At 38.2% G+C, this 72,089-nt stretch overlaps 2 protein-coding genes, 1 long non-coding RNA gene and 1 pseudogene across 3 annotated transcripts; all 4 read left to right on the top strand.

Annotated features, from left to right (window-relative positions):
• The first annotated feature begins 24,589 nt into the window (after nucleotides 1–24,589).
• Nucleotides 24,590–25,268, top strand: LOC113307746 (histone H3.2). Its single transcript, XM_026556195.1, has one exon. It carries the CDS (start codon nucleotides 24,672–24,674, stop codon nucleotides 25,080–25,082), a length of 411 nt encoding a protein of 136 aa, XP_026411980.1. The 5' UTR covers nucleotides 24,590–24,671; the 3' UTR covers nucleotides 25,083–25,268.
• Nucleotides 25,269–25,345: 77 nt separating this feature from the next.
• LOC113307753 lies at nucleotides 25,346–28,404 on the top strand. Its single transcript, XR_003339299.1, has 4 exons — nucleotides 25,346–25,855; nucleotides 25,975–26,061; nucleotides 26,300–27,478; nucleotides 27,720–28,404. It is a non-coding gene; the product is annotated as an uncharacterized LOC113307753 (long non-coding RNA).
• Nucleotides 28,405–28,642: 238 nt separating this feature from the next.
• Nucleotides 28,643–29,832, top strand: LOC113353945 (annotated as a pseudogene).
• A 34,566-nt stretch (nucleotides 29,833–64,398) lies between these two features.
• Nucleotides 64,399–66,570, top strand: LOC113353935 (uncharacterized protein DDB_G0284459-like). Its single transcript, XM_026597408.1, has one exon. It carries the CDS (start codon nucleotides 64,399–64,401, stop codon nucleotides 66,568–66,570), a length of 2,172 nt encoding a protein of 723 aa, XP_026453193.1.
• Nucleotides 66,571–72,089: the final 5,519 nt, after the last annotated feature.

Genomic DNA, 72,089 nt, shown 5'->3' with positions numbered 1-72,089 from the left:
GAAGAACTCAACAAATTCCAAGTGAATGGCAAATTTAAATCAAATCTCTAAAACAGGACTACAAGATGATTTCGAACTACCCCTTATTCGAAATCAAAGAAAAAAAAAAAAAAAACATTAATTATGGACAAATATTCAAGGCATGAAGAAACTGAAATTAAGGAGAAGTTTTCCCCTTACCTCTTTTGTTACTCCAAGTATGAGATTTCACAACAAGAACACCATAGTAATGAAGCTCATTTTATAAAACCATCTCAGAAGCTTTTGAGTTCTTTCCATTTTGATTTTCAAGAGAATAAAAGAGTTCCTTATCTCCAAATCAGTCTTAAGCCTTGTACATAACTCCATAATACCTAGCTTTTCCCCGCAGCACTAAAATCAAGTTTCTCTACAAGTGACGAAAAAAACACAAATTGTGAAAGAAGGGATAATGTTGTTAAGACAAAATACAAGATGAACTCTTTTTTATTTTAATCTTTCACTAAAGGAAGCACATAAATCAGAGTAGGAAGCTACACTTTTCTTTCCATAAATCTCACTGCTAACAATAGAAATCCGGAAGTAATGGTTTCGGCATAAACAAAGAAGGACCAAACCCCTCCCTTTTCTCCCAGACTTTCATTGTTTTTATCAATCATTTAAGGACCAAAGTTCCCTGGCACCCTCACTATTTAACAAGTGTGATGTGAGGTGTCCAGCTTCATGCAAAGAATTAAGGCACCCAAAGATCCGGACAAGGTAGATTCTTCTATTTTGGCACTTATATATATATATATGATTGGGGCAACCTAAAACCATTAAGAACATTTGAGCAATAAAATTTTAAGGCACTCTAGTGCAGAATTTGACAAACGGGTTAAATGAAAACCCGAAAAAGAGTTTGGGGTCTCACATCATCAACCCCTTAAAAAGAACTTCGTCCCGAAGTTCAAAACAAAACAGAAGAACGGACAACAAACCATTATAAAACAGATGAAAATAGAATTACTTGTGGTGAGCGCACGAGCAAAAGATTAGTGAGTTCCATACAAACAGTCCCGTTGAACCGGAACTGCTCTGATACCAACTGTGACGGATCAGAGAATTTTCACTTCCAACGGTTCGGGTTACGACCCGCTTGGCAAGCTCCAACTCCCTGATACGCCATTTAAGAAACTAGACTTCCAAATTTTTCGGACCAATTCAGTTTTACCAAGAAAATGATATGAATCACCTTATGCAAGTGACAATCATCTCCAAGCGAACACCAGGGTTCAATGACTGAGATTCTGCTGAACAGAAACCTCGATTAAGGGTCACGTAAATGTCAGATTGTCAGAGTAGTTTTGGGTCCCAGCCACCATCGGCCAGTGCCAATGGTCTTCCGGGTAGCCACCGAGGTGGTGGGGTTCCCCAGTGGGCCTGACAACACACACCATATCAGACGGGTGAGGAATGGCCAGTCCCAATTTCAGGGTAGTTCTGGTTACCATCCATCGTTGCCGCAACGATCTTCCGGATAGCCACCCATAGGTGGGGTGCCCCAGTGGGCCTGACAATCTCATCGTCCCAGACGGTTCAATACAAGTGTGGTGGGGGTACCAATTATGGCCTAGTAGATGGTATGAACTGCCTTGCAGTAACCATTCCTCGCTAGATGGTATGAATTGCCTTAAAACGACAAAAACCATCCCTTTTCAGATAATATTAGTTATGTCGCACGATAATAACCATTTCCTAACTCACTAGCCGAGGCAGATGATATGAATTACCTCGAACGGTAATAATCATCTCTTGTCTCACTGGCTGTATGGTTATTAAATGGTATGAATTATCTCGAAGAGACAACGGTCATCTCATTATTAGGTAGTATGAACAGCCAGCACTGCAACTACCTCTTACCAAAACATTTTATAAACTACCAAGGTTGCAATCATCTTCAATAGTTAGTCTGAACTTCCAGGCAGTAAATAACTCATTTCAAGTTATATGAACAATCTTGTGATATGTGCTGAACCTCATGACGACTACCCCTCTCCGTTGCTCGAAGGGATCAAGCACGACCGTAGTTCGTCATTATTATTTTAGAGAGTATGAATTGCCCAAGATGGCAACAACTATCTCTTACTAGGGAGATGCAAGCACTGCCATACACACCTGCAAGATGCATACGTCTATTACTGTTGTACATGTACCTAAACATCTCATTTTTAAGAACATTACATATGTTTTGCACTTGCACTAATTTCAGAGAGTTTATAAATCCATACAATTAACTAAATTTATACAGGCACTATGATATGCATGTTACCAGAACCAAGTACAACATATCATGATACCTAAATATATAATCCCATTTTCTGATTAATAAAAGTCATTATTATATCAAACCTAAGGTTAAGTTTTAGAATCTATAAGTTCACTTACCATATTATAACTGTCGGGGCATAGTATTAAGTGAATCCAAAATTCATACTTAAAAACCATTGGTCCATCTATATCTATTCTTATTCAATGTGGGAATGCCTTTAAAAGAAAATCAAGTTTGACTTACAATCGTTGCAAGCACAATTAGTTTAGTACTAACATCTACAATATCAACATTAACAAAAACTACAATCGCTAGTTACTGCACGTACAATTTAGTGAATATAAATATAATATGACCAAAACCAATTCAGTCAGCCACCAGTCCATTGCAACCTGTTTGCGATATTTTATCCCGACTTAGCTATTTCTTAGATTATAGCCTACTCCAATAAATAGGGTTGGTGGGTATACCAAACTAAACAATGAACTCTCCTGATGCCTGAAATAGTAGTAGCACTAGCACATTAAAAGACCATAAATTCAACCATGCTAACTATCGCCACTCAATATGGTATTAAAATGTCTTCATTTCCATCATTTACATAAACCCGAGTCCAATAATCAAGAATACAATAACAACCATTCAAGAGGTTCGGATGAGAGTTAAGCAATACACAGTACTGTGTGAAGCAAAGAACTGATATGCATGCGTAACCAAGGACCATTCATCTTACTAATTTTTTTACGGATCAGTTGAGTGGCTTAGGTTTCATCGCCCTTAGAATTTACATTTTACATCAAGAGATCACATAAAACAAACTACAAATTCTCAACCCAATCCTATGAGAATTTAGTGAGATAAAGACGGGTGAGTGAGGCTGTAAGGGATTTCCTTTTTTACACAGTGCAGTTCCAAATGAGTAGAGTTTTCTAGTATCCAATGTTACCTGATTGTCCTGAAATTTTTACAGTAGCCTTATGACTCGTCTTACTAAAACATATCCAAAAATCACAATATTCTAACGATTCACTATGAAATTATACACATCAGAAATTGACTGATTGCATTACCAACCTACATAAATTCGCTCACATTTTGGGGTACCTAACCTAATATGATTTTCGTGAAATTTATACAGAGAGTATTTTATAATGCAATAAACAACATATCCAAATTTCAGATACAACCGATAAATCCAATAATGAGAATCATAGTAATCACTGAAACTGTCCAGGAATTCAGTTTGCAGAATGCAGTCACGTTTTTCTCACACTTAGGGATATCTAAAAAGATCAGATCTTGTTCAAATTTTTATAATACTTGTATTACATAACAAAGTACTACATACGTCAATTTTATCAAAATCCAACCACTGGATCTCAAGATATCGACAAAATGAAAATAGTCTTCTTAGGGTTTACAAGTGAAAAAGAGGGAACGAGTAATTATCTTCAATACAACATGAATAGGGTGAAACTACACAAACCCGTATTGTTAACTTACATGATATAAATTTTAACCAATGAATTATGAGAATTCACCAAATCTCATAAGAACCCTAATTAGAAGAACTCAACAAATTCCAAGTGAATGGCAAATTGAAATCAAATCTCTAAAACAGGACTACAAGATGATTTCGAACTACCTCTTATTCGAAATCAAAGAAAAAGAAGAAAAAAACATTAATTATGAACAGATATTCATGAAGAAACTGAAATTAAGGAGAAGTTTTCCCATACCCCTTTTGTTACTCCAAGTATGAGATTTCACAACAAGAACACCATAGTAATGAAGCTCATCTTATAAAACCATCTCAGAAGTTTTTGAGTTCTTTCCATTTTGATTTTCAAGAGAATAAAAGAGTTCCTTAGCTCCAAATCATTCCTAAGCCTTGTACATAACTCCATAATACATAGCTTTTCCCCGCAACACTAAAATCAAGTTTCTCCGTATAAATTACAAGTGACGAAAAAACACAAATTGTGAAAGAAGGGATAATGTTGTGAAGACAAAATACAAGATGAACTCTTTTTTATTTTAATATTTCACTAAAGGAAGCACATAAATCAGAGTAGGAAGCTACACTTTTCTTTCCATAAATCTCACTGCTAACAATAGAAATCCGGAAGTAATGGTGTCGGCATAAACAAAGAAGGACCAAAACCCTCCCTTTTCTCCCAGACTTTCATTGTTTTTATCAATCATTTAAGGACCAAAGTGCCCTTGCACCCTCACTATTTAACACGTGTGATGTGAGGTGTCCAGCTTCATGCAAAGAATTAAGGCACCCAAAGATCTGGACAAGGTAGATTCTTCTATTTTGGCACTTATATATATGATTGAGGCAACCTAAAACCATTAACAACATTTGAGCAATAAAATTTTAAGGCACTCTAGTGCAGAATTTGACAAACGGGTTAAATGAAAACCCGAAAAAGAGTTTGGGGTCTCACATCATCAACCCCTTAAAAAGAACTTCGTCCCGAAGTTCAAAACAAAACAGAAGAACGGACAACAAACCATTATAAAACAGAAGAAAAGAGAATTACTTGTGGTCACCGCATGAGCAAAAGATTAGTGAGTTCCATACAAACAGTCCCGTTTGAACCGGAACTGCTCTGATACCAACTGTGACGGATCAGAGAATTTTCACTTCCAACGGTTCGGGTTACGACCCGCTTGGAAAGCTCCAACTCCCTGATACGCCATTTAAGAAACTAAACTTCCAAATTTTTCGGACCAATTCAGTTTTATCAAGAAAATGGTAGGAATCACCTTATGCAAGTGACAATCATCTCCAAGCGAACACCAGGGTTCAAAGACTGAGATTCTGCTGAACAGAAACCTCGATTAAGGGTCATGTAAATGTCAGATTGTCAGAGTAGTTCTGGGTACCAGCCACCATCGGCCAGTGCCAATGGTCTTCCGGGTAGCCACCGAGGTGGTGGGGTGCCCCAGTGGGCCTGACAACACAAACCGTATCAGACGAGTGAGGAATGGCTAGTGCCAATGTCAGGTAGTTCTGGTTACCAGCCATCGTTGCCGCAACGATCTTCCGGATAGCCACCCATATGTGGGGTGCCCCAGTGGGCCTGACAATCTCATCGTCCCAGATGGTTCAATACAAGTGTGGTGGGGGTGCCAATTATGGCCTAGTAGATGATATGAACTACCTTGTAGTAACCATTCCTCGCTAGATGGTATGAATTGCCTTAAAACAGCAACAACCATCCCTTTTCAGATATTATTAGTTATATCGCACGATGATAACCATTTCCTAACTCACTAGCCGAGGCAGATGATATGAATTACCTCGAACGGTAATAATCATCTCTTGTCTCACTGGCTGTATGGTTATTAAATGGTATGAATTATCTCGAAGAGACAACTGTCATCTCATTATTAGGTAGTATGAACATCCAGCACTGCAACTACCTCTTACCAAAACATTTTATAAACTACCAAGGTTGCAATCATCTCTCAATAGTTAGTCTGAACTTCCAGGCAGTAAATAACTCATTTCAAATTATATGAACAATCTTGTGATATGTGCTGAACCGCATGACGACTACCCATCTCCGTTGCTCGAAGGGATCAAGCACGACCGTAGTTCGTCATTATTATTTTAGAGAGTATGAATTGCCCAAGATGGCAACAACTATCTCTTACTAGGGAGATGCAAACACTGCCATACACACCTGCAAGCTGCATACGTCTACTACTGTTGTACATGTACCTAAACATCTCATTTTCAAGAACATTACATATGTTTTGCACTTGCACTAATTTCAGAGAGTTTATAAATCCATAAAATTAACTAAATTTATACAGGCACTATGATATGCATGTTACTAGAACCAAGTACAACATATCATGATACCTAAATATATAATCCCATTTTCTGATTAATCAAAGTCATTATTATATCAAACCTAAGGTTAAGTTTTAGAATCTATAAGTTCACTTACCATATTATAACTGTCGGGGCATAGTATTAAATGAATCCAAAATTCATACTTAAAAACCATTGGTCCATCTATATCTATTCTTATTCAATGTCGGAATGCCTTTAAAAGAAAATCAAGTTTGACTTACAATCGTTGCCAGCACAATTAGTTTAGTACTAACATTTACAATATCAACATTAACAAAAACTACAATCGCTAGTTACTGCACGTACAATTTAGTGAATATAAATATAATATGACCAAAAGCAATTCAGTCAGCCACCAGTCCATTGCAACCTGTTTGCGATATTTTATCCCGACTTAGCTATTTCTTATATTATAGCCTACTCCAATAAATAGGGTTGGTGGGTATACCAAACTAAACAATGAACTCTCCTGATGCCTGAAATAGTAGTAGCACTAGCACATTAAAAAACCATAAATTCAACCATGCTAACTATCGCCACTCAATATGGTATTAAAATGTCTTCATTGCCATCATTTACATAAACCCGAGTCCAATAATCAAGAATACAATAACAACCATTCACGAGGTTCGGATGAGAGTTAAGCAATACACGGTACTGTGTGAAGCAAAGAACTGATATGCATGTGTAACCAAGGACCATTCATCTTACTAATTTTTTTATGGATCAGTTGAGTGGCTTAGGTTTGATCTCCCTTAGAATTTACATTTTACATCAAGAGATCACATAAAACAAACTACAAATTATCAACCCAATCCTATGACCATTTAGTGAGATAAAGACGGGTGAGTGAGGCTGTAAGGGATTTCCGTTTTTACACAGTGCAGTTCCAAATGAGTAGAGTTTTCTAGTATCCAATGTTACCTGATTGTCCTGAAATTTTTACAGTAGCCTTATGACTCGTCTTACTTAAACATATCCAAATATCACAATATTCTAACGGTTCACTATGAAATTATACACATCAGAAATTGACTGATTGCATTACCAACCTACATAAATTCGCTCACATTTTGGGGTACCTAACCTAATATGATTTTCGTGAAATTTATACAGAGAGTATTTTATAATGCAATAAACAACATATCCAAATTTCAGCTACAACCGATAAATCCAATAATGAGAATCATAGTAATCACTGAAACTGTCTAGGAATTCAGTTTGCAGAATGCAGTCACGTTTTTATCACACTCAGGGATATCTAAAATGATCAGATCTTGTTCAAATTTTTAGAATACTTGTATTACATAAAAAAGTACTACATACGTCAATTTTATCAAAATCCAACCACTGGATCTCAAGATATCGACAAAATGAAAATAGTCTTCTTAGGGTTTACAATTAAAAAAGAGGGAATGAGTAATTCTCTTCAATGCAACATGAATTGGGTGAAACTACACAAACCCGTATTTTTAACTTACATGATATGAATTTTAACCAATGAATTATGAGAATTCACCAAATCTCATAAGAACCCTAATTAGAAGAACTCAACAAATTCCAAGTGAATGGCAAATTGAAATCAAATCTTTAAAACAGGACGACAAGATGATTTCGAACTACCCCTTATTCAAAATCAAAGAAAAATAAAAAAAAACATTAATTAGGGACAAATATTCAAGGCATGAAGAAACTGAAATTAAGGAGAAGTTTTTCCCCTACCTCTTTTGTTACTCCAAGTATGAGATTTCACAACAAGAACACCATAGTAATGAAGCTCATCTTATAAAACCATCTCAGAAGTTTTTGAGTTCTTTCCATTTTGATTTTAAAGAGAATAAAAGAGTTCCTTAGCTCCAAATCAGTCTTAAGCCTTGTACATAACTCCATAATACCTAGCTTTTCCCCGCAGCACTAAAATCAAGTTTCTCCGCATAAATTACAAGTGACGAAAAAAACACAAATTGTGAAAGAAGGGATAATGTTGTTAAGAAAAAATACAAGATGAACTCTTTTTTATTTTAATCTTTCACTAAAGGAAGCACATAAATCAGAGTAGGAAGCTACACTTTTCTTTCCATAAATCTCACTGCTAACAATAGAAATTCGGAAGTAATGGTTTTGGCATAAACAAAGAAGGACCAAAACCCTCCCTTTTCTCCCAGACTTTCATTGTTTTTATCAATCATTTAAGGACAAAAGTACACTGGCACCCTCACTATTTAACACGAGTGATGTGAGGTGTCCAGCTTCATGCAAAGAATTAAGGCACCCAAAGATCTGGACAAGGTAGATTCTTCGATTTTGGCACTTATATATATATATATATATATATATATATATGATTGAGGCAACCTAAAACCATTAACAACATTTGAGCAATAAAATTTTAAGACACTCTAGTGCAGAATTTGACAAACGGGTTAAGTGAAAACCCGAAAAAGAGTTTGGGGTCTCACAATAGACATCGCCAGGTGCTGTCCTGGAGCTGGCCAAACCTGATTAGGGTTTGGGAGAAAAGTACGACTTAGTCGGTGTTGGGGCCTTATTCATCGGACAAGCTCTGTCGTAGCTGATTCATCCTTTCTTTAGGGTTTTCTTCAGCACGTATGCGGGGTTTAAAACCGCCATTTGTCGGTAGTATTTTCTTGCAGAAACTCCATCTCTTTATCATGTCAAATAGCAGCAGATCATCTTCTTCGTATCACCCAGGATCTTCTGCTAAATTTGCACACCCATCTGAGGTTCAGGATGAACAGCTTCGCGATGACTCTCCTGTTTGTACTCGCCGAGTTAAGAAGACCGTACCGGTTCGTTCTCCCCATTTTTTTACGGAGATACCCATGTGTGACAGTGATTGATGATGATGATTTAACCAGTCTTCTTCCTTCGAACTCAAATACACCCACTCTTGCGGACCTCGATGATGCCGATCTGGGTATCTTGTATTACGAATATCCTAATGCAGGTCTTCCATTCGATATTCACATGAAATGCATGTCTTCCAACTATCGAACCGTCGGCGGATTTTTAGTGCGGAAGGAGTTTGTGACTTTATACACAAAAGTATGGAAGAGGTATGGCCATATTGCAACCAGGAATGTAGTTCAACACTGTGCATCTGCTTTGGTTACCACAGTAAACTGCCTTCTCCCTATGAGTGCCGAGATGGAAGATATCTCCATCCGTAATGTTGCTGAATCAAAATTCGAAGAGTGGGAGAACATGGTGTCTACCTGTGAATCGATGGGATTCAATGTGGGTTGGCTACGACAGCGTCTTGACATCATCAAGGTTGATCGAGACGGCATCCTTGCGAATGTAGTTCCTGCTGCGAAGGTTATCTTGGAAGAAGAAAAGGCTATGGCCGCTGAATCAGAGAAGGTGGAGCAGGCAGTACAGAACTTGAAGAATAGGACAGAGAGATATTAAGCTAGATTGAAGATGATGCTCTCAGGGGACTATAATCTGCTAGATGGCCTCTTCTAAGCCGCATTCAGTCGTATTCTCTTATTGTCAATGAAGTTCATGTCAAGAATATTTTTGAACAACTTTGTGGAATAAATTGCATTGGTTTTTGATTGGTGAAATGGGTTTTTTCATTGATGCATCTCTGAATAAATTGATAATTCAAACGTGTAATGAAAATAAATGCTTGTATTGTCGTGTCATGAGGCAGAGGCGGACAATGATCAAGCATGATATGCCTTGAGCCATTTTCCATTGATGACTACTTCTACCTTGACCCCGTCCACCTTGATGATCTTGTAGTAGCCGGTACTGTAAGCCTTAGTGATTGCATAAGGACCTTCCCATTTCAGTAAGAATTTTTGTGCGGACATGTCTTGTTGGATGTGCTTGGCCGTCTTCAAGACCAAATCTCCCACTTTGAAAACACGTGGTTTCACAGTTTTGTTATATACCCTGGAAATTATATTCATGTACGCCTGAGTGCGTTCCTCTGCTTTGCTTCTTCTGAAGTCCAGAGTGTCTAATTCAGCTACTCTGGAGTTAGATGTTTCAGCCTCGTTCCAGTGGACCCCGCTTGTTGCTGCAATCCTGGTTTATGGGATTTTGATCTTTGCTGGAAGGATTGCGTCCGCACCGTAAACAAGTGAGTATGGAGAAACTCCAACTGAGCTTCTGGGCGACGTCCGGTATGCCCATATTGCCATCGGTAACTTGTCATACCATTCTCTAGGATTGTCATGTAATGTTCGACTGAGAATCCGGATCAATGTCTTGTTGGTACTCTTAGCTTGTCCGTTTCCTTGAGGATAGTAGATAGTGGATAAGACCTGTTTAATTCCATATTCTTCAAGTAACCCTCGTACTTGTTTGTTGACGAAGGGAGTGCCGTTATCCGTGATAATATGCTTAGGCACACCAAAACGATAAATGATATACTCTTTAATAAAAGCCGCAATTGTTGCTCCTGTAGTTCCTCGCAGAGGAATGACCTCCACCCATTTAGTGAAGTATTCTGTCGTGGTTATGATATACTCGTGCTGTTTTGATGACGGCGGATTGATTTTCCCAATAATGTCCAATCCCCAACTGTAAAATGGTCATGGACTGCTTATCGAGTGTAAAGGGGTGGAAGGCGCGTGAACAAGGTTCCCATGGATGACATCTGTGGCAGCTTTGAACAAAAGTGGCTGTGTCATCCTCCATGGTTGGCCAATAGTAATTCTCGTGTATCTGGAGAAACATTTTCCTCTTCACTTGATGTTCCCCTTCGTGCATTTCCTTCAGCATAACCGGGATTTCTACCCCAGCCAGGCACCGCAACAAATCACCTCCGAAGCTCTTGCGATACAGGATACCTTCGTGAAACACGACCATTTGGCCTTTTGCTTCATCTTGACGGCATCCTTTTGGATAGCAGGAGTTGCCCCGTCGCGGAGATAACTAACGTACGGCTCTCTCCAGTCCCCAGTGTGGCTCACACTAAAAACCTCCAATTGGCGTGGTAGCGCTTGACAATTCGAGCAGGACTTCTGAAGTAGTCGGGAATGAGTCTCCATCTCTGGCCAGTAATAGCCCAGGCGTTGAAGTCGTCGATAAAGCATTACCACCAGTGATTGTCCACAAATTTCGTTGTGAACGCGGTTAAGCTGCAGCTGTGCTTCATCATCCCCCAGACATCTTGATAGGGAACCGTCCGGGTTTCGATGATATAGCATACCATGAAGCATGAAGAAGTTTTGCAGGGTTTTGAGACTGACCTTTCCTTGGGAAAGTGAGCTGCTGATCTCCTGAATGATCGGAGTTCGCCAATCACAAATCTCGGTGTCTTTATATTGTGACAACCATGTTGATTCTACGGTTCTCCTCTTTACCGTCAGGGTTTCTTCTAATCCTTCGAACTTCAATTTAGACGCCAGCGTTGCTAGACAATCGGTGTGTTTGTTGTTGTTGCGACCAACATGGGTTATGGTTACATCAGCAAAGTAGTTTAGTAACCTTTGTGATTCTGATCGGTTTGGAGCTAGCGTCACTTCCTTCAATGCATATACTGCATTTATCTGATTCACCAGTAGCTTGGAGTCACCTCTTATCTCCAGGCGCGTGACTCCTGCTTGCTTGGCTATTGACATCCCTATGAGGAAGGCTTCATACTTTGCTGAATTATTGCTACATTGGAAGTCCAGCTTGAAGGAGTGCGAGAATACTTCCCCAGTTGGAGATACTAAGACTATGCCTGCCCCTCCGGTGTTACTTCTAGGAGTGGAGGAGCCGTCAAAATACAATAGCCACACTTCTTCCTCGACAACGGAGATGTCTGGAAATTCTCCAGGAAGATCCTCGTGTAGTCTCGTAGTGCCTTCCCCAAGGAATGCTGCTAGTAATTCTGCGACTGTTTGCCCCTTGATAGCTCTCGGTGATGCACACATTATGTATAACTCCGACATTTGGAGAATCCACTTGGACGTACTTCCCATCAGGACCGGTTTTGAAAATAAGAACTTCGCAGGGTCAGATTTAAATATGAGTACCACCTTGTTGGACAACAGGTAATGTCTGAACTTCTAAATGGATTAGAGCTAAACATGCTTTCTCCGCCTTGGGATATCTGAGTTCAATATTTCTTAATATTCGACTGAAGTAGTATATGGGACGTTCGATTCCCTCATTGTCTTCTTGAGCGAGCAAGGCCCCGACGGCGGTGTCACTGAAGGCGGTGTAGAGACAAAGTGGCTTCCCTTGGACGGGAAACTTCATGATGGCTGGAGATGACAGTATTCGTTGAATCTTTCGGAACACTTCCTGTTGAGTTGCGGTCCAAACGAAGCTTGCTCCCTTCTTCAGCAAGGGGGTGAATGAGGCAACAAGCTGGGCTAGGCCAGGTATAAAACGTCGAATGTAGTTCACCTTACCCATGAATCTTTGGAGTTCCTTCACAGTTCGTGGTGGCGGCATCGTGAGGATGGCTTGAGTCTTGGACGGGTCCACCTTGATCCCTTCCGCAGTCACTTGGAATCCCAGAAATTTGTCTGAAGAGACACCGAAAGCGTATTTCAGAGGATTCATCTTCAATTTGTATTCACGACACCTCTCGAACACTTGTCGTAAGACTCCTGTGTGGTCTGCTCGAGCTCTTGACTTGACCACAATATCATCCACATAGTCTTCTACTTGTTTATGCATCATGTCGTGGAAGATTGTCGACATAGCGCGTTGATACGTTGCACCAGCGTTCTTTAAACCGAATGGCATAACGGTATAGTAGAAATTTCCAAGAGGGGTTCGAAAGGCTGTCTTACTTGCATCATGCTCATACATCATTATCTGATTGTAGCCACTGTAACCATCCATGAAGGAGAACATGTCGTGTCCACTGGTGGCGTCCACTAACATGTCGATGTTGGGCAGAGGAAAATCGTCCTTGGGGAAGCACTTGTTCAAGTCTCTGAAATCCATGCAGCACCGGATCTGTCCGTTTTTCTTCTTTACCGGAACCACATTAGCTAACCAGGTCGGATGATGAATAAGTTTGATGAAGCCGGCAGCTAGCAACTTCTGAATTTCGGTTTTGATTTGCTCTTCCACTTCGTGTCTAAATTGCCTCGGAGACTGTTTGATCGGCTTGGATCCAGGTACGACATGTAGATGATGGGTGACCAATTTTTCATACAGACCAGGCATTTCCTCATATGTCCAGGCAAATACATCTTGATACTCCTTGAGAAGTTGGACAAGATTCGCGCATTCGTCCGTGGACAAAGTCGAACTGATAGAGACAGGCCTGGGAGATTTTTCATTCCCGATACTAACAATCTCGAGCTCGTCAGTTGTGGAGTTGATGCCATCTTGTAGATGTCGCGGAGCGTCCAATACCTCCTCTTGTGGCTCGTCGTTCTTGAAGCACTCAACTGGGCGGAGAGACTGGGTACCAGTCTCCCCTGCTAATTGCTAACAGCGGCGTCGGTATATCGTTTTCCCCTTCTGATCACGGCTTTCCTCGAAAGCTCGTTCCCTCTTGGTGTGGACGTGGGTTGTGGTTTCACCGGATAAAGAAGAGTGTTTCGTCAGCAAAGATGCGTCGTGGGGCTTATCCCTCAATGATGCGAGTCGGTCCTCCTCCTGAACGGGCCCTACAGATAAATTCAGATTGACATACCCGTATGTGCTGGTCTGGTTTCCTTCAAAGTCTGTCATTGTGGTAGGCTGTCGTATGATCTTGCATGGGCGAACCTTGGCTGTCCTGAGAGTCTTGAGAGTGATCACATTCGAAGATGCTCCTGTGTCGATGAGGGCCCTCTTGAACTCTGAACCCTTGATGCGTGCGATAACATGTACGGCCCGATTGTGACCTTCCTCCGCCATCATATCGTCCTCTATAAATTTAACATTATTTACAGATGTTTCTGATGCGTTTAGGACTTCTGGACGTGAAGGGGCCAGGTGTACGTCCAGGTCTATCTGGTTAATTGCAGCAAACGTCTCCGCCCGCTGATTCTTCGAGAGGTGTAAAAGTTCACACAAACTTTCTACTAGAGATGCCGCTTCCTGATCCACTGGTATCTGGTTCGTAGTAAAGCTGTTGATTTGAGAGGGACCTGTCCCCGGTGTAGAAGTCTCCGGAACGCTCATCTATGATGTGATCTTGACGAGGAGATCAAGTATGCCATTTATCGCTTCCTTGATTAGCTCCATGTTATTCGTGTGAATCTCCTGTATCCGCGCCAGTTCATTCAACGTTGGAAGTCTCCTGATTATACCATCAGGTACGCCGTTGGGAGGAGGGATATCTCCATTGGAGGAATCACCGGGATTTGAGGCCGTTGAGGCGGTCCTAAGACCAACCATCTTGAAACCGATCGAATGGTATTGAAGAAATCGACTTTACAACCGAGAGATTAAACTCCCACTGTGGTTGCCAATTGTTTATGGGTGAAAACTATTTCTGCCGGTTTTGGTAATTTTGGGTGTATGTATGATAAATGAATTTAAACCCTAAACAAATGCACTACACGGGAGTGCTTGTGATTCGAGAAATCAAACTGTACAACTCTGGCCTAAACTAAGAAATGGTCATTCCAGTCTTGCTTCGGTCACAAAGTGAAGGAGACGGGGTTGATCTTAGGGAGGGAAGCGAAGAAGGTTTTGAGATTGTGAAGGTGTTGGTTGTGTATAACTTGTATCAGAAAGCTGAACTGGCTTGCAGAATGAAAACTATCAGTTCTGGTGTTGGAATACGATTGTATCAACACTTGGCTTCTGTCTCGTTGTCTTGTTCGGAAATAGGGAAGAGAACCTATTTATACAAGTCATTGCGCCTAACCCACGTTTCTCACGGGAAGTGGAGGAAGTGGAGTGATGGAGTAGTGGAGTCGTGGTAATTGTCACACGATCAAGTAAAGCCCACTTCTCCCATCATCACTAACCGTCCATGACTTCCTGACACGTTCTTATGATGGCGCGTTGTGCACTGCACGTTGTAAACCGCCAGACAAATACCCCAGTAAGTATCCCCCAGTTTGTGACATGATTAATGTCTCGAGTGTGTGGATCGTGGGACCCATAAAAGGTAGCATGTGATTCTAGATTAAATAACTAAGTTATTTAGGAAGTCGATATTTATGAAATATTGTGTGTATTCTATGCATGTAATGCATCGAATATATCCAGCACGTATGAAGCATCGCTATCTTAAGGCTTAACTGAGTAAGTCATGATTAAGCGTCTTAAAATAGCATCACGTCCGACCATCTTCGAGTGATCGTTTGGAGGCTGTACAGGTAAGCCCTGACTTGGACGATCACTCTGTGTGGAAGAGTGGTGGACGGTGATCGTGGTGATGCCTCACTGGTCGCTTAACTCCTGTCTTAGGCTGTCCGTCCAAACTGGCGAAGTTGGATGGACGAGATGACTTGCGACCCACATCTGCGACCGTTGGATTAGGGTTTAGGAGGTGGTCAAACACCAACCTTTAACTTGGTCAAATCCAAGCATGGGACGCGTTTTTGGCAAGACCGATTGGTCATGCATGTAGACAGCATGCCGGTGTACACGTGCGTACCTCGTTGTCCCATGGATATGCGATCTAAGCCACTCAATTTGTCCGGTAAAGTTGAGTGGTCAAGATCAGTTTGCAATAGATAACCGCGCGACCATGCCTAGTTTGGGCGCACGAATCGAGACACCTAGCCATGGTTTGTCTTGGTCGGTCGAACATGGAGATAGATGGGTCCACATTGATCATGTTGATACTCTCCGGACCTGCTTAGTCTATTCCTGGACCCTTCATCCAAGATGGCGAAAACGGACGCTCGCGATCAGTTTGCGACATATGCATGTCGCAAACCCTAATTAGGGTTTCCGGCCGGTTGCGTGCATGCTAGTTTGGCCGACCGAAATTGCACCCTACACTCCTCATCTGGAGAGGTCGATCGTGTGGGACCCATATTGGCTAGTGGTGAACACGCCAATACCTTTCTGGCGGTTATAGGTCTGATCTAAGCCATCTAATCATGCTGGTGAAGTTGATTGGTCGTGATCAATTTAAGACCTTTAGTGGAATTTCCTGCGACCCTTTGAACCTCACGCCGTCCAAACTTCGGGCAACTGTACATTATTATGTGGCTAGGTCAGGGGAGGATCAATTATGCAGGCGTGAAGGGGGGCCTGCCGGTGTGCAGGACAACGCTTGTCCAACCGTCCATGGGACGATCTACGCCGTCCAACTATGTCGATGAAGTTGGAAGGACGTGATGAATTTGAGACTTCCGTATGCGGCCTTTGTTCGTACGACTCCTCCAAGCCGCTCAATACCAGCCTGGACATCCAACTTCAGGCTGGTGTTCGGTTGTAGTTTGGGAGGCATGGTTGGTATTCGACCAACCAGGGCATAAGCGGGCCCACTGGTGGTCATTAAGGCGGTAGCCTGCTCCTGCTGAGGATCGTATAGGCTTGTTAAATCATGCGGCCAACTTGCGTGGTCGTGATTATTTCTGAGACTGAGATGGACAGTCCAGATGCTCTATCGGGCTAGTATAACACATCGAGAGATGTATGCTCAATCGGGCTAGTATAACACACCGAGAGTTGTAGCCTGTACGGGTATTTCGTGCATGCCTCATTAGTGACACTTGGAGATTCGTGTTACTCTGCTGAGAGCAGCACTCAGTCGTCATGCCGCACTAATAATGAGAGTTCAGCAGGAACAACACAGGAAATACAAGGCTGGTCATGCATTAATTGATAATGCTATAAATTCACAGGGTATATGGGATTGTTGCCACATGATCCATTCTAGGTGAATTAGTAAAGTTGAGAAGTATTCATCACTTATCAGTGGCTTTATCCTTTGCAGGATGTCAGCACATAATTTTGGCTTTTACAATTTTAGCCTTAAATGAAAATCCACCATCAACAGAAAGACTTAACTTTTGACAAAGTATGGGACAATCATAGTTCACGGATGCAAACACACATATCCCATAACAAGTTTGCAATATATAAAACCATAAAGATTAATACTGCAAAAATCATCTTCCAAACAATTTTTTAGAATTTAAACAAATAAATCTAAAAACAATAAAGATGAAAACGCTGGACATAGCTATGTGTAATCACAATAATGGCTATTCCAAACTCTAGTTATTCTTCCTAAAAACACAAGAATAAAATTCTCATAAGAAGATTTACTAGACATTAAGACCTTTGAAGAATTCTTTATCGTCCCCGAACTCCTTGTCATCAACAGTCATTGGGACATAAGGTTCATGAATATAGGAGTTAATATAAATAAACCTTCTTGACTGATGTCGAACCAGGGCCTTCTGAATCTCAAGAGTCTCGACTACAACAACCTTTATCTGTTGAATCTCCTTTCGTGTCTCCTTCAATACTTCAAGAACATCAAAAAATTTCTGAGAATTTGAAAGAACAACTCTCGGTTTCCTCACATTCCTTCTTTTTCTTTTCAAGGTTGGAGGTAACGGAGATTTATCTTTTTCCTTCATGATTGGTGGCTTTACAATCATATTAACATATTTTCCATCAGAAGACATAATACTTGGAGTATCCATAAGCGTATGGGTTTGTGAGAGGAAATCACAAGTCAACTCAACAAGAAGTCTTAAGATAAAAGAAGTTTCAGGGAAGGAAAAAGGAATGTAGGGTTACGCAACCTTTAATAGGTTCGTGCACGCACAATTCTGAACCCTAAAGAGAGTAGAATTGTCGAGAATAACCTTCCTTTATTGATAGACAGGAAATTTCAATTTTACATCAAAACAAAACTAAGAAAAGAGAAAAAGAAAAAACTTTTCTTAAAGCCTGAGAGGGGCACAACCTTGTCTATTTTGATCAGGCACATGAGACAAGATCTACAAAATAAAACAATCAAGTTGTGTTGCAATGAACAATAATATGTCCACCATGTTCCTCTTGAGAGGAATCTATAGACCTTTGTCTATCAAAACGATTGGACCATACTTTCTTCTCTAATGGTCTTGTTTTATTCTTGGAAACTAACTTCTTAGACGGAGATAAAATCTTACATACCTCAGCGGTCTTTTGAACAAGTTTGATCTTGTTTGCTAATCGATTTGATCTTCGTTGAAGTTTGTTGACATGTCTCAATTTGTGTTTGTACTTGTAACACTTTGATAGTTCATGACCTTTGAGAGAACAATATGAGCACGTCAACCTTGAATATAACTCAGACATCTGAGATGTGCAAGCTGCTAGACATATAGTTGAACCTGAAACATTATTCAAGAAGTTTCCAATAGAAAGGTCAGCTTTATCTTCCAGATTGGTTGAGTTTTCTTCTGAAAGAATATCAAGACTGATGTATGTATTGCTACAATTATCAAAATCAATATTTTCACAAAGAAGTGCAACACTTGATTTTTCGTCTTCATTAGAATCATAGTTGTCAGACATTTCATCAAGAGTTAGCAAGACCTTTGTTCCCAGTGTATTTATTTCGATTTGGACACTCATTTGCAAAATGACCAAAGCCTTTACACTTAAAGCACTAAGGCATATCCTCGTCATCAGTTTCATCAGTATCCCTAGTTTTAGGAGGAACACAATTATGTGGTTTATCTGATGACTTGGATTTATCTATGGAGAACCGTTTACTTCTCTTCAAAAGATGATCCCTAAACTGTCTTATGATCAACAAGACTGACTTGTCAAGATCTTCATCTGATGAGTCAGCCTCAGAAAGATCATCTTCAGAGATGTAAACACTTTCACTTTTGTCAAGTAATTTAGTGTTTTTTAGTGCTTTGAAAGCAACATCCTTACTGGACTTGGACGTGTGCTCATGATCAAATATCTTTAGTTTCCCAACCAGAGTATTTCTGGATACCGTTGCGAGATTATTTCCTTCAACGATGGCATGCTTCTTAGAATCGTATTTAGATGGCAACGATCTGAGAATTTTCATCACCATGTCCTTTTCAAGAATGGTCTTACCCAATGCAAAAGATGCATTAACAATTTCATATACTTTGTGATTAAACTCATCAAATGTTTCTTCATCTGCCATACGAAGGTTTTTCCAATCAGAATTTAGATTTTGAAGTCTAGCTTATTTCTCACTGGTATTTCCTTCAAATACGGTTTCTAAGATATCCCAGGGTTCTTTAGACTTAGTGCACGTAGTCAGATGGTGCTGAAGATCTGGGGTAACGGCATGTATGATAACATTTAAGCCGTCAGAATTTTTCTTTGCAACAAGGATTTCTTCAGGACTATATATACCAATATCCTTAGGTATAGCTACATCGCCTTCTGTATTAACCGGAGGATCATAGCCATTAACAACACGTACCCATGTTTGAAAATCACGAGCTTGAAGAAAAGCGCGCATAACAATTTTCCACCATAGGTAGTTTGGGCCATCGAAGACTGGTTGTACGTTTATGGAGATATAATTCTTTTCCATAGAGTCAGATTGCTACAAACACGGACTTAGAAGGTCTTTAAACGTGTTTGCCTGATCTGATACCAATTGAAAAAGCGGGGGTCTAAGAACCACACCCAATATTTCGACTAGCAGTCTGTATGGACTAACTCCAATATACTTTTAAGAGAATCAACTAGGCAGTCAGACTCAATCTTAATAAAAGTATATCAAAGAGTTATATCTCTCTTTCTCGATTCAATACTTACTCAAGCAAATAGAAATCTGCGAGTCTAATTGAATACAAGAGAAATCACTTGAACGGTACCAAAGACCAATGTTCAAGTACCAATCAATTTCAATCAACAACCAAAGGTTGGATTTCCTAATTGATTGATTTAACGCACAACCTGTGATATTTCAATTATATAACAAAATATAATGCGGAAAAGAAATAACACAGACACCAGAAGTTTTGTTAACGAGGAAACCGCAAATGCAGAAAAACCTCGGGACCTAGTCCAGATTGAACACCCACTGTATTAAGCCGCTACATACACTAGCCTACTACAAACTAACTTCAGTCTGGACTGTAGTTGAACCCCAATCAATCTCACACTGATCCAAGGTACAATTGCGCTCCTACGTCTCTGATCCCAGCAGGATACTACGCACTTGATTCCCTTAGCTGATCTCACCCACAACTAAGAGTTGCTACGCCCCAAAGTCGAAGACTTTAATAAAAAAATTTGTATCACACAGAAAAGTCTACGGTAATAGATAAATATGTCTCCCACAGAAATACCTACGAGTTTTTGTTCCATCTTTTGATAAATCAAGGTGAACAAGAACCAATTGATAAACCAGACTTATTGTAGGATCCAAATATCGCACAATAGTAAAGCTTGCGAGAATGTAGCAGAGCCTGCGAAATTATAGTGAGATCCTGAGAGAACGTAGCACGGGATCCGAAAATGGAGGAATATGAGCTGTACTCCACTACATATGAGCTGTCATCCACTATGTAATATCCTATATAAAGAGAAAGGAAGGAGATAGAAAGAATAATAATGAGAAAGGGATACACATTTTAGGATGAGAGAGGGAGATACAATTAGAGAGAGAGAAAACAGAATTTGTATTATTATTATCTCCTTCTTCTTCCTTCTTCAACCAAGAGCTCCAAATACTCATTAATGGAGTCTCCATGTAATCAAGATGTAATTACAAATAATCATAGTAAAACCTAACCCCGTGGATGTAGATCAAATTGATCGAACCACGTAAACCTTGTGTCTCTTTACAATTTTAGCATTCTTATCATCATTTTTATGTTTAGATCTACAAATTATTACAAGGGGTGTGTTGTAGGATTTCCTGCAACTACATTTTGGCACTAGAAACAGGGAGGAGTAAAGGATTTATCCCTCCTGTAGCTTGTTGGTTCAAGAAAATTCCATGAAGATTAGCTATTGTTCATATTTTTCTAGATCTACATAGTTTAGGTTCAAAAATGGAAATTTTATGGAAGAAATCACACTTTCAGGGAGTAAACATCATCAACCCTTCAAAGACATGAAAAGAGTGAGAGAAAAAATTAGTTGTTGTGGTGAAATTTAAGGAAAAAATGGAAGTTTCAGTGGAAGATTTTCATGTTCAGGAGAAGAAACAAGGGAAAGACGAAGATAAGATAAGAGGCAGGAGCTGTAATTTCTGTCACAAAGTAATTCGCACAGATGGTTTAAGGTTGAGCGAACAACAAATAGGTCACGGGTTCGAATTCGCAGAGACACATATTTTTCATTTTCTTCTCATTTGCATGGGAGAATAAAATAATAAGGAAAAAAGTTATACGTTAATTTCGCAGAGAGGTTCTTGCAAAATTGGTCCAGAGAGCAGTATGTGCGTTAGTGGTCGCAAGTTCGAATTCGCATGCAAACATAATTTTCTTCTTTTTTACATAGGGTGAAGAAATAATAATTTCGCAATAATGTTTCATTATTTCGCAAACAAGAGGCAGCACAATTGGTCATCTGCGAAGTTAATGAGTTCATGTTCGTGTGATCAAGTCCCAACACCTGCGTATTTTTTCGCACAGATATTTCTTTGATTATTTCGCACAGAAGAGAGTTGATGATAATTTCGCAGAGATATTTCACAAAGAAGAAGCTTGCACAGTTGGTCAGGAGGCATGAATGCGAGCAGCAGGTCGCGGGATCAATTCTTGCTTCTCGCATGTTTATTTTTGTTACGCGAAATTTATACAGAAGTGCCTCTCACACAGTTGGAATTTGATTACTTCGCAAGAACTTTGATTATTTCGCAAGAGAGGCTTAGCACAGTTGGTATGGTGTGAGAATATGCAAGTAGCAGGTCGCGGGTTCAATTCTTGCCTCTCGCATCTATTTTTGCTAAGCGACACTTATAGTTCATGTAACGTATTTTTCGCGCGAGATTGACAACAACATCGAATCACATAAAAGCTAAGTACCACTTTCCTTGAACATTTTACTTTATACTAGGAACGAATAAAAAGATTTTTTATTTGATTTACAAAAAGCGATTCAATCGCACGATTACAAAGATTTCAAGATTTCAAAGATTATAAAGATTACTAAGATTTCAAGATTACAAAGACTTCAAAATTACAGAGATTTCGAGATTTCAAAATTACAGAAAACTGAGAAAATTCAATTTATATGTTTCTCTAGAATATTTCTTTTGCAGAGAATAAAAATATTTTTGATTTGATTTACAAAACGCGATAGAATCGCAGAATTACAAAGATTTCACAACTACAAAGATTTCAGAGTTACCATGTATTAGAATTTCTCTTGAATATTTATTTTGATTCAAATGATATGATATTATGAGAGTGAAAGAATGAATGAAAGAGATAACATAAATGAAAAGATGAATGAGAGAATAAAGAAACGCGAACATTTCGCAGAAACAAAGAGACGCGAAAATTTCGCAGAAACAAAAAGAGAAAGGGGCGAACCTTTATGGCGTACACCCTAGTCCGCGAATACAATTTCGCAAGAGGCAAATGTAAGACCTAAAGTACGTCATATAAGGGGGTACCTGTTGCATGGCTCAGGGAAAGGCTACACCGCCACCGGAACCTGAGTCATGGAGATTTGGGGTCAATAAAGCCCATCCGGGAGAGGCACCTTGGATTCTCAGCTTAAGCTTATGACTTAGGTTGGGCGACTAAGGTAATAAGGACTCTCCCAAGGAGTGCAGAATCTGATCAAGGCGTCGAGGTACACGGTTGAGTCAACAGTGCCAGGGGCATCTGGATCATACCTTGCCATTCTTGACAAGTCTTGGCTTATACTGCACTCGGCCCGAAGAAAACCCTACTTAGGGTGCAGTCTCGTAACCATAAGCCCTATAGGTAAAAGGGACAAGAGGCTGCGAAAACAACTGTTTGTTGTTAAGACCGGATGGGAGGAGCTAACCTTGTATGGTAGAAGTACGCCTCCTTGAAGGGGCAACCAGGGGGGAGATAAGGGCGGCACCCTCCATTAGGGAGCTGATAAGTGTCTTAAGACGCAAATGTCATGAGGCTTTTTACTCGCAAGGGTATTAAGACTTGTCATATTTGTGCGACAATCCTGAAGAGGAAATAATACTAGAGAAAAAGATAAGACGAGATCAATGGGTCATTACATGAAAGTGTGAAGACGTCCTGCGATTTCGTCGCAAGACGGCAATGTCATGGGGCTTTATTTTCGCAAGAATATTTAGACCTGTCATATTGTCGCAACAATCCTAAAGAGGCAATAATACTAGAGAAAAAGTTAAGGCAAGATCAATGGGTGTTTGCATGAAAGTGCAAAGACGTCCTGCGATTTTGTCGCAATGACAAGATGTGGAAAAATAAGACCTTTAACTAGGAAGGAAAAATAAGACCACATAAGAAAATAAGTAAGCAAGTAAGCTTGCGAGAACGATTATATGTAAGCAAACAAGCTTGCGAATATGTAGATGGAAATGAAATTGAGGCAGTGAAAATGCCGCAGACTTGATATTATGATCATACTGTTATGAGATACCAATAGTGCAGGAAAAAGGAAAGATGGAACACAAGTAAGAACTTGTGAGGAACAATAACTACACGAAGAGGAACGCATACACTAAAGAAAAAGCCAGAGAAATGGAGAATGGAGGCAATTTAAAGCTACATCAATTTTACCGTGCAAAATGAGCTAAGTAACACAAACATTAACTATACATTGCAATAGATAAACATTCTCATCATAAATGGTTATGACTAAGTGTGAGTGGTGTATTAAAAAAGGTCAAACAAATAACAATACCATTTACTACGAAAACTAAGTTTATAAAATACGAAAATTGAGTTTTCGTAGGGCTTCACTCGGCCATAACGCGGAACAAATGTGTTCCCCTCTACAACTAAACCAAGCAATTTCGCCAGATTTTGTATGAATAAAAGGTCATAGTGATTTCATTATAACTGCGAGCCGTAGCGAAGCCAAAACACGTGTCATAGTGCTTGCCATGGTAGATGTTAATAGATTCGTTTTTTCCCCCCCTTGAGAAAGAACATACTTTGGAGTTTTGGATAAGTCGGACATGGTCAGTTGGCGCTCCATAAACCCAGTCTCATGGAGTGACGAAAGCAAATCTTCGGGAAATTTGTTTATTCCGGGATAGGATGTGCGCCAAAGCCTCGATCCGTATGAAATTTATAATCAAAACTCACCGTCGATAAAACATGCAAGTACGGCTCAGATTTATCCACGAAAAATTTAAATTCGGGGAAAAACCAAAAGTTAGCGCGCTAGGATTACGATCCGTGTTACACATCTTAAATGAATTACCACCCTTGATAAACTTCTATCGATCCGTATGAGACTTATATCACTCACAGCCGTCGATAGTAATATTTGCGATCCGAATAAAACATTTTAAAATAATAACACCCGTCGATAAACATTACTGTAAACGATCAAGATTGATTTCTAATCCCACCTCACATCAATGTTCTCACTATAAATACCAACCCCAATTCCCAATTTCCACTCACCATTCACAGATCAATTTCAATCTCTTCTCAATTTCCCTCTCTGAAATCCATAAACTATCTAGATCTCTAATTTCTAATACCAATGGCTCGTACCAAGCAAACCGCTAGGAAATCAACTGGAGGAAAGGCACCAAGGAAGCAGTTAGCAACCAAAGCTGCTAGGAAATCTGCACCAGCAACCGGAGGAGTCAAGAAACCCCACAGATTCAGGCCAGGAACTGTTGCTCTAAGAGAAATCAGGAAGTACCAGAAGAGTACTGAGCTTTTGATCCGTAAACTTCCGTTTCAGCGTCTGGTTCGTGAAATTGCTCAGGATTTCAAAACTGATCTGAGATTCCAGAGTTCTGCAGTTGCAGCCCTTCAAGAAGCAGCTGAAGCTTACCTCGTTGGACTATTCGAAGACACCAATCTTTGTGCAATTCATGCTAAGAGGGTTACCATCATGCCTAAGGATATTCAACTTGCTCGTAGAATCAGAGGTGAGCGTGCTTAAAGGAGATTAAGAAGGTTTTTCAACTTCTTACTGGGTTTGTGTAAATGTTTTGGGGGTTTCTATGGCAGTATGAAATGTGGGTTTGTTGTTTTAAAAGTCTTATCAGTCTCTTTATTTATGTTCCCTGTGTAGTTTCAGATCTGATGAAATGAAAAAAATTAGTTAATGGTATTTTCTATCTTGAAAGTTTCTGTTTTCTTTTATAAATTGAAGTCCCGCTATTGCAAGTCTAATCTTTCATAATAGATTTTGTGGTGGTTTTACTTTCATACACTATTAGGGTTTGAATGTTGAAGTATGTATGATAGAAAAATCCTTTATGGGTTCTGAGATAAAATTTGGGATTTAGGTCTCCGCTTAACTTTACCCAGTGTGTCTACTCGTAGATTGAATCCCTAGTTTTCCAATTCCATGATAATCTGAACCTAATCTCTCAATCAATACACATTACCTAACATCTTTGATCCATCGCACTCTCTATTATGCATTTTTTTTTGTTTGTTTTTGAAGCAACTTCACTCAATCATCTCTTCTTTAACTCAAAAACCCACGAAAGATGTATAATAAGGCGAGATTTAATCTCCTTTTAGAAAACTTCTTGATTGAATTTACGGTTTCTGAAATGCTAGTATCATTTTCCTTGAAAGTCTCTGTGGCTAACCTATTCTAATTGGCTATCTTTTTATCCGCTATTTCGGTTAGTGGCTTCAACAGATTGAATTTGAATTTTATTGCTTCCATTCAGAATGAGATTGAGACAAGCATCACATACTGTAAGCAAAGCCATATATATTTATGTGCATAGACAGTTCAAAATAATAATAATCTGTAGATGCGGCTTAGTTTGTTAGATAAATTGAATTTCTTAGCTAGTATTCTTGTTGTATTGCAGCCAATCACATATGCAGTTGATCAGAGATCCCCTTTAGGAATATCAAGTTTGCCATAATCACTACAGCCTTCATGGGTTCTTCTCTTGGTAAGTAATAAGTTTTCCAATACACATTGAATCACTTTGATCCGTTAATTTGATTTTCTTAGATACTTGGATATAATTATGCTAAGCTCAATGAGTTAGAATTCTCTTGCTAATTTTTATATACATATGTCTATGCATTCTGGTTCATATGAAAATTGTAATCAAAGGGAAGTTGTGTATTCAATTTTAATTCCTAGCAGAATTACCTGATCTATTTAATCTTTCTTCCTACGGGTAGGTTTTCGGCAGGTCTCTCCAAGCATAACCACTACAAAACTCAGATAAGCATTGTTGCTTAGCATATGTGGGGGGTCAAATAATGGTGTTAGCAATGTGCACCATTTCTGTTTTCGATTTGTGCAGTTTCTGTGCTAGAACTGAAAAGGCTTGTCTTTAAGGCGATGATTTCAACAATTTGGATGCTGACTTATGTTGTTATCAAGAAGCAACTGGAGTAAGTGCCGGAAGAACAAGAAAGACGAGAGATACAACATAGCTTATTTGAGAAAGCTACATGCTATAGAAAGGCAGGCAATATTGATGCAACACTTAAAAGTAAAAAGGATAATCTCAGTCTTCGGGACTCATCTATTATGACTAACCCCGGGATAAGCTTATCTGAAAAATGCCGTTAGTTTCTTGGGAGATAAATGATTTGCAGATTTTGTTGATGTTTTCCCCTTTCCTTGGTTTTGTTTGCTTTGCCTTGTCTTTGTTCTCTTAATGTTTTATTGGTTTTGATAATTGAATGATTTGTTCTGCTGTGGCATGGTTAGCTCTAAGTTTTAACCGATGATAGTACTCAGCTTGGTGATTAAAGACGGGGAATTCATACCGGTCACTGAGAATTTAAACTTACTTTTCCTATTATGCACTGTAGAGCACTTTGGTTATCTCTTTGAAATGTAAAATATTAGGCCACCTATATGTGAAATATGGAAGTTTGTATCTTCTGGATTGTCTTCTGCTTGTTTTGTTGGTTTCATTAGCTTGAAGTTGTTTCCCAAGATTATGGAGCTTCTCCGGTAAATTTTGACTTAAAGTTCGTTTGCTGCTTAGTTTTGAATGAGTAATGATCTGCGTGTACGTGGTAGTGCTGTATGAATTATGGCAGTATTTGCATCATGATTTCCCAACTTTAGATTTTGTTTGGTGTTCTGTCTTGCTTCCATCTTCATTAAATGTTATCACTGTACGTTGTTAGCAAACAAACTCATAGAAAATAACTGAATATAAGGTTGTTGTACACGCTGAGATCGATTGTTCATGTGATTAATTTTGTCGTCCAACTGACATATGTGTCATTCATTATGCAGGAAATGCAATCTGAAATGCTCTTGCATCTGGCCAGGTAGCTTCTGAACATATATGGAGTAGCTGCTATTCCTTACCTGTTTTCAGGACGGTGGCTAACATGGTAATATCTTTTACATATTGCTGACCTGCATCTTATCTTGTCTTTGAATTCCCTGATTGTTTGTCTTTTCTGAGTTGTAAAGCTTTTGTTGGGCAAAACCGGCAAAGTTCTTTTGACCGAGTCAGAGCTGCAGTATCTGATATCTGTAATTGACTGCACATGTATCTCTTCAATTACAGTCCATTCGAATGAGAGAATAAATTTGTATAACCACTAAGCTTTGTTTCATTATTTATTGCAGATGATAAAGCGAATGGGGAAGTTGCTCCATCTCTCATTTTAGAGCTACTGGAGAATAAGGAGATAGATAAAGAAGATGAACATGAAAAGCTTTTAAAATCTAGATTATAAAATGCTAAGTCTTAATTATATACATATAGCTTGTTTTGTTGTTTCGTGTTTCAACTCTATTATTTGTTCGAGTATTCCAACTCTCACATTTTGGTTATTGATATTTTTAGTCTTACAATTCTCTCTTCAAACAACAACAGGAGATAAAGAAGCAATGGCTCTTGGGTAATAATGATATTAGAGAAAGCAAAGAAGCAATTCTGTCTTGCAAACAGGGGGGACTAGTGATAAGCTGGTTATAGTAAAGATTGTGATGGAAGACAGGAAAGAAAATGAAGCAAGTGAAACCTAACATTTTCGTGATAAAATAGAAAATGATGTTAACACTTGATGTTAAATAGAAATCAGAAGGAATGGGAAAAGCTCTCTTCAGTGAGCCAGGTTAATACTGAATATGACAGTATGACTCCTGTTTCAGGGTTTGAATCATTTAGCAAGGTAAATGTATTACATGTAAAATGATATTGTCGGAGCTCTCCTTTGTGCCGTGCTTATTTCTGTGTGCTCGGCTCTTGTATTTATTGATGCTGTGCAAACAATTTGTTTGGTTTGATCTCAATGGTGACAAACTTGCATACATATTGTTTGAGATCAAACCATTTGGAGATACCTTTGATTCCATACCTTAATTAATCATTTAGAGATAGGGGGTAAAGTAACAGTAGGTTCCATATCTGATAGTAAAGAACCAAAAAGTAATGAACGTGGGATTTGTAACAGTGGATCCTTCCACTCTATAAATAGACAAGCTACACTGATGCAACTTATACAGAAGAAACTAGTTTTTGTGTGGGTTCTATTGCTAATCAAGAAATGAAGGGTAATGAGTTGATACAAGCTCAGACTCATATCTGGAAGTATGCGTTCAGTTATGTAAGTCCCATGTCTCTCAAATGTGTTATTCAATTAGGTATACCTGACATTATCCACAACCATGGAAAACCCATAACTCTCTGTCATCTTGCCGATGCTCTCTCTATACCTCCAACCAAAAGAGATTCGTTGAATCGCTTAATGCGTTTTATGATTCATTCGGGCTTCTTTTCGACAAAAAGACATGATGAGAATCAACAGAGGAAGGATATGTGCTGACGCCACCTTCAAGGTTATTACTAAAAGATAATGCCAACACATCGTCATCTATCGTGCTCGCAATGGTAGATCCTTTCTTTGTAACGCCTTTCCATTTCTTAACCGACTGGTTCCAAGGGAGCGGAAACACACCATGTGAAGCTGCTCACGGTAGGAGCGTATGGGATGTTTTGGAGCAGAATCATGAATTTGGCAAGACGTTCAATGACGCCATGGCTAATGACTCCCATTTATTGATGAATGTAATCGTCAATGAGGGCGAGGGGGTCTTTAAGAATTTGAAGTCTCTGGTTGATGTAGAGGTGGGACAGGAGCCACAACTCAAGCCATTGTCGAAGTACACCCACACTTGAAATGCATGGTTCTTGAACTCCCGCATGTGGTGTCAAGCTTGTCAGGTACCAACAACATAAAATTCATTAGTGGTGACATGTTCAAGTCTATTCCTCTTGCAGATGCAGTGTTAATGAAGGTATATATGTGCAATATTGCATCTTTACTGTATTTATGTTTTATTGACAGATGTTTCTGAGTTATTTGACCCTAACAATATTTATGATATCGCTATTTTTATTTGCAATTTAATTTTTAGTTGCCTTCCGCTGTTAAAATGGCAGTTCATTTTTCATGATTGGAGCGATGGCGACTGCGTCAAAATACTTAAGAGATGCAAAGAGGCTATTCCGTCAAGAGAAGAGGGAGGAAAGGTGATTATAATAGATGCCGTGATTGAAGAGGATAATACTAAACAAGAGCACGATTCAATTACAGAAACCCAACTACTCCTAGACATGATGATGATGGCTCTAGTTGGAGGCAAAGAGAGAAGTGAGAAAGAATGGGAAAAGCTTTTCTTAGAGGCAGGGTTTTGTGGCTATAAGATAACTCCTGTTACGGGGTTTAGACTTTAGATCCCTTATAGAGGTTTATCCTTAGTCGGGCAGGGGCAGTCTACTGCTCTCTATTTGTAGAGTGCACTTATTTGCTTTCTTTATCTATGTTCTTCTGCGTTTTTGTGTCTATCTTTATGTGTTTGCCTATGCAATTTTTACAGTTTTCCCTTCGGATTGCAATCCCTTCTCTTGATAAAGTTTGTCTCATTAGTTTGAATGCCCACCACCTGATGATATTCGTACACTGGAGCTTATATATGGAAAAGTCACTTGGAGTCAGCTCGCTGCTTTCTTTCTGTGACTGAAAAGGGTAATATGCTTGATCCCTTTTCTGGAGTGCTACAGCTGACTGTTTAGCACAATTCAGCTAGTTTTAGTTCTGATGGATGTTAAAACCTGTTCTAAAATATTACTACTCAAGAAGTGTTGGTTTATGAATTGTATGTGCAAATTAAGACACATTAATGTTGATGGTTTTATCTTTTGGTGTATGTTTTGAAATTGCACAAAATCTGTTGTTACCATGGTTATTGAACTGAATCCATATGGCAGTATCAAATCTGGAAGCGGAAATTCACCGTCATTTCATATATGTTCTTAACTAATTGGAAGTACACGTTAACATTCGGTTACAAAAAAACGTGCTCAAACAACACTTGAACTGAATCTTTTTTTGATCGACTTAATCAGGTACAACACTGAGATGATGATATGTGAAAAAGAATACATAGAACATGGAGCGCTTCTTGGTTTAGTGGTTAGAAGTTTGAACCTCCTTTTTACGCCCACTATACTCCGGTTCTCTGAGGGAATTGATAACAATCTATTACACCAATTAAAGCTATGGACGCTGACCAAAAACTCTTGATAGGCTTAACCGTAATGGAAATTTTTACGGTTCTTGCATTCTTTAGGGTAATGAATGTTAGAAAATTGGGTTAGAACTAGAGGATGAAAGCAAAAACAGAAGAATGGTGTACCCCTGACTTCAAGGTTCTTTCGATTCTTTTAGACAATAATTCGACCTTTCCCAATTAACTTGGCGAATAACCCGACAAATAACACACTGTATAAGGTTTTGATGATGCTATTGGAGAAGAAGAAAACAAATTGATTTTTTTTTGATGTGTTTACAAGAGGAGCAATCATCGTTATTTATAGAGATTTCATATCTCTTGGAGGTGTCTGTTCATCACCAAACGACACCTTCAAAAGGCACTAATTGAAAGATTGGTATTGGTAAAGAAAAGAAGATAAGTTCTTGATTACCGACAAAAACTGCTTACAGACAGTATTAATACAGAGAGAGGAAAGGACTAATACAGCTAGAACAACTGTCACTGACAGATAGGACAGGAATCAAGGCTACTAGGACCAGCCTTGACCACATTATTTCTAACACACCCCTGCAAACTGATACAGGCAGACAGTCTGTAAAGTTAGGAAAATAGCAGAACAAACTACAAGAAGAAAAAAAATCACTGTCTCTCTCTCAGAAGTAAAAGCAACTACTAAGTAATTGGGGACTCCAGAAGCAAGTGAAGCAGCCTTGAGAATGTAGGAAAACATAAGCTTTTAGTGAACAAGTCTGCCAGCTGATCTGCACTGCAAATATGAGAAACAAGTAGAAAACCATCCTCCCCTAGTTCTCGAATAGTATGAAAGTTTGTTCTCTATATGCTTGGCCCTGGCATGAAACACATGATTAGCAGAGAGAGCTATGGTATTGGTATTATCACAATACAATTTAGCAGGCACATGTAAATCTGTCAAGATATAAGAAATCCACTTCAATTCAGCAGAAGCCACAGAAAGAGCCTTGTATTCAGCCTCAGCTGAGGATTTTGAAACAATACTTTGCTTCTTAGAAGACCAAGATATGAGAGAAGAACCTAGAAATATAGCATATCCAGTAGTCGATCTTCTAGTGTCAGGGAAGCCAGCCCAATCTGAGTCAGTATAGCTTTAAGTAGAGAAACATCACCAGCTCTAAGTGTTAAACCCTGACCAATTGTCCCCTTTAAATATCGAAGAATCCTTTTAACCAAAAGAAGATGGCAGTCTGTAGGAGCATGCATGAACTGGCTCACATAGTTCACTCCAAAACAAATATCAGGTCGAGTATGGGTTAATGAGTAGAAACAGAGACACATTCCTCAACAATAGATGGTGATAATGAATTAAAATATAGTTGAGTTTCATGAAAGATCACATGCTTTGAAATCTGAGTTTTCTTAGAGAGTGGATTATAGCACTTATAGCCTTTATGAAGAGCACTATAGCCAATGAAAACACATTTAACAGATTTGGGAGACAATTTATCAGTTCTAGAATATCCTAAAAAAGGATAACAAGTCGAGCGAAAAAGCTTAATGAAAGAATAGTCAGGAGTTGACTTGAAAAGAACCTCAAAAGGAGATTTAAAATTTAACAATTTCATGGGAGTTCTGTTGATAAGATAGGAGGCAGTAGCAAAAGCATCAAACCAAAACTCCTTGGGACATGAAGCTTTAAACAATAAAGAATTTCCCATTTCTGTAGCATGCCGATATTTTCGTTCAGCAGTACAATTTGGCCCAGGTGTCTTAGTACATGAAATCCTGATTTGAATGCCATGTGTGACAAGAAAAGTTTTAAAAGAACCTTTTACTAATTCTGAAGCACCTTCAGTTTGAAAGGAAACGATTTTACTAGAGAACATATTCTCAGTAAGATTTTTAAAATGAGTAAAACATTGAATAGCATCATATTTCAAATGCATTGGATAAATCCAATTGAATCTACTAAAGTCATCAATGAAAAAGATGTAGTATTTATATCCTTAAAGAGAAGATACGGGGGATGGACCCCATACATCACAATGAATAAGTGACAAAGGGGCAAGAGAATGTGTTGAAGACAATGAAAAAGGTAACCTTTTGCTTTTAGCAAGTTGACAAGAATCACACACAACTGAAGAAAAAGGAGAGTCTAAGACAATCTAATTTGATTTATGCAATAGTTGGACAATCTTGGTGGAGGGATGACCTAATCTATCATGCCAAAGAGATAGTGAAGCAGACATAACAGAAACATAACCATGATGAGACTGAGAAAAGGTAGGCAGATGAGAAATAGGATATAAGTTATTTCTCATAACACCCTGAGCTAAAACTACATGTGTGAATAAATATCTAATTTCATAACCATAAGGATCAAATTCGAAGTAGCAATTATTGTCTCCAGTGAATCTAGCCACTGATAACAAATTATGCTTCATTTCAGGGACATGTAACACATTCTTTAAGGTGAAGCAAACAGTAGGTGTAGTCAAACAAGCAGTACCAGTAAGAGAAATAGGTAATGACTTACCATTGCCAACCATCACTTGCTCCTTGCCACTATAAGAAGAAGAAGTCTGCATTAAAGATTGATCTCCTGTCATGTGTGTTGTTGCTCCTGAATCTGATAGCCAATGAGGTGTAGATGATGAAGGAGCGTCAGTAACTGACACATTTCCCAGTGCAAGACCAGCAAACTCTTGCTCAGTAGTGGTTATAGGATTGGATTGATCCATAGTAGGAAACTCCTCCTCTTCAGAAGCAATGTTAGCAGAATGAAACTGAGTATGCATATTGTCAGGAGCATATCTATAATAACAACGATGTCGTGAGTGCAATCAAATTAATAATCTTATTTTCACATAATTAACTGGTAATATAATGGAAGTAAGGATCGTTTCCACGAAGAGCAGTGAGTTTTAGTTGTCAAAGTGTCACAAAGGGGGGTTTTGTTTTAGATTGTGAACAAAATAAATAATCAAAGCAAATAAAATTGTATTGTAATCAATAGAGAGAGATATGATCGAGGAATCCTTCTTCGTATATAAACCGTTAATGAGTTATTATACTTTCCTACTTGTCGTTAACCATAGATTATCACCAACCGTGGAATAACAGCTAGCTCAGTGTTGTTCCCTAAAATCCTTTTATCACTGAGTATGGAAGCTCTCCAATACCAGATTTTATTCGTCTAACCACATAGTAATAGCTCACTCAAGGTGTAATTAGGTCGAATGTTTTATCTTTTGTGAATTTATAGGTTGATCCTAATAGTTAGACTCTTAGCTCAAGGCCACTTTTTAGTATTGTTTATACACACAATCGCTCCACAGAATCCCTCTGCAAGGTTTCGTGTTCTCTACTTGTGTAAAGGTTATTCGACGATTACTTATCTCCTAACTCAATACTAGTAATAGATTGAATCAACAAATCAATCCAGTTGGCCACCTAAACAATCTATCAATCAATCATAGATATTAATTAGTATAAACAAACGATAATCATATGAAGAACTTCAAAGTAGATTAATATAATAACTCAAATCTTGTTTACAACTTAGAATTCATCCTCAATCAATAGGTGTTTAGCTACTCATGGATGTAGAAACATCCATGATATACATATGAGAAAAGTAAGAGATAACGTTACGATTGATAATCGCTCCGCGTGATGTTTCTCCTCTCCAAACCCTAAAAATTTCGTGACCTATTGATATGATATGATATTCTTCCACATAACCTAATACCTTTTTATAGTTTTACATTGCTTGGCGTTCACATATTGGGTTTGGTTCAAGAATCCGACCCAAAATAACGAAATAACGTTCCCAAACGTGCCCTTAGGTATTCCAAGGTGTGAATACACGTTTCCCATTTGATAAGTTCGCGAACCCAGTCCGAAAACTTCAAATTCCAGCAGAAATTTTCGGAAATAAGTCTGCGAACTCGGTTCGCAAACTCAGTTCGGGGACTTCACTGTCTTAGGTATTCAATGAAAACTGTTTTGGCCACAACTTCTTCATACGAACTCGGAATGACCTCATTATTTTTGAATTCTTTTTATCTTTCAATTCTATTCAAGATAATGATAAGAAATCTTTAATTTGAATGAGTTAAGATCAGTCTTTGGCCTGTGTCTTGATTATGAGCGTTTTGCTCCTTTTCGTCGCTTTTCTTCCACTTCTCTTGGACTTGGGTGCTTGGATACTTGGAATACTTATCTTCCTAGCTCTTTTCAGAACTTTATACCTCCTTTTTGGATGATTCACCTAATAGAGGAAAACAAGAGAAAACAATAGTAATAATACGAAAATATGCAAGAATAATAGCTAAAACAAGTATGGAATGGATACTAAAATCATATGAATTATGCACTTATCAATGACCTAAACGCCTGCAAATCTGACGCTCAACTTGAGAATAATCAGGGATGGATCTCCTATTGATAGAAGCAGAACCATTTGGAGTACCATAATTACCACCTTGTGATGAAGAACCAGGGTGAAAATGACTATGCATAAAATTATGTGGTGTGTTATGTGAAGCGCCAGCAATACCTCCTTGTGATGAAGAACCAAAATGAAATTGTCTCTGCATAAAATTGTGTGATGAGTTTCTTGGTTTTCCTTTGCTACCACCAGAATGATGAATATTTCTACTATAAAAGACTGAAGGATGTTGTGAATCAAAAGTCATTGAATTATCTTGTTCTTGTTCAAGTAACCACTGATCATGATTGAGTAATCTCGGTTTCAATTTAGCAAAAGGAAACGGTGTTTCTCGATTATTTTCACTAACTCGTTCACCAATAACAGATAATGAATCAACAATATTCTTGATATTATGTAGATAGACAAGAATAGAGAGATTTCCCTTACGAATTCCATGTAACTGATTTCGAAGCATACTCCGACGAGCAATAAATTGATTACGGAAACTTGTCTGTAAAAATAACCAAATATCACTAGCAGAAGAAAGGCCAAGAACATCACCTGAAATGGTCTCAGTAAATGTAGCTTTGAGGCAGCTAGCTACAAATCGATCAACTTTACGCCAATGTAACCACCTTGGATTGACAGAAGCAGATCCATCAACAAAAATTTCTTGAGGCGGTTCTTGAATTTCCCCATCAACATAGCCATAAAGATCAGTGGAGATAAGAATTGACTCAAACTGATCTCACCAAAGGAGGTAATTATCACCAGTAAGTTTGGAGGAGACAAAATTAGAGATGTTGGTGAAAGGTAAAGAAAAATTCAAGGAAGGATCAGATGTAGAAGCAGCAACGGAAGAATTTGAAGTAGATCCCCAAGGATTATGAGTGAAATTGTGATTTTGTTGTTGATTGGCCATACTTCTTGTTGTCTCCATTTAAGAATCAATTAAGAAAATAGATTTGAAAACAAGATATTGAAGAACAAAAAACTGATATTGATTTGATGAAAAACACATAAAAAATCAATGTTTAATTGATGTAAATCTGATGTTGAATTGATATTGAATGTTTAATTGATCGTTGTTGAATTGATGAAAGGTTTGGATCGAGTCAAGTGACTGATACCATGAAAGATTGGTATGGGTAAAGAAAAGAAGATAAGTTCTTGATTACCGACAAAAACTGTTTACAGACAGTATTAATACAGAGAGAGGAAAGGACTAATACAGCTAGAACAGCTGTCACTGACAGATAGGACAGGACTAACACTAATGGTGGTTGTCTATCTAACACTAGGACCAGCCTTGACCACATTATTTCTAACACTAGTGGTGGTTGTTGGCAGAGACGCGTCTGTTCAAAATTTCAACGAACTTTGAATTCGGTTTTCAACCTAAAATCGAAAATTTCAATCGGGAGAGGCTACGCCCCCAGACCCCACGATAGCGGCAAACAAAAATGCGTCCTTTTGAAAATATCCAACATTGAAGAGGAGAATATTGATCGTATCTTGATTCATTCCAAAGGCCATTTATGATCTCACGTATTTCTGGAAAGTTATAAGGTTTATCTCAAGAAGGAATAAAAGTTTGACCATTTATTCTTGCTGCTGTAACTTGAGTTTAATTTGTGGAAAGATCGAAACAAGCATAAAAAATATATAAGCATGCTTTTGAGACGGATGGGGAGCAAGATCATTTTTTGTTTTTAGTTAGTCCTTCTATGTGCAAGAGCAGCCGCGAAGTTGCCACACCTTGACTTTTCGCATTTTGTTCTTATCTTGTGATTCTTGCTCTCTCTTTTTCTCGACTTTCTTTACATGTTGTACAATATGTAAATTTTGTGCATATCCACTCAATAAAGGTGATAACGATCTATGTATTATTAGCTAGTCATTTATTTAAGGATGATTCTTGGCAGACCACCAAAAAAATCACGAAAAAAACCGCACAAGCTTAGTTTTTTTTGGGTGTGGTCCCCGTGAGCCCATGGAGGACAACAGGGGTACGGTTATTGTGAGAGCTTTTGGCTAGGTTTTTTTTCTCGGTTTTTTTGGCGGTCCGTGAATCATTTTTGTTTCTTTAATTCTCTTCAATTTTTCTAGATATCCCACCCAAGTGGAGTAGAATTCGACATGAATCACGAGGTAGCTTATAACATAACTAGAATTACCATTAATCAGCCATATCAACATCAAAATGCACTTGGAAAATCTGAGGGCTACTCAAAATGAATTTGGGCTGCATAATAGAAAAAAATAGAGACAGTTTGAAATAATTTTAAAAATCCGTTATCCACATAATTTTAAAATTATCATAAATTTGAAACCATAATTTTGGAGAACTGGGATGGAAAGGTGTCCAATATGGGTGGAAAAATATCGACCAACTAATGGGTATAAGACCGGCCATTGGTAGTGGACAGACCGGCTGAGCGGTGTATGGAGAATTGTCCAACTGGTGGAGAAGGATTCACCAAAAATATAGAGAAATATCCAAAAATATGGAGGATTATCCAAAAAAATCAAGGAGTGTGGGACCGGCCGGCCATGGTGGTGCACGGGACACCATGTTGGACGTGCGTCCATTCTTGAGAATTTAGGTATTTTTGTTGGACACTTGTGCAGCATTTTGTATTTTCAGAAGAGTTTGGTCTTGATTGAAACTCTCAGTTTTTGCATGAATGAGCAAGTAAGACATTGCTCGCACGTTCAATTTTTTAGAATATTAAAATAATGTTATTTTAATATTTATTGGTTAACGGTCATGGGACCATTTGATTTTTGTAGTTTTTTTTTTTGGAGAATTGAGCAATATTTGGAGAAATGTGGGAAACTAAGAGTTTGCATGAACGTGGGAAATCAAGAGTTATGGAATAAATAATAATAATAATAATAATAACAATAAAATAAGGAAAAGTGAGAGGCGTGGGATCGGCCATGACCGGCGGGCGGCCCAGTCCGCGCGTCTCTTTCCTTTTTATTTATTTATTTATTTATTTATTTTCTTTTCCTATTTTGCACATGTCTCCATATTTCCACATTCATCCATATTTTGGGTGTTCGTTCGTGCATTATTCTTAAGTACACCCGCACCATTTTCTCAGGGCTTATTAGGTGGTGGCCCACATGCCCGAAAAGTGAATATTTATTATAAATCCATGGAATTCAGCTGAGAAAATCCGTGAATTAAAGTAATGCAATATTATGATGAAAATAGAGTATTTTCTAGGAATTCAATTGATGAATACTGCACTATAATTAATTATGTAACATCCCGATTACTTATATGTTACTGATTAGGCTGCCAGAAACTTGTGTTTGGATAACGCACATAACTTAGTTAGTATAATATATATATACGATAAATTCCCTTAGTTAAATAAAAATTAGAAACCTAGTGTTTATTCGTCTGGAGAGAAGAAGAAACCGGAAGCAAAATGGAAGAAGTGTTACTGAAACCAGAGGAGACTCTAGGTTTTGATCTCAAGTCTAAGGAAAGTTTAATCTTGATTTATCATTTAATATTGATAGTATTAAGTTTCAATTGTTTATTCTCTTGAAAACCTAGGTTAAGCGTTGAGTTTATAAGGTAAATTTCGAGTTAGGGTTTTTCTGCCACCCAAAAGAATGAGTACTGTTTGAACCGTAAAACAAAATCTGACCATTAGATTTTACGAAATTTGTATATGTTATACCTTTCACTATTATATGGATTCTGTAAAAGTTTCAGGACGATCTAACTTGGAGTCGTCAAAGAAACACTTATAGTTCAGAGAACATTTTTGCAGAATTTATGAATCCGGACAGTTGTGAAAACCTAAGTTTATATAGTTTTACTACTCAGAATTATTTGAAATTTTAATATGAGTAACCCATTTAGGTCATGAGTTTTTTTGTAAACATTTCAAGTAAAACCGAGTTTTATAGATATCTCAACTAACAAACGTTTTGTAGTTGCGCCTATAAAATTCAGATAGGTTGAGCGAACAAAACATATCATAATTCGATAGTCCACCATTAGTTTTCTTTGAAATTCGTATAAAATATATTTGGTATTGTTATGATTGTGTGGTTAAAGTTTTGTTATGATCAGATCAGTATACATGGTGTATTTGATAGGTACAACACATATGTGCTTGGAGGGTAAATTATCGAATCGACCTAGTATGGTTGAAGTTTGAATTGAGTTGTGTGTATGAGTTTGAAGATTAATATGTGCTGAATTTAAATATAATTTAAATGGTCTTGTATGTGTTGGAGTATTGTTAAGGTATAAATCCTTATTTGGCGGTTCGTTATACTTGGATACTAATTCTTATTTTATCTACTTGGTAAGAGGTCAGGTACGCAAAGCTATCAGGCTTGTGAGAACCAATAAGCAGTAGGCATGTATGTTGAAATTTATATGTTGAGATCATGTATCATAATAGCTACCGCTCTTATGAGTATCGGTGCGGCCACAATAACTATCATGTTTGTGAGCGTACACTAGATATGGGGTTGTCGTTCAGTTTGCCGAGTTCAGGGACATCACTGTTCAAATAGTGTGTTGCGGTGGGAAGTATATGCAATTGATTAATTTGTGGTATGTGTGTGTGTGTGTTTTTTAATGGTTGGTGAAAGACTGAAATTAAGCGTTGTGTTATTTGATTTAAAACTTAGTCTCCTGATCTTCCTACTGCCACAGTTTAGATGTTTATCACTAGTTGATACTTTTGTTACTTATATGCATATTAGTGTATATGATGGATTAAGAGTGAACTTGCGATCCAAGGCTCTGACCTTATGTTGATTTTTCCCTTTCAGGTTGCAGAATAAGTAAGTGGGTTAGTCGTGGGGTTTTCTTGATTTTCTGTTGCAGTATTTGACAAGAAGTGAAACATCTTCCTTGATATAGTTTTATGTTGAATTTGTTTTTCTTTAGTCTCAAAAAGGTTAACACATTTTTATTTACTTCCACAGTTTGATTATTTTAATTTTGGATTATAACCATTTAAGACTTTTGAATATTATTTATCTATTTAGTAATGTTTATTGGATTTTCTTTCGTAGTTCTAAGTTATTCTTATTTTAAAAATAAAAATCTGGACCTACAATAGTGGCACCGCGGGATTTTGGACTCAGTTTTAGTGCCAATATTCACGGGTTGTTACAGCTCTGTGCTAGCAGGAAATCTTTCTAGAAGCATTATATTTATTTGAGAATCGAGGTATGAGATAGTAGAAGCATCATACTCATTCTGAATGTTTATTCTGTATAGTCAGGGAACATTTGCGACATCCTGAAGACGTTATTTCTCTATACTAGTGGTCAATCCATCTAGGAGACGTCCAATCATTCTCGATTCTATACAGAAGTGAATACTGGAATCGCTCAGTATTTTTGATGATATATGCAAAATATTGAAAGCTCAGCTGAGAGTCTTTAAGGATTGCATATTTATGCATGCCCTGAAAAAGCTATATACTCAGTCATGGATTATCGTGACATGAGATTTCATGTCTAAATTCTAAAATATGAATTTCATATATTCGTCTGAAGCTAGGTCAGAAATATACAAAATTATGATTTTACGATCTCATCCTTCGTGAAAAATCCACCATCAATAGTACCCTCGTCATTTCAAGAAGTATTATCAATAGATACAGACTTAGCTAGAAGTGGTGGGGCTGCATCAATTTTTACCAGCTGCAAAGGCTCATTAATACTGGTGTTTTTGTTCTCCACATGCCGAGAACTCCAAGACTTTACCATAAACTCCTTATAAAATGTGACATCCCCACTCATGACTATCTTCCTTTCAAATGGATTCCAAAGCTTGAACCTTTTCACTCCCTTCTTCATACCCATAAAGAGTCCTATAATAGCACGACTATCAAGCTTGTTTTCATGCAGGACAACCAAAGATATGAATTGAGTAGTTGTCATAAGCTGGCTTACCATTATAGTACAGCTGATGAAACCCTATTGATGAGGACGCATGCATATGTAACTTCCTCAGACAAAATGCTTTTTCTAATCCAACATTAAATAACATGCATTGTTACCTTATCCAACAAAATACGATTCATGCGTTTAACTACCCCATTATGTTGTGGTGTTTTCTTAACTATGAAGTGCCTGTGTATCCCCTCGTCCTGACATACTTTCCAGAATGAATCACTTTTGTACTCTCAACCATTGTACGAACATAATACATTGATATTTTTACCAGTTTGAGTCTCAGTTGCCTTTTTCTACCTCACAAAGAATTCTATGACATCACTTTTATGCCTCATGTTATATACCCATACACACCGAGAAACGTCATCAATGAACGATATAAACCAATATTTTCCTTCTAGTGATGCATTCTTGGAGGGACCCCAAATATATGAGTGAACATAGTCAAGAACTCTACTAATATTGTGGATTGTGGTGCCAAAGCTTGTTTTTGTTTTCTTCCCCTTCATACAATGTTCATAAAACTCTAATTTCCAAGTAACAACTCATTTTAACAAATCTTGTTGAATCAATATATGCAACGACTTCTCGCCTGGATGTGCAAGTCTCATGTGCCACTACTTCATGGTTTTTATACCCACACTATCGATGTGTTCTGAAATATACAAATTCCCGGTTGCCGTGTTCCTTTCATGATTACTATAGATATAGAGATTAACTTTAAAACACCATTCTCCGCGAGTAACTTGTAGCCCTTATCTTCTAAAGTAACGAGTGAAATTAGATTCTTTATTATGACAGGTACATACCTTACCTCCTTTAGCTCTCTAACCATACCATCATTCATCTTAATTTGGACATTACCAATCCTAGTCATCCTGCAGCTATGATTGTTTCCCTACGTACTTATCCATCAAGCACTTCAAAGCTTGAGAACTAATCCCGATGTGGGGCATATATGATATGTTGCTTGAGAATCCAATACCCATGTACCATCTCTGATGATGCAAGTTGATGACGCCACAGTCAACGAGAAATCAGAAGCATCCTCCGAGTCCTCACTTTCTTTTGTAATGTTTACCTCGGTCTTCATGTTATCTATTTCTATCTCCTTACGCTTGGTATAATCCTAATCCTAACCCATGTCATGGTACCAAGCACACTCATCCCATCTTCAGATGCATTCTACTCTTAGAACGTCCTTTATCTTTACCACGATCACCATTCTTCTTCCTCTTGTATGTTGAACGACCTCTTGCAAGAAGAATATCATTGTCAGCTTCACTTGCGAGGTCTTCACGGTCCGTCTTCCTGACTTATTCACTACACAGTACTATAATGACCTATATATGCATATGTCATCTTATCCTTGCCACATATTAATGCCTTAACCACGAGCTCATACCTGTCAGAAAGAGAGTTTACCAGACACAAAGCTTGTCCATCGTCCTCAATTGTATCATCATAGTTACCAACTTAGAAAGAAGTTTATTAAACGGTTCGGGGTGTTCTGTCAGAGTTGGATCTTTATTTATGTTATCGCGATACAAATTTCTCTTAAGATGTATCCTATTGGCCAAAATCTTCACTAAGTATTCCTTTTCTAGATTTTCCCCAAAACTCCTTAGTTGAAGTCTCGTGTTGATAAGTAACTCTCAATGACGTTGTTAAACACCCTCGAACCAAACCAAGACATAAATTATTGCTCTTGTTCCAATGTTTTTCAGTCATATCCTCTGGCTGACCTTCTAGTGCTTCTTCTAGTCAAGATGAACAAGAGCATCCGTTATATCTGTTCTCCATAAACCAAAGTTACTGGTTCCTGTAAATTTGTCTACCTTGAGTTGTGACTTGTGTGAGTGAAGTATTTCTTCTTCTTTTTTTTTTTTTACATGTGGGCTCTGATGGTTCTCAAGGAATCTTCAGAAAAATACCTTTACTTCAACTACGATATGAGTACCAGTAACCAAAAGTGTCTCCTCTCTCTGATACCAATTGTTGCACCAAAACCTGCGAAAGCGTTTATTTGCACAACTATAATGTTACTCCAATATTTCCAAGAATACAATCGCTCACATAAACACAATAAGAACAAGTATTTAATGATGTTGAATCCTAGGAAATCAATAAGAAACTTTATGTATCACCATATATGAGATGACGATATAGAAAGCTCTTAGCAGAAAAGAAGAGATTTCTGGTGAATCCAACTAGGTTCTCTTAAGGGCTATTTATATATACGTCAGTATGACCGGACACATTCCTTAACAAAGATTGTTTTTCCTATAAGTATAGATTTCTCTAACTTAACTCTAAGAGACAAACTCTTAAGTTGCTATGCTAAGGAACAAGTAATGGTCCTAAACAAACTAAATTTCCTAACTCAATCATTGACCGACCTACCAACACAAATAATAAACTCTAGATACATTGTTTACCGGTGGGCTTCAAACCATATCCTTGTATGACCAAAGAAAGTGGAAACCATCTCCATTGTTTGCCAAGGCACCCCCTTTCGTCCATAGTGCGTGCGGGAGGTAAGGGATCGATTCCCACTAGGGATCCAACATTTTCTCTATGGATAGATTTGAGATTGGGTTTTATTAATTGGGTGGCAGTTGGATCAGCAGTGGGGCTAGTCCAGCTTGCTATGTCGCTCAGGAGGTGAGCCTAGCTGTGCCGTATCAATAATAATAAAAAAAGAAAATAAAAAAAAGAAAAGGAAAAAGAACATGAACATTAGATGTCAGATTTGATATTATATACATAGAAACCGCTATCGATGAATTATTACGTAGTCAAATGCATGACGGCAGGGAATCCTTTTATTCTTGAATTCGTTTATGCAGTCAAGTTTGGGTTCAATTAACGAGTATCATGATTCTATAAGTCAGTTCTGCTTCGGCCATACTCATACATGTAATTGAGGATCCTGCTATCTAATCTTAGAATTTGTTTTCAGTAGCCAACAGTCAAATTCACAACTCCTAAATGTTGATACTGTGATTAGCGGGGCGGGCACCGATCCATAAAAGATAAAATAATCCTGACCGTAGGATTCTGAATTGGCACCCTCCTTTAGCAATCATGATCAAATCTCTCTTTTAGGGTAAACGATAATAGTGGTCTCTATAAATCAAACTTTGGATACAATATAATATTATGATGTTGTTTTGATCTTTGCAGTGTGGCGAGTCTTATGGAAGAAATATTCACTGGGACTTGCTACTATGCTTGGCCGGAGAGAGTTACTCTACATTATTCGTACTCCACCCATAGAGTGACTTATGCTGGTTTCCCAAGTCATACCTGATCAAGTTACTGAAGTTTTCATATTCGTACTCTCCGCAAAGAATGAATTGGGTAAACAAACTTAAGTGACCTGCAAGCTTCTGAAGACCACAAGGTCCACAGCTACATGAACCAATTTTTTGTTTGACATCTTTAATGAATTTTGTACCTCTTCTTTGGGACTCTTGCACTCACTTCTTGATCTCGATCCCGTGTACCGTGGTAGCACATCTTCTGCTCTTCAAAATAAATCTATTATAGGGGCTCCAAGGTTTGAGTTTTGAGGGATACTAAGGATTCGAGTATCCTAAAAGATGATAAATGGGGGACCTAAACCATATTAAAGAATACCAAAATACCATTATCCCTTAAATACCTAAACCTAAACCAAAATCAGTTTCATCATCTCTAACTATATTCCTTCACCTCCATCGCCTCTCCACGGACTCTCCATCCTATTTTTCTCCCCCATCACTGATGAGTGCCAAATATTGTATATATTTGCACCTTTTTATTGGCATTTAACTCATCATTTGTGCACTAACGCTCCATTTTATCCCATATTCTGTGTTTTCGTTGTTTTCAAGAATAAATACTTTTCTCAATTAATTTTGCATTTTTAGGTACTAAATAAAGCCTGGTTAACTCATGGAGCGAAAAGAGCAAAGAAACGGCAAAGACTCCCGCAGAAAGGCAGCGAAGAATGATGTTTGCAAGAGCCGGATCAACTAGAAGTGGGCTTTAAGAGGAAGAATTTTCCTTAAAGAAGATATGGGCTTGGCATACCCAAGGCCCAAAACCCTTACCCAAATCAATTTCCAATATCCCTACCCATTTCCATGAGGGCCGTCATATTGGATCCATCACATCATCCAACGTTCGCCTCATCACCGAGCATCAAATCTTGAAGCTCCTGTCAAACATCATAGTACCTAACTCCAATCTAAGCCGTCAGAATTGTTGTATCACACATCCAATGGTCGCTGCAAGCTTGTTCCATCTTAGCCGTTCGATTCAATCCAGATGTGATCATCCAACGTATCATCTTCACTGGACCTCGAATTTGCTACAACCGCTCAACACTAAAACACCTACACCACAAACCAAATAGCCCCAACCCATTATTCATCGACCTCTTCTCCTCTTCTCCCCAAATTCCTCTCTTCCCTATCACCTGCAACTTCCGCCACCACCATCTCCTGCCATCACTGCCACCACCAGACCTCGAACCACACCACCACCACAACCACCCGACAACTCCACCATCTCTCTACCTAGCCTAGGTGTTTCATCAAATTCACATCTCACTGACTTAGGGTGTGGAGTTGATGAGACGACTCGATCTAGGGTTCACAGTTCACAAAGAAGAGCAGCAAAAGCAGCAAAACAAGTGGGAAGAACAGAAGAAGGTATGGGTCGAGGTGAAATCGCAAGTGGGTACGTCAAATTGAAAATCCCCAAATCAAATTTTAGGTTTTCAAAAATTAAGGTTTAGAAATTTGGGAATCTGCACTATAAATACAACATGGTGTTTGTAATGTTAGGGGTATGCCCGGATTAGTCGGTGCACCAAGCTGTAGTAGTATATTGTGTTTATCATGTTCTAATTACTTTTGCTAGGGTTGAGATGAAACCATTAATTTACTGCTAAGTTTGATTCATGTTTCTGATATTGTTCTTGTTGTGCTTTACTTGTTTAGGATAAATATAATCTGAGCTCTTCATCATTTTACTTTCACAGTGTATGTCATGCATCCATTGTAGTTAGAATACTTCTGTGATGAATGTGCTGCAATTCATGCTTCATTGTCTGTTATTGATCCCTTGACTAATTGTGCCCTGAAAAGACAGTTAGTGCTTTGGAAAGATACCCTAATTGCGATTAGAATATCCATCTTAGGAAAGGTTTAATTATCTAAGTTATCAAATTTATCTGTGATTAGTTATACTGTGAGAAGACAGCTAATACTAGGGATTAGTTAGTTGGCTTAGTTGATATTAATCCATCCATTGAGACCCTGGATAAACGACAGACTTGCATCTTGTCCGGTGTCCATAAAAATGGACAAGAACATTATTGAAACTGAACTGACTTAGCTGAGATTAGGTGGTGGATTCGACTGCCCTAGTGCCCTTTAATATGCATTCTTGTTTTCTATTTTGTGTTACATAACCAACATCTAGCCGTATCGGCAAACAAAACCCCCATTTTTGTTACTCTTTCTTGTTTAGAATCAGTTTAAGTGAGACTATAGTTTCAAATCTACACCCACCTTGTCCCTGTGGATCGACCTGTGCTTGCCATGTGTTACATTGTGACATTGTGCACTCACAGTTAGACATAGTCGTAGGTACTCTTTCAAGTCCTACCAAGTTTTTGGCGCCGCTGCCGGGGACTCGGTAGCGGCGCTGTTATTGTTTCTTTTGTTTCTCTGATAACCTTGCTTCATTGCTTGCTCATTGTTTACCTGGTCTTTTCTGTTTCATCTTGTATTCTCATAAGCATCTTGTATATAGCATTGCTGTCTTGCATCTTCGTCTTTCATCTTGCATATCATATTCCTGCTGCATATTCTTGTTTGCATCTTCACCATCTGCATACTTGCATTGCTGTTGCATTTAGCATTAGGAGCTGGCTACAATTTTTTTTCTCTGCTTGAATTTGCTGTTGTCCCTTGCTTGAATTTGCTTCTTGTGATGTGTACTTGCAGATTTGCTGCTGTGGTTAATCTTGAGCTCCCTTGCTGGTCCTGGTGCATTGCTGTTGAGCTGTTGTGATGTGTTGCTGCCTGCTGGTGCTGCTTCTCTGCTGTGTCCATGTGAACCTGCTGATCCTAGTTTGCTGGTGTTGAAGTTGCTAGGCTGGTGCATTGGCCTTGCAGACTGCTGGACCCAACTGGGCTGAAAGCTGAAACAAGCTGACTTGCCTTGCTGCAGCTGCTTCTGAGCCTGTCCTGCTGAACCCTTCCTTGAACCATCAGACCCAATTGTTGTGAGCCCAACTTGGATACACAAACAAGCTAAAGAAGAAGATATTCAGAGCCCAACTGGGCCACTCAAAGTCAAGGAAAAGAACTACCAAGCCCAACTGAGCTGCACAAGTTGGAGTGAAGATTGAACCAAGCCCAACTGGGCTTCAACAAAAGCTTAGGAAGATCCAAAGCCCAACTGGGCTTTTGCAACAAACACAAAGGGATAAAAGCCCAACTGGGCTTCCCTCCAAAAACAAGTAAGCTTGAACCCATTAGCAAAGCCCAACTGGGCCTTCTTTATTGTCTGTTGGGTTTATATTTTTTCTGGGCTTGTAATATTATTTTAAACCCAACAGTGGGCTTGTGTTTTTGGACTTTTGGGCTTGTAATTTTAATTGGACTGTGGGCTTATAACTTTGAACATTAACTGGGCTTTGTACTCAAAACAACAACTTTGGAACTTTGAGAACAGAGGGCTTAAAATCTTTGAAAATCTATCAAGTTTTCCAATTTCAAAAACTCCTGTTGGGCTCCTCACTTTCCAAATAACCTGTTGGGCCTCCTGAAGACCACTGGGCTATGCTTTGGGACCTGTTAAAATACCAATTGGGCCTGTTCAAACTTCATCCAAATTCACAGCTGTAGGTTGTTTTTCAAACTGCCTAGTGGGTTGTGCATTCTCCCACTAATGTGGGCTTGCTCCCAATTTTAAAACCAAATTTGCTCCCAATAACCAAAAATTTTCTCCCACATTCAAACCAAATTTTCTTTTCAAAACCCTTTCAAACCAAATTTCAAAACCCATCAAAACCAAATTTTTCTGAAAACAATGGGCGAGTATGTGAATAAACCCCGTAGTCTCCATGAATACATGTACTCTAACAGAATAAGTCAGTTATCATGTATCGTCTTACCCCATACTGATGGCCCATTTGAACTAAACGCAAGCATGATACAAATACTTTCTATATTTCGAGGGTTCGATTATGAGAATCCCTATAATCATGTAAGAGAGTTTGAACAAATTTTCCGGGCTTTACAACCTGACCATATATCCGAAGACTCTTTGAAATTGCGCTTGTTTACATTTTCTTTAAAGGAAAGGGCTAAAACATGGTTTTACAATCTGAGACCGCAGTCAATCACCACTTGGGAACAACTCACAAATCAATTTGTCAAAAAGTTCTTTCCACATCATAGGACCATCTCCATTCGTAAAAGTATTAATTGTTTTGTCCAGTTAGATGGAGAGACACTTTTTCATTATTTTGAACGGTTTAATGATTTGTTGTTTGAGTGTCCTCACCATGGCCTTGAGAAGTGGAGACTGGTCGCCATTCTTTATGAGGGAATAGACTTTAAGTCTCGAGACTTGTTTGAATATATGTGTAATGGTGAGTTCATTGATAAAACTGTGGACGATGCATGGTCATTTCTAGCTGAAGTTGCAGAGAAAACCCATCAGTGGGAAACCGATAGGGAAACTAGGACCATGCCACATGATATGGGTAATCACCATGAGTCAGATGTTGATTTTCCCAATGAGCTTAATTCTGGATATAGTGTTTCATACCCTATTGCTGAAATATCAATCCATATTCACCTATTTTAGAGGCAGATGTATGGACGAAAAACACTAATGGTTTTGACAAAGTAGGATTTTCATGTATTTGTGATGATGATGATGATGATGATGATATTATGTTAGAAGAACATATCTATGCTGAAAATGTTATGGAACCTTTGGGTTCAAATACATTAGGCTTTTCTGCCCCGACCTTCATGAATGATGTTTCTTCTAGTATTCCATATACATGTGATGAGGCTACTGATTTAGATATTGTGCAGTTATCCTGTGAAGAGCATGACTTAGATAATGTTGAATCTTCTGTTGACACTAATGATCCTATGCATGAAAATATAGTTGATGTGTCTGATTCCATACTTAAGCCACAATATATTGCTTCTTTTGATGCTGATTTGGATATTTCGGATAACCATAATTCTGAATTTGGACTTGTGTAATTGTTTTGTGATGATAAGCATGCTATACAACTTGATTATGACTTAGAAAATGCTGATGTGACTGATAATATTGGTACTCTTGATCTCATGCATGTGAGAAACTTAGATGTCACCTTCCTACTTAAGTCACAATCTGATAGCCTTCCACCCAACCTAGATTTGGTTTGTAACAATTTTGTAAAACCAACTTTTATGAGAATACCTAATCTAGCCCTGGAACTGTGTGCCTCCCAAGTCCTCTTGGACTATTTTGCATCTAAATACAACACCTTTAAGGAGCCACAGTTGGAATATGCATGTTCTCCCGTCCCTAGCAAAGTCCATTTCGAGTTAGACCTTGTGCATGATGAACCCCCAAAACTGCGAGATTTTGTATCCAATAGTATATCTAGTGTAAAATCCAGGTTTAGGGGTAGATCATTTGGTTTTTCACTCTCACTCGCATTTCAGTCCAACTATAGTTGTTTGAAACTGTCTATGTTTCAACACTTTGTCTTTGGGGTTGATCCTCAACTCTTTAGACTGTATGTATATAGTGAATTGTTTGTATATAATCTGGTAGGTAATGTTTAGTGGAATCATATGTTTCTTGTATATATTGTGCTAACCCAATGTGAATTCAGTTGAGTTACTGTTGGGTTTTGCCTTGAATAATGGAGTTCAAAACTTGCTTTCGCCAATATCCGATAATCTCTTTCCTTTTCTCTACTTAGCATCGTTCTCATGGTATGTTGTTTTAATTTTGTTTATCTTTTGAAACATTGAGGAAAATGTTTAGTTTAGGTTTGGGGGTGAAAATTAGATACTTTGATAACATGCTATAATTGAAAACAAAACTCTTTCTTTTTGAAAAAAAATGAAAAAAAAATGAAAAAATGAAAAAAAAATTAAAAAAATTCGAAAAAAAAACATAAAAATGGAGCTCATTTACCTTGAAATGTGACTCTTGTGCATGTATGTAAACATAAGGATTCTTAGTCTAGATATTTAGGCACCCTGATTCTAGCACAATTCACATAGTGATAAGAAACTTGCACGCGCACGATCTACCAATACATGTATAGCCTCATCCTTGAGGTGTTCTATCGGAAGTCACGATTGCCAATCACTTTAGAATACTGAACGAAACTTGACTAGCTTGTTCTTTGGTTGGTTGGGATAGAAGGTGGAGGTTACATTAAGAAAGACAACCATTGAATTTAACTGGGTGCATCAAAAAGGTCTACCTCTTGCAAAGTGTCATGTAATTTTTTGTTTCTTTTTGCTTATGTATCAAAAGAGTTACCATGTTGTAAAAAATTTTTTTCAAAAAAAAAAATGAAGTATTTATCAATTCCATCCTCTCTTGTTCCAAAAATAAAAGAGAGTAGTCAATGTAAATAAGAGTCATGTAAAGAGTCATCTTTTGTGTTTTTGTGTTATAAGCAAGGAAGGGTGTATGCCATTGATGTACAATGCGAGTAATTTTGAAATACCTCCAACTCATTCACAATTCTCGTAAAGTCCGGACAGCTAGCTAGATTTCGACCTCGGTTCTTAGCCTGAGAAACTATCTCTTGGTGATTAGTAGTCATAACATCCGATCTTTCTTTACACATGTGTAGATACACTTTACACTCTTATCACATGTCTTTATTTGTTATCAGTGCTAGGATTGTGCCTTTGATAGCTAGATTGACATCTCCATTTTGCTGTGAGCTTCTACTGTCTTGCACATGTCACATTTCATGGAATCTGAGCTTATATTTTGTCCTAGAACTTTTTAGGTACGTTCTAACCAAACCTTCACGAGACTTCAACTCGTCCACTAGGGACACTTAGTGGTTTAAAAGGCTTATTTCATTCGCTAAATGCAATCGAAAGACCAACGATAGTGGTATAGGTAGGATTTCCTTAGTTTTGTTTTACTTGAGGACAAGTAAAATTCAGGTTTGGAGGTATTTGATGAGTGCCAAATATTGTATATATTTGCACCTTTTTATTGGCATTTAACTCATCATTTGTGCACTAACGCTCCATTTTATCCCATATTCTGTGTTTTCGTTGTTTTCAAGAATAAATACTTTTCTCAATTAATTTTGCATTTTTAGGTACTAAATAAAGCCTGGTTAACTCACGGAGCGAAAAGAGCAAAGAAACGGCAAAAACTCCCGCAGAAAGGCAGCGAAGAATGATGTTTGCAAGAGCCGGATCAACTAGAAGTGGGCTTGAAGAAGAAGAATTGTCCTTAAAGAAGATATGGGCTTGGCATACCCAAGGCCCAAAACCCTTACCCAAATCCATTTCCAATATCCATACCCATTTCCATGAGGGCCGTCAGATTGGATCCATCACATCATCCAACGTTCGCCGCATCACCGAGCATCAAATCTTGAAGCTCCTGTCAAACATCATAGTACCTAACTCCAATCTAAGCCGTCATAATTGTTGTATCACGCATCCAATGGTCGCTGCAAGCTTGTTCCATCTTAGCCGTTCGATTCAATCCAGATGTGATCATCCAACGTATCATCTTCACTGGACATCGAATTTGCTACAACCGCTCAAAAAACACCTACACCACAAACCACACAGCCCCTAACCCATTCTTCATCGACCTCTTCTCCTCTTCTCCCCAAATTCCTCTCCCCTATCACCTGCAACTTCCGCCACCACCATCTCCTGCCATCACTGCCACCACCAGACCTCGAACCGCACCACCACCACAACCACCCGACAACTCCACCATCTCTCTACCTAGACTAGGTGTTTCATCAAATTCACATCCCACTGACCTAGGGTGTGGAGTTGATGAGACGACTCGAGCTAGGGTTCACAGTTCACAAAGAAGAGCAGCAAAACAGCAGAACAAGTGGGAAGAACAAAAGAAGGTATGGGTCGAGGTGAAATCGCAAGTGGGTACGTCAAATTGAAAATCCCCAAATCAAATTTTAGGTTTTCAAAAATTAGGTTTTAGAAATTTGGGGATTCTACACTATAAATACAACATGGTGTTTGTAATGTTAGGGGTATGCCCGGATTAGCCGGTGCACCAAGCTGTAGTAGTATATTGTGTTCATCATGTTCTAATTACTTTTACTAGGGTTGAGATGAAACCATTAATTTACTACTAAGTTTGATTCATGTTTCTGATATTGTTCTTGTTGTGCTTTACTTGTTTAGGATAATATAATCTGAGCTCTTCATCATTTTACTTTCACAGTGTATGTCATGCATCCATTGTAGTTAGAATACTTCTGTGATGAATGTGAAGTTCATGCTTCATTGTATGTTATTGATCCTTGACTAATTGTGCCCTGAAAAGACAGTTAGTGCTTTGGAAAGATACCCTAATTGCGATTAGAATATCCATCTTAGGAAAGGTTTAATTATCTAAGTTATCAAATTGATCTGTGATTAGTTTTACTGTGAGAAGACAGCTAATACTAGGGATTAGTTAGTTGGCTTAGTTGATATTAATCCATCCATTGAGACCCTGGATAAACGGCAGACTTGCATCTTGTCCGGTGTCCATAAAAAGGGACAAGAACATTATTGAAACTGAACTGAGTTACCTGAGATTAGGTGGTGGATTTGTCTGCCCTAGTTCCCTTTAATACGCATTCTTGTTTTCTATTTTGTGTTACATAACAAACATCTAGCCGTATAGGCAAACAAAACCACCATTTTGGTTACTCTTTCTTGTTTAGAATCAGTTTAAGTGAGACCATAGTTTCAAATCTACACCCACCTTGTCCCTGTGGATCGACCTGTGCTTTCCATGTGTTACATTGTGACACTATGCACTTGCAGTTAGACATAGTCGTAGGTACTCTTTCAAGTCCTACCAATCACCTCCATCGCTTTTTTTCCCGATTATTCATCGGCGATAAAAATATCTATACAAATTATGGGACGGACTAATGATCCTAAGAAAAATAGGAATCAAAAATCAGCCAATCCATCACATGCAACACCAAATGAGAAATCAGTTGAAGATGAAAAATTGAACAATCAAGGAGTTCAAACACCACTTAATCCACCCGCAATAACTTCAATAAGGTAAGAATCAAAAAATCCATCTTCTTTCATTGGTTTTTGTTGCAAGAATATATAGATTCGATTGATTTAGGTTTTTGAGAAGAAAAAAGTTTCAGAACTGTCTACGGTTTGGAGTTCTTAATTTCTAAACCGTAGACACTATATACAGTTTGAAAATGCATACTTCCAAACTGTAGATTTAAATGCTTCTGCGTACGATTTAATTTTCAAACCGTAGGTTAATCCGTAAGCAAAAGAGTTGAAAACCTAGATTCCCAACCGTAGGGTACAATTTCCAAACTGTAGGGTCATCTGAGTTCTCGTACGGTTTGGTTTTAACACCATAAATCCTTAAAAGATTTTTTTGAAACCTAGATCCCCAACCGTAGATGGTTGATTCCACACCGTAGGTTTAACTTGGTTTTTGTACGGTTTGGTTTTTGGAAATTTTTTCTCAATCATAGGTTGTTAGTTCCATACTGTAAGTTGAATTGAGTTTGCATACGGTTTGGTTTTCAAACCGTAGGTAAGTCCTAATTTCCACACCGTATGCTGGTTTTCCAAACCGGAGGTTCACCTGAGTTTTCAGCTTTGTTTACTTCATTGTATGTATTAAACACAGTTGTTGACATTTTTAGGAATTGATAACCAAAGGATAAGGATAAGGGAAAGAAGAAAAGAATGCAAGAAGTAACACCAAGTCATGGGGGGGCTCTAACGCCTCGTAACAAGATTCCATTGGGTGCTCAACAAAGGAACAAAGGTATCATCATTGGTGGACCAAGAGAAGAAGTGACTGATCGTGCGCTTGTGGGTGCTCAACAAAGGAACAAAGGTATCGTCATTGGTGGACCAAGAGAAGATGTGACTGAACGTGCACTTGTTATTTCTCAACAAAGCAATCCTGAAACTGAAGAAGAAGGTCATCTTCCACCTACAAATGATAACAAAAGCAAACGAAAGAAGAAGTATAAATCTCCACCTTCAGCAAATAGCGTGATCGGAATTATTGCCGCCCAAGATGGATAAAAGTGCTTGGGGTTTGCCTAGAGATGGGGGCGAAGTCTTATTTGGTTATGAAACTTCATGGGATACAAGAGTTTGTGCAGCAGAGGTAAACATTATTCCTTAAATTTATCTCTATTAATTTTTTACCATTATTTAATCTTTCTTTATTTTTTTTATGTTTTATGTAGGATCATACAAAAGCAGTTCCTAAATTGAAGCGTCAAACAACTCTTTATTGGCCATTGGATGAAGAATGTGATGCGGTTAAAGCCTTGGTAGAAGCTTCGGGTTTATGGCCTGCAATTGAGTATTCTCAAAAGGACTTTGATATTATAACTTTTTCTGTATTCATAGAAAGGTTTTGGCATGAAACCACCACCTTTCATCTCCCGTTCGGAGAGATGACCATCACCCCAGACGATGTTCATCAAATTACTGGGCTCCCCGTGGAAGGTAAAGCTGTTTTTGAAGATTTTGACGACTCGGTGCCTTTTGACAAGCTTTGTGACTTGGCTTGTATGTGTCTTGGGTGGGACAATGATACGGCGGAAGAAGGGTTTGAACTTGCCGCTGAAGCCAAATATAGAGCCAAAAGGGTAAGAAAGGGGGATGAAAAAATTGTAGCAGTCGACATTGCAAGAAAGATTAAATTGAAGAATTTGAAGGAAATTTTTGAAGGATCCAAAAAGAAGGAACGAGATGGATTGATGGACGAAGATAACGTTAGGCATACAACTACTGCTTATTTTTTGTATGCTCTCGGCACCATTATTTTCCCTGATCTTTCAAGTAACCTGGTCAAAGCTTCTTATCTCCAATTGTTGAAGACACTTACTATTGATATGAGGAAGAACGAGGTTCACATTACTCATGGGCCACCACAACCCTTTTTTATTTGCTTGAAAATCCTGGTAAAGCTTCGAGATGGAATTTCCTTCAAGTTGCAGAAAATTTTCGGTGATTTTCAAATTTCATTTATAATTTTATATTCATTTATAACATAACCAAGTATGTATCATTCTCTTTTTGTGCAGTCATGGGTTTATGACCATTTTCCTACGTTGAGGCTAAGTGAAGACTCAAAATGGTATAATGGTTTACCTACTGGAAGGAGATACCCTTACACTGGAGTTCCACAGAAGCATAAAGATATGTTCATTGCGGAGATTAAGTTCAAGTTGGACGCCATGGCAGTGGACAAGGTGGTGTTTGACCCATACCTAAAGCTCAATGATGATGGAGACGACCAACACATCATTTCAAGTGTGTCATACTACAATGGACCATTATATCATCCGACATGGTTTGTGATGTACAATCCTCGTAGAATTCTACGTCAACTTGGTGTCCAGAAGATGGTTACCGAAGAAAATTTTGGAGTAGACAAAGAACAATCCACCATTTTAGAATCTTCACCAACTCCAGTGAAACTGAATTTCACCCCAGCACCAATGGTCGCCAATTGGAAAAACCACACCGCACGCCACTACCAACTTAAAACGGATGCGTTAATACCAATTGCTGGCACTAGCGAAGCCAATGGCGATTACTTGCCTTGGTTTCTTGAGTGGGGTCATCCTTATATGATTAATATGGATCCGGAAGCTGCACAATATCAAAACAAAGAGGTTAGTCCAAAAACACAGAATGATCTATTGAAGTTGGTGAAGCATTAGAAGGATCAAGCCAAGATGATCGTACGTTATTACACTACTAAATCTAGAATTTTTATGCAAGTTTGTGAAGTATATACAAGTTTGTGATATTCTTTTGATATGTAAATAGGCCTCTAGATGTAAAGTCAAGGACATTACCGATTGCATTAATGTTAACCAAAAGATGACGGTTCCACAACTGAAAAGACTGGGAAGCCAAGTTAAACACATACCCAACCCTGAAAAAGAAGCTCTCTTTCTGTATTCAAGTGCTTCAAGTGACGAGCAGAACCAAGTGGTACCAAAAGGAACAGGTCTTCATCCAGCGAAGCTTCTTCCAGTGGGCCTGGTAGTCGGCGAGGTGATTCTTCTTCTACTCACGAAGTATTTCAAGAGGATGTTGAAACTCAAGCTCAATCAAAATCTAGACGTGGTGGTCGAGGTGTCCGAGGTGGTAAAAGTCGTGGCTAGGTTATGAATCATTTTGTTCTTGACGGTGGAGTTATTTTTATTGCGTTAGGTTAAGTAGTAGTGCTAAGTTATGGATAATTTAGTTGTTTGACATGGATTTCTTTCCTTTAGGTTGTATTATGAACTTCTTTCTTTTAGGTTGGATTATGAATTTCTCGTGTTAAGACTTTAAAAGTAGTTTGAATGAATGGACTTTAGTTATTTATTTGTCCAAGTTAATATCCAATGAGTGGTTTGGAATTTTTTGAAACCAAAGATAGAATATTTTTGACAGGCCTAGTGTATTTACTGTTGAAGTTCCAAACCGTAAGCCTCCCTGAGATTTCATACGGTAGGGAAAACAAACCGTAGTTAAATTTAGGGTAGCTTAAAGTTTAGTTTCCGAACCGTATAAGGAAACCAAAAGATAGATTTTTTTTGAAAAGCAAGCTAACCTACGGTTCGGAAAACAAACCATAAGCCTCCCTGAGATTTCATACGGTGGGGAAAACAAACCGTACGTAAACTCAGGGAAGTTTACGGTTTGGTTTCCGACCCGTGGTTGGAAACCAGAAGATAGTTTTTTTGAAAGGAAAGATAACCTAAGGTTTGGAAAACAAACCAAACCGTAAGCCTCCTTGAGATTCCATATGGTGGGGAAAACAAACCGTAGGTAAACTCAGGGAACTTACAGATTGATTTCCGAACCGTATACGGAAACCAAAAGATAATTTTTTTTTAAAGGCAAGTGTTCCTACGGTTTGGAATCCAAACCCTATAACTGTCAGAGACTTTGTTTCTGGTATATTTACGTTTTGCCAGACCGTAGGTTTACCAGAAGAAAATGTGGACAGTTTTACGGTTTTGTTGTCAAACCGTAGGTTTATACGTTTTGCTTTACTTACCGTATCCCTGCTTACGGTTTGGTCGATGTACTTTTCCAAACCGTAAGTTATTACCAAAAGTGTCTTTTTTTTAATTTATTTGAAAAAAGATCCGTTAGAAGACTAGTTTAGGTTGTTATTGAATAATATACATCTGCTTTTAAAGTCTACGTATATACTCACCCATCCCAAATCAAAAACTCACCTTCTAAATTTATATTCTTCCTAAAAATGCTTACAAATGGATAAGCCCAATTTCACTTTGGATGAAGACTTGTCTATTTGCAAAAACTATACTATGTTATCCGAAGAGAGGAGAAGAACGAAGGCAAGGTGGTTTGTTGAGTGTTAGTTATTGGGTAAAGATCTATGGAAACTTTTGTAATGAGACCGGTAATACTAATAACTGTGAGGGAGTTGATTTGAATGTTCGATTTGGATTCATAAGCAAACAAGTTGAAGAATATATGGAATTACTTCGTATTTGTAGTGAACTTCGACTTAGAGGTGAAACGGATGTTGAAGTCGTATCTCAAGCTAAAAAGGAATGAAGAAAATGGAAAGGTTCAAATTTCAATTATGAAGCTCATTTCGCCAACCTAAAGGACTTCTTGAATAGTTGTACGAGTAGTGGGTAGTTCTAATGACTTATTTATGTAATATGGTTGTAATGTGGTTTAATGAATGAAAAAAACATAACCGAGTCATTCAAATAAAAAATTTATTCATAATGAAGCACACAAAAGTTTTTTCACCAACTTTCACCATATTTATTCATCCCGTCGTCACTCCTAACTAGCACACATGGGACATCCCTCGAAAATTGTAATGCCTTCCATAATTCAAAACTTTCCTCGAACCGATTACACCAACCCTTGGGTATTTATCCATCACTACCGTCTCCCATCTTTAATGGAGGTAATGGGCAATATTCTCTCAATTGGAGGCCGATAAAATGGTTCATTTGCATAAACCCCATGATGACTCTTTTTGATGCTTCTTTTTCGGTAAAAATACGTCTTGTTGGTGAGTATGTAACACTATGTCCATAGGAGATAGTATGAATAACGCAATGGAATGAGTTAGCGAGTAGATAACCACATATTGCATTGATATCCAATATTCACTTGTTCATCTAGTGTATACCATTAAACGTCGTTCAAATGCTTGGAACTTCTCATTTAACATCGTCTTCATTTATTCTCTTTCACATCTCGTCAGTGGCTTATAGAAATCGGGGAAACAACATAGTTCAAGCAAACCCTTTTGCCTTACATAAGTAATTTGGTCTACACTCCAATCTTTTGCATCCTCAAAAGGTCCAAGTTGATCTACGAACACATGGTAACCATAATTTATGTCGCCCTCAACATCGTCAGTGGACTTAACGTACTCATGGATAAAATGTGATAAAAAGTGCATGTATTTTTTATATATGTGTACGTAGGTCACATATAATTACCTTCCTCATATATGGGTGATATCATCAGAGCTACTTCCAGATAAACCGTTTTTTCTCGCCACGAGTAACTCTTTGTGGGGAGATTTGTGACGGCTCGACTATCAGTGCTTTTCCTTTAACATCATTACCTCGATTTCTTGCTAATTTCTTAACACCAATTGCACTACCAAGTCTTATTTGGACTCCACTACCATCTTTTGTTGTTCATCCTTCTTGGGATAGATCAACCGTCTCTTTGATTTGGCCTCCACAAGCAACTTTTGTTGTTAAGCCTTCTTGGGATGAAGCAACCATCTTCTTGGGGCCTTTTACCTTCACTTCACTATCTCGACTTGGTCCCTCTTCTTCCATTTCATTTAATTTACGTTTTTTTGTAGTCTTACCTTTTCCTTCAATGCCCTTCTCTTTATACAAGGCGTTCAAGCGCTCAAAACCCGAAAGATATCTTTGATTTGAAGCCGTTAATTGCGAACCTTCTTGAACCATTCTCTTGGCTTCTACCCTCCATTCTTTCTTTGTTTGTTGAGATAGAGGCTACCCTTTCCCTTCCCTACGGTTGGTTCAAGAATATCGTTTGACGTGTATGCGGGGTTGAATTTCCGCAACTCATACAACCAAAGTTGTCTTTGAGCCGGATAAATGAAGCATACTTTTCAAATAGTTCTTTGTGCGCCTCAGTGTCGCAAAACACTTCTCCAAAACCTTCACTGGGTAACGGATCCTTGAAGCTAAGTTGTCTCCAAAAAGGATCGATGTCTTGGATTGCGACCACCTTTGGCGAGTACTTAAATGTAATATTCTTACATGGAAGGACCAACGATAACATGTTGGGACATATACATTCCCTTGGAATAATTTTCTCCAAAGCCCCCACTTTCTTCATAATCTCCTTAATCACCCAATGTGATACCTAGTGAGTAATTCCTCGGAGCCAAGGGCTATCCAAATTAATAGCATCCTTTCTTGATCGATTAAATTCAAAATCCTCATTAAATCTATCGAGATCACGCTTAAAGTAATCTTCCATAGCTTGAAAAATCACAACAAAACCACAATCACACCCATTTATCCTCCGCTTGAACCGATAGTGAGATGACTCCATCGTGCTTGTGGCTTGGTTGTCATAATGTTTATGCTTGTTTACCCACACACTAGCGAATTTTTCTTTATGGGGATCCAATAATTCATTCTTCAAATACGCTATCACCTCCGGGTAGCTTTTCCACTTGTCAAATAGAATACGCTCCCTTACAAAAAAACATTCCTTCCGTGGTCGACCATGTCAACTTGTCTCACTCATCTTGAAAGCTAGCCAATTTAACCGCAACTACTTTGTCATCTTCAACAAATTTCTCTTTCGCTTCTTGCTGTTTATCCAACAGAATTTTCTTAATCATCTCCATCACGATTTTCCTTGGTGGTTGAATCATAATCTTGCAATTAGTTTTGCACATTGTTCCATATATGAAACGTGCAAAGATGATGATGTGCGTCGGAAAAAACACGTTTTATCGCCCACATCAATGATTGCTCATTATCCGTAATCAATACCTTAGGAGATTTCTTGGTATAATAAATTTACCTTTCCTAATGCCCACAAATAACTCTCCTTCGTCTCGTCTCTCAATAAACAAAAACCGACACTAAATGACGCCTTTGTAGACGTTTTCCCCACGAAGTTAAACATCGGCGGCATATTGTACTTATTCGCTTCATAGGTGCAATCCATGAAAAGGATTTGATGGAAACATCTCGCCAACCTTACGAATTCCAAATAAGCAATGAAAAGATGTATCACCTCTTTTTTCTCATTACATCATAGGCTACCGAGTAGTTCACCTTTTCCGCCAAATACAATAGTTGTTGCATAAGTAGTCTATCTTGCCGTTCCTCATTCCTAATTTTTTTCTCTTTCATTGTTGATGGTAGACAAGATAGATGTGTTATCTTCATTTAATACCTTCACACTAGCTAGAATAACAATACGTCTTGTTCGTTTTTTAGTCAACACTTTTACTAGCTTCTTTTCTTCGGGGTTGAGCTTTACCGGATAAAGATGATTAAGCAAACTCTCCGGAATATGATGGTTATGATAATCCAATTTAACTTCACTCATATACCACACTCTGACAGGATGGTTATGATAAACTTTTCTTTGATGACTCTCATATTTCCCATCAGACTCGCAAACCATTTGAAAGTTTGAATCTTTTCACTTGTTTATTTTGGACTATGATACATTTCTTCTTCAACCCTTGTTCTCGAGCCCACTTCTTTGCATCGTTTAAATATTTCCATTCAAAGTTGTTGGCATAGTGAGCACTTGTATCCTCGGACAAAACTTCCATAGCTGTGGGTTGATCTTCCATTGGTTCAGGTAGAAGATCGAGCTATAAATATGAAAAATATTGCAAGGGATTATAAAAATATGCATCCGAAAAAAGAAATCTACGGAACAAACCGTACAAAGGAATACAATGGGGAATTTCAAACCATAAGCTGCCCTGAGAAACACTACAGTGCAAAAGACAAATCGTAAAAATACCTACAGGTGGGGTTTTCATGCTGTAAGTTTCCCTGGGATACTTATGGTTTGGATTACGCATCGTAAAAGCATGAATAGTATTTAATGCTTTCATAAATGCTATTCATGCACCTACGGTGATGTTTCACACCGTAGGTTGACCTACGGTTTGGAGTTCAAATGTTCCAAACGTATGTTCTGGCTTCAAAGATTCTTACGGATTGGGAGTATGAAATTTTCCAAACCGTATAGTCCACCTAAAGTTTGGTCGATAAATTTTCTACACCGTATGTCGCTTACGGTTCAGATTTGGAGGTTTTCAAAAAACAAAAAAAGATTCAACTTTCTACGTACTTCATGCGATTAAAAGCAAAAAAAAATTGTTATTGGGGTTAAGTTAGAGATATACCTCACTCTGTTGAGCATATGGTTTTTGATATTCATCTTCTTTTGATTTTTCAAAGTTATAATAGCATTCATATTCTTCATGTATAGGTTGAGTTTGTGGTTGGGTTAGAAATTCTTGATTATCTATGGGAGTTGGAAGATTGTTGTTTGATTTGGTAGATGAGGATTCACCTACCTCACTAATCTTACTAGCTCATTTTCAGACACTAATCTTTCTTCATAGGATAGGTTTTACCATATCACCTATGAGTTTAGATAAGGTTTTTCTCAAGCTTTTAACTGTTATTCAGCTCATTTTAACTGTATAGGTTTTTCTCAAACTTTTTCTTCTTCCTTCACTAATCTTGATTTTTTTGATTTTCAGACACTAATTATAAATCAAATAATTCATAAAGGGTATTTTAGCCATTACAAAAATAATTGAATAAAAGAATTTATTAATTAGTATTTGGAACCCAAATTTTATCATTTTGTGAGCCTTTAAAACTCAATGCTTGGAGCCGTAATAGGTTTCCTTCAAAATGAGGTGAACTCAGGATCTCTCAAATATTTTATAGTTTAATTTCATTTACTATGAAAAAACACATAAGAGTACAGGTAGGTCTTTTTCACCAGCCCGTCGTCGTCGTGCGGCCTCTCTAGCTTAACTACTGTTTAGGCAAAGTGGATGAATTAAAAAAAATTAGTAGATAGATTTAGCAAATTCTCAAGTGAACAAGAAAATATCACTGTTAAGTGTTTTATACATAAGAGCTAAAATACCCACTTAATGCATGACTGTTGATGCTTGATAGATCTTAGGCATGAGGAAATTGAATGCAATAACGTACTCCGTAACATAATGCATGACCAAATGAAAAATATCACCGGGTTAGTAATTTCAGAAGAAAGAAGAGCAAACGAAATGAAATGTACTTTTTTTTTTTTGGCCATTTACACTAGTATCTTGGTCCCCACCCACTAACTCCATTTGGTTTCTTCTGATACAAACAGACAGAAAACTAAAATTGAAAATTATACATCTAGCAGGCAGCAGCTTTTTATCACCTGAAAAAACAACTCAGGATAAAAAAGAAGATCCACTTCGGCAGTAGACAGTTCCACTCTCCTCCCTCTCACGTGCACACCCTTTTAACCTCTCGTGTGAAGATTTCGGAGTTTAATGACCTTACCAGCACCAACCTAGAGTAAATTTATATCCTGTCATTACAGGCGCCATTTAGGTACTGGGCGATATAAAACATGTCACCGAAACTTAGACACACATGACACAGCATTTTCTCTTTTGATCACAGGCACAGTCTTCACTTTTGTTGCACGATTTTCTTTACCTTGTTTGGGAAGGTTTTCTTTACTACTACTACCAGTCTACCACTTACTCCTCCCAACCAGCCCACCACGTGAGTAAGCAAGCATCTGACCCTAATATGAGTATTTTATTACTTGTAAACGATGGTGCGGCTTTTCTGTTGTCGTCAATATTAAGCGTTATTAGCCCAAAAGAACGAGCTAAGAGTGCAACACAAGACACAGTATCAGCGCGGAGATTCATCTAATCATGATGTTACCGTTTAGAGCCATGCAGGTGAAATAACCAAGGCAATTGCCGTTTCCAAGATCTCTATAATCTCCCCTTTCTATTGCTAAGAGCATCCACAGTGGGCGAGTATAACCAAATTTATGGGATGAGATCCTAACACAGTGGGACGGAGTAAAGATCAAATTTGGACCAAAGATCAAATTCCAGATCAAATATGGTCGCGACCAAATCCCAAATTCTAATATAGTCGGGCGTAAATTTAAAGTACGCTTGATGCTGGGCGTAAATTTAAAGTACGCTTGTTAACGGGCGGAGATTTAAATTACGCCCGATGAAATTTTAATTAAATAAAAAAAAAAGGAATGAGGCGGACTTTTAAAGTCCGCCTCTTAAAATTTGCAAAGAATGGGGCGGACTTTTAAAGTCCGCCCGATGGAATTTTAAAAAGGCGGACTTTTAAAGTCCGCCTGTTAAAATTTAAAAGGGATGGGGCGGACTTTAAAAGTCCGCCTGATGGAATTTTAATGGGGCGGACTTTTAAAGTCCGCCTGACGAAATTTTAATCATGTACCGTTGCGTCACACCACGGACTAAACCCAAATTTTGGTCTTTTTTTTGATCTTTGATCTTTGGTTTTGATCGCAAAGGTTCCAAAATCCCCCTTTGATCTAAATCTAACCATCTTAATATCCATGTCCTGATACCATTTCGCCAAACAAAATTTTACGGACCACACGCGGTCCCCACAACAACGAATCCCCATGATTATATCCCTACAAATCCAAAATTACAGTAGGTGAAACTTGTTGTGATTATTGCGAACTATTCAACAACGTGAGCAATATTAAGATACATCGAGACACACTGTATATTGGTCTTTGTTTGACAGATTGGTTGGATAACTCAATAATAGTTTGCCGTCTGGACATTTAACAAGTTTGACCAGCTTAGCTGTCTTTGATTTTGTTGACTTCAGAAAAATGGTTACTATACACACTCACTAGTCCCTACTCTACAGTCTACGATCTCTTCTAGTCTCTGGCCTCTCCACAGCAACAGCTCATACAGAAAAGAAAAGAAAAAAAATCAGATTTTTTTTTTGTTCTCTGTAATGTTCAATGGGTAATGAAAAAATAAGAGAAGAAGATGGAATCTGAGAAAAGATCATCGCATAGAAGTGGTAGTGAATACTTCATATGTTTTACAGCAAGAAATTCATCTTCCATGAAAATATCTTCAAAATCAATTCAAAGTCCAGGAAGACACAGTGGAAAATTTGGAGAATCTTCAGCTTCATTATCTTCTTCATTAAGCAGAAGGTTAAGAAGCAATGGAAGTATTAAGCGTTCACCAATGTTTCCAACTGGAAGTCAGAAGAAAAAAGGTTCATCTTTAGAAACAACCGCGGCAGAACCATCGTCACCAAAAGTTACTTGTATTGGTCAAGTTCGTGTCAAAACAAAGAAGCAGGGTCAAAAATTTAGAAGAAGATCAAAAAGAAAAGGTGATTTAAGTTTTAGAAAAACGGAACAGAATCATCAACAGCCGCAAGAATGTTTACCACATAGAAATCAAAGATGGGTTCATCTTCCATTATCAATTTGTGAAGCCTTAAAAACCTTTGGGGCTGAGTTTAATTGCTTATTACCTTGTACTAAGTCTTATTCATGTTTAACAGGGGAGAAATCTGATCAGAAGAAGAGAAATGGAAGACAAACTACAGAAAGGAATAATAGTTCTTGTAGACAAGTTTTTGCAAATTGGGTTATGACTGGTTTGCATGAAAATGATCAGAATGAGATGAATATGGATAATAATGATAATGAGATGGAGTTAGTGGTGAGCAGAAGAGAAGATGAAATGAGAAGAGTGAAGAAACGAGAAGAAATGATCGGTGAAATTGAGATGCAGATCTTAGAAGAGAAAAGGGCAAGTATCTGTAGGAGTGAGGTTGAAGAAGAAGAAGAGGGAAGGGTTAGTATTTGCATTCCACCTAAAAATGCTCTGTTATTGATGCGATGCAGATCTGAGCCTTTTAGGAATTCTGCTCTTGCTAATCGTTTCTGGGAGTCTCCTATACAAAATAAAGAAGAAGAAGAAATTTATCCACAAAGAGAAGCAGTAATAGTAGTTGAAGAAGATGATACAGATGATCGTGAAAGTGATGCTGAAGAAGAAGAAGTGGAAGATGATACGGGTGATGAACCTGAAGATGAAAATGAACTGAAATCAGGATTAGAAGAAGAGAATTTCTGTAAAACCCCAGAAAAGGAAGAAAATGCAGATATTTCGTTAGACGAACATCATGGAAAGAAATATCAAGATATTGAAGAAGAAACACAGGTCATATTTACAGAAGATGAGGTAATTGATAATGGTTCTGCTATTGAACCACTCGTTGAAGTAGATATTCTTAAAATAGAGGAATGTGAAGAAGAGTCCATAATTCAAGTGAAAGAACAAGAACTGATACTGGAATTGAGTGAAGAAGGAATAGAAAGTAGAAGACCAAGTATTTCTTCCGGAAGAGTTAGTTTTTCTTCATGTACAAAATCTATCCACGAGGAAGAAGAAACAGAGCAATGCCCAGAACAAGTGAAAATGGCAGTTTTTGAAGAAACGGTCAAACAAGAAAAAGTTGCCGAACCAAGAATTTCTGTTGAAAAGAGAGAAACCATGGAAATCAACAAACAGGGAGATGAAGAAGTAGTAGAAGAATTGAAGTCAAAGGAGAGAGAAAAGGGTGATCATGAATTACCAGATTGTTTATTATTAATGATGTGTGAACCAAAATTATCAATGGAGGTTTCGAAAGAAACATGGGTTTGTAGTACTGATTTCATCAAATTTCGACCGGAAAGAAAACTTATTCAAAACAATGGTGGAGATAATGATCATCCAAAGAAACGAAACAGTACTGATTCAAAGGGTAGACTCAGTACCGATTCAAAGAGTCGACTCAGTACTGACTCTAATCCAAGTCATGGCCGTCCACCACTGCATAGTAAACATCAAAAACCACCAACACCACCGAGAAGATCTATCTCTAAACCTACACCGCCGCCGCCACCTGCTGAAGTTGTGCCACCTATTGAAGTCTCTACATCACCATCATCAATGGCGACGATGATAGAGCAGAAATTTGTCCACGCTGTAGCGTACGAACCGTTCGTACTAACAAGGTGCAAGTCCGAGCCATTGAGATCTTCAGCTAAGTTAGCTCCAGAAGCTTGTTTTTGGAAAAGTATGAAGCTTGAACCTCACACTCAAGGTCCTCCGAATCTTGGCGTTGGCGCAGCTACTGGTATCGGCTTCTAAATAGATTACGGCTGATTCAGAGCCAAGTAGAAATGTGATACTCTACTTGTACGGTTTTCTCTCCTTCCTTGATTTTGATGAACCCGTGTTTCATGCGGAGGATTAGAGATTTTTAGGGTTTTGAGGTATTCATGTATGTAAACATAAGGATTCTTAGTCTAGATATTTAGGCACCCTGATTCTAGCACAATTCACATAGTGATAAGAAACTTGCACGCGCACGATCTACCAATACATGTATAGCCTCATCCTTGAGGTGTTCTATCGGAAGTCACGATTGCCAATCACTTTAGAATACTGAACGAAACTTGACTAGCTTGTTCTTTGGTTGGTTGGGATAGAAGGTGGAGGTTACATTAAGAAAGACAACCATTGAATTTAACTGGGTGCATCAAAAAGGTCTACCTCTTGCAAAAAGTGTAATTTTTTTGTTTCTTTTTGCTTATGTATCAAAAGAGTTACCATGTTGTAAAAAATTTTTTTCAAAAAAAAAAATGAAGTATTTATCAATTCCATCCTCTCTTGTTCCAAAAATAAAAGAGAGTAGTCAATGTAAATAAGAGTCATGTAAAGAGTCATCTTTTGTGTTTTTGTGTTATAAGCAAGGAAGGGTGTATGCCATTGATGTACAATGCGAGTAATTTTGAAATACCTCCAACTCATTCACAATTCTCGTAAAGTCCGGACAGCTAGCTAGATTTCGACCTCGGTTCTTAGCCTGAGAAACTATCTCTTGGTGATTAGTAGTCATAACATCCGATCTTTCTTTACACATGTGTAGATACACTTTACACTCTTATCACATGTCTTTATTTGTTATCAGTGCTAGGATTGTGCCTTTGATAGCTAGATTGACATCTCCATTTTGCTGTGAGCTTCTACTGTCTTGCACATGTCACATTTCATGGAATCTGAGCTATTTTGTCCTAGAACTTTTTAGGTACGTTCTAACCAAACCTTCACGAGACTTCAACTCGTCCACTAGGGACACTTAGTGGTTTAAAAGGCTTATTTCATTCGCTAAATGCAATCGAAAGACCAACAATAGTGGTATAGGTAGGATTTCCTTAGTTTTGTTTTACTTGAGGACAAGTAAAATTCAGGTTTGGAGGTATTTGATGAGTGCCAAATATTGTATATATTTGCACCTTTTTATTGGCATTTAACTCATCATTTGTGCACTAACGCTCCATTTTATCCCATATTCTGTGTTTTCGTTGTTTTCAAGAATAAATACTTTTCTCAATTAATTTTGCATTTTTAGGTACTAAATAAAGCCTGGTTAACTCACGGAGCGAAAAGAGCAAAGAAACGGCAAAAACTCCCGCAGAAAGGCAGCGAAGAATGATGTTTGCAAGAGCCGGATCAACTAGAAGTGGGCTTGAAGAAGAAGAATTGTCCTTAAAGAAGATATGGGCTTGGCATACCCAAGGCCCAAAACCCTTACCCAAATCCATTTCCAATATCCATACCCATTTCCATGAGGGCCGTCAGATTGGATCCATCACATCATCCAACGTTCGCCGCATCACCGAGCATCAAATCTTGAAGCTCCTGTCAAACATCATAGTACCTAACTCCAATCTAAGCCGTCATAATTGTTGTATCACGCATCCAATGGTCGCTGCAAGCTTGTTCCATCTTAGCCGTTCGATTCAATCCAGATGTGATCATCCAACGTATCATCTTCACTGGACATCGAATTTGCTACAACCGCTCAACACTAAAACACCTACACCACAAACCACACAGCCCCTAACCCATTCTTCATCGACCTCTTCTCCTCTTCTCCCCAAATTCCTCTCTTCCCTATCACCTGCAACTTCCGCCACCACCATCTCCTGCCATCACTGCCACCACCAGACCTCGAACCGCACCACCACCACAACCACCCGACAACTCCACCATCTCTCTACCTAGACTAGGTGTTTCATCAAATTCACATCCCACTGACCTAGGGTGTGGAGTTGATGAGACGACTCGAGCTAGGGTTCACAGTTCACAAAGAAGAGCAGCAAAAACAGCAGAACAAGTGGGAAGAACAAAAGAAGGTATGGGTCGAGGTGAAATCGCAAGTGGGTACGTCAAATTGAAAATCCCCAAATCAAATTTTAGGTTTTCAAAAATTAGGTTTTAGAAATTTGGGGATTCTACACTATAAATACAACATGGTGTTTGTAATGTTAGGGGTATGCCCGGATTAGCCGGTGCACCAAGCTGTAGTAGTATATTGTGTTCATCATGTTCTAATTACTTTTACTAGGGTTGAGATGAAACCATTAATTTACTACTAAGTTTGATTCATGTTTCTGATATTGTTCTTGTTGTGCTTTACTTGTTTAGGATAAATATAATCTGAGCTCTTCATCATTTTACTTTCACAGTGTATGTCATGCATCCATTGTAGTTAGAATACTTCTGTGATGAATGTGAAGTTCATGCTTCATTGTATGTTATTGATCCTTGACTAATTGTGCCCTGAAAAGACAGTTAGTGCTTTGGAAAGATACCCTAATTGCGATTAGAATATCCATCTTAGGAAAGGTTTAATTATCTAAGTTATCAAATTGATCTGTGATTAGTTTTACTGTGAGAAGACAGCTAATACTAGGGATTAGTTAGTTGGCTTAGTTGATATTAATCCATCCATTGAGACCCTGGATAAACGGCAGACTTGCATCTTGTCCGGTGTCCATAAAAAGGGACAAGAACATTATTGAAACTGAACTGAGTTACCTGAGATTAGGTGGTGGATTTGTCTGCCCTAGTTCCCTTTAATACGCATTCTTGTTTTCTATTTTGTGTTACATAACAAACATCTAGCCGTATAGGCAAACAAAACCACCATTTTGGTTACTCTTTCTTGTTTAGAATCAGTTTAAGTGAGACCATAGTTTCAAATCTACACCCACCTTGTCCCTGTGGATCGACCTGTGCTTTCCATGTGTTACATTGTGACACTATGCACTTGCAGTTAGACATAGTCGTAGGTACTCTTTCAAGTCCTACCAATCACCTCCATCGCCTTTTTTTCCCGATTATTCATCGGCGATAAAAATATCTATACAAATTATGGGACGGACTAATGATCCTAAGAAAAATAGGAATCAAAAATCAGCCAATCCATCACATGCAACACCAAATGAGAAATCAGTTGAAGATGAAAAATTGAACAATCAAGGAGTTCAAACACCACTTAATCCACCCGCAATAACTTCAATAAGGTAAGAATCAAAAAATCCATCTTCTTTCATTGGTTTTTGTTGCAAGAATATATAGATTCGATTGATTTAGGTTTTTGAGAAGAAAAAAGTTTCAGAACTGTCTACGGTTTGGAGTTCTTAATTTCTAAACCGTAGACACTATATACAGTTTGAAAATGCATACTTCCAAACTGTAGATTTAAATGCTTCTGCGTACGATTTAATTTTCAAACCGTAGGTTAATCCGTAAGCAAAAGAGTTGAAAACCTAGATTCCCAACCGTAGGGTACAATTTCCAAACTGTAGGGTCATCTGAGTTCTCGTACGGTTTGGTTTTAACACCATAAATCCTTAAAAGATTTTTTTGAAACCTAGATCCCCAACCGTAGATGGTTGATTCCACACCGTAGGTTTAACTGGGTTTTTGTACGGTTTGGTTTTTGGAAATTTTTTCTCAATCATAGGTTGTTAGTTCCATACTGTAAGTTGAATTGAGTTTGCATACGGTTTGGTTTTCAAACCGTAGGTAAGTCCTAATTTCCACACCGTATGCTGGTTTTCCAAACCGGAGGTTCACCTGAGTTTTCAGCTTTGTTTACTTCATTGTATGTATTAAACACAGTTGTTGACATTTTTAGGAATTGATAACCAAAGGATAAGGATAAGGGAAAGAAGAAAAGAATGCAAGAAGTAACACCAAGTCATGGGGGGGCTCTAACGCCTCGTAACAAGATTCCATTGGGTGCTCAACAAAGGAACAAAGGTATCATCATTGGTGGACCAAGAGAAGAAGTGACTGATCGTGCGCTTGTGGGTGCTCAACAAAGGAACAAAGGTATCGTCATTGGTGGACCAAGAGAAGATGTGACTGAACGTGCACTTGTTATTTCTCAACAAAGCAATCCTGAAACTGAAGAAGAAGGTCATCTTCCACCTACAAATGATAACAAAAGCAAACGAAGAAGAAGTATAAATCTCCACCTTCAGCAAATAGCGTGATCGGAATTATTGCCGCCCAAGATGGATAAAAGTGCTTGGGGTTTGCCTAGAGATGGGGGCGAAGTCTTATTTGGTTATGAAACTTCATGGGATACAAGAGTTTGTGCAGCAGAGGTAAACATTATTCCTTAAATTTATCTCTATTAATTTTTTACCATTATTTAATCTTTCTTTATTTTTTTTATGTTTTATGTAGGATCATACAAAAGCAGTTCCTAAATTGAAGCGTCAAACAACTCTTTATTGGCCATTGGATGAAGAATGTGATGCGGTTAAAGCCTTGGTAGAAGCTTCGGGTTTATGGCCTGCAATTGAGTATTCTCAAAAGGACTTTGATATTATAACTTTTCTGTATTCATAGAAAGGTTTTGGCATGAAACCACCACCTTTCATCTCCCGTTCGGAGAGATGACCATCACCCCAGACGATGTTCATCAAATTACTGGGCTCCCCGTGGAAGGTAAAGCTGTTTTTGAAGATTTTGACGACTCGGTGCCTTTTGACAAGCTTTGTGACTTGGCTTGTATGTGTCTTGGGTGGGACAATGATACGGCGGAAGAAGGGTTTGAACTTGCCGCTGAAGCCAAATATAGAGCCAAAAGGGTAAGAAAGGGGGATGAAAAAATTGTAGCAGTCGACATTGCAAGAAAGATTAAATTGAAGAATTTGAAGGAAATTTTTGAAGGATCCAAAAAGAAGGAACGAGATGGATTGATGGACGAAGATAACGTTAGGCATACAACTACTGCTTATTTTTTGTATGCTCTCGGCACCATTATTTTCCCTGATCTTTCAAGTAACCTGGTCAAAGCTTCTTATCTCCAATTGTTGAAGACACTTACTATTGATATGAGGGAAGAACGAGGTTCACATTACTCATGGGCCACCACAACCCTTTTTTATTTGCTTGAAAATCCTGGTAAAGCTTCGAGATGGAATTTCCTTCAAGTTGCAGAAAATTTTCGGTGATTTTCAAATTTCATTTATAATTTTATATTCATTTATAACATAACCAAGTATGTATCATTCTCTTTTTGTGCAGTCATGGGTTTATGACCATTTTCCTACGTTGAGGCTAAGTGAAGACTCAAAATGGTATAATGGTTTACCTACTGGAAGGAGATACCCTTACACTGGAGTTCCACAGAAGCATAAAGATATGTTCATTGCGGAGATTAAGTTCAAGTTGGACGCCATGGCAGTGGACAAGGTGGTGTTTGACCCATACCTAAAGCTCAATGATGATGGAGACGACCAACACATCATTTCAAGTGTGTCATACTACAATGGACCATTATATCATCCGACATGGTTTGT

The sequence above is a fragment of the Papaver somniferum genome, chromosome 1, assembly GCF_003573695.1.
Source record: "Papaver somniferum cultivar HN1 chromosome 1, ASM357369v1, whole genome shotgun sequence".
Classification (NCBI taxonomy): domain Eukaryota; kingdom Viridiplantae; phylum Streptophyta; class Magnoliopsida; order Ranunculales; family Papaveraceae; genus Papaver; species Papaver somniferum.
The sequence above is the reverse complement of the archived record's forward strand: the minus strand, read 5'-3'. Positions and strand labels throughout refer to the sequence as shown.

Bases quoted from the DNA above. Each gene is read 5' to 3' on its own strand.
- LOC113307746 (XM_026556195.1), top strand. From the start codon at position 24,672: ATGGCTCGTACCAAGCAAACCGCTAGGAAATCAACTGGAGGAAAGGCA.
- LOC113353935 (XM_026597408.1), top strand. From the start codon at position 64,399: ATGGAATCTGAGAAAAGATCATCGCATAGAAGTGGTAGTGAATACTTC.